This window comes from Acomys russatus, chromosome 25 (assembly GCF_903995435.1).
Source record: "Acomys russatus chromosome 25, mAcoRus1.1, whole genome shotgun sequence".
NCBI lineage: Eukaryota > Metazoa > Chordata > Mammalia > Rodentia > Muridae > Acomys > Acomys russatus.
The window spans coordinates 43,884,307-43,956,149 of NC_067161.1; the positions used below are offsets into that span (position 1 = coordinate 43,884,307).

Below are 71,843 nucleotides of genomic sequence, written 5' to 3' on the forward strand. Positions count from 1 at the left end.
AAACCCCATGGAAACTTGGAAGCAAGTAACGGAACGCGGGGCGCACTGGGGTCTGGGAAACCAGCCTTGGGCGGCGGGCGACCCTGGCCACTGACTGCAATCCTGGCGCCTCCCCGGGGAGTTGGGGGGGAATCCGCCCTGTGACTCGGGCAGGGACGTGGCCTCTGTGGCCCCCCTGAGTCCCACGGGCCCCGAGAGGCGCCCAGGCTGGGCGGAGGCTTGCTGTGGCCTCTGCTCATCATTCTGGAAACTCCTCTCCTCCGCGCGCCTCCCGGGGTGATCGAGACGTGCGTACTGCTAGCTTGTTTTGTTCCAAAGGCAAAAGATGTTCGATGGCGGGCGGGCACTGGGCGGGGATTTGGATGGAGGCTGCCGCCCCCTCCTGGCCAGCTGGGCCCCCGGGCCAGCCCAGCGGCCTCACACCCGCTTCCCTCTCCTCGCAGGCATCGCTCCACGGATCCCGAGCCCAGCCACCATGCTCCTGCTCTTGTTGGGGATCCTGTTCCTCCACGTCGCCGTGCTAGTGCTGCTGTTCGTCTCCACCATCGTCAGCGTGAGTGTGGGCGGGCCGGGAGGCTCCATGCTGGGCAGCAGCTATCCTAGCTCCCAGTTCCTAGCCAGTGCTTCCCCAGGTGCCAAACTGGAATGACATTTACAGACAGCTGGACATTCCAGAGGTCCCAGGGACTTCTCTTGACTTCTTTTACAAAGTTAGGCCAAGCGGGGGCCTAACTTCCCATCAGGGATGGGAAGAGGAACCAGGCCTGGAAGAACGTAGCTTCTCAGGCCTCTGAGCCATGGTTCTGGGGCTACATTCTCCGCCCTGACTTGGCTTCCTTGAGGAACTCAGTAGGTGATTTATGAAAAGTCGTCTTCCCCCAAATCTTAGCTCAGATGAGTTGTTTTATTTATAAAAACTCTTTAGGACTTGGAGTTATCAAGTTAACCCCGACTTCTCTGGGGAAAAAAAAAAGTTTGCAAATCTCAAGCTACTTGTTGCCGCAGGACTGCCTTCCACTGACAGGAGCTGGGCAGGGAAGGAACTGGGTGTGGAGCTGTCAGACACAGTGGGTTAATTCATCTAAAATATACTTTCTTGCCAATGACGATTGTATGCTTCTGGCTTTAATGTCCCAGTGTGAGGCAGGCTGGAAGTGGTTTTCTTTTTTTTCTGAGAAATATGTTTGGGATTTGTTACTTGCTTTATTACTTGCAGCATCTTAGTTATGACTGTGGCCGGTGCCAATCTTGATAGGAAAGAAGGTGGCACCTGGTTGGTTAGCATGCCTGAAAACCTGGGTTCAGTGCCTGGTGGGGCGTGAACCTGTGAGTGGTAATGCCTGCCTGCGATTTCAGCTCTTCCTGAGGTGGAAGCAGAAGGATTAGAAGTTCAAGATCATTCTTAGATGGGGCTGGAGAGATGGCTCAGAGGTTAAGAGCACTGGCTGCTCTTCCAGAGGTCATGAGTTCAATTCCCAGCAACCACATGGTGGCTCACAACCATCTATAATGTGATCTGATGCCCTTAATAATAAATAAGTAAATATTTTTTTAAAAAGGTCATTCTTGGCTACATAGAGAGTTTGAGGGCAGCCTGGGCTACTTAAGACTCTGACAACACCCCCCCCCAATACACACACACACACACACACACACACACACACACACACACACACACACGGGCTTAGACATGCCAAGGGTAGGAATGGCACCCACAAGGTATACATGTGGTGGGGATGGAACTTGAGTGCAGTTGTTCCTTGGGCAAGTCCCTGGTTCCTACTATGTCACTCACCTCTGAATGCAGTAGCATATGTGTGTGGAAGGTGTGTGTGTCTGTGTCAGATACCTTTCTATTTCCAAAGTGCTTTCTCACACATGAAACAGTGCTCCCACTTCCACATGATATCTGTAAGAGACTGTCACCTCTCATTTCCGGATCACAAAATAGCAACTGTCAACTTTACCAGGGAGTGGCCTGTGCTGAGGGCAGTGGAGAAGGGTCATGCCTCCAGGTGACTAGGCTAGGAAATGTCCTGTGCTGCTCTCCCTGGGCAAGAAGGAGGGGAGGGGCAGGCCCCCAGATGAGGAGGCTGTTCTGCCTTCCCTCACCATGCTCCTTTGCTTCTTTGGCTCCTCACTGCTTCACTGACCGGGGGCTATGTCTGTTTGTTTCCAGCAATGGCTTGTGGGCAATGGACACACGACTGATCTCTGGCAGAACTGTACCACGTCCGCCTCGGGAGCCGTCCAGCACTGTTACTCCTCATCAGTCAGCGGTGAGAGACTAGTTCTGTGCTCTGTGCAGATGGGTCCTTGGTGGGGGGGGGGGCGCAGTCTTCTTTTGCACCTGAAGACATCAATTCTTGAGGCTCTGGTCTAGAAAGCCCCTACTGGGTAGACTCTAATGTGCCACTGAGCCAGGAAGACAACATCAGAGGAAGGGAACAGTTGTCTCATGAGAGAGACTTCAGTTTCGCCACGACTCTACCTGAGCCATGCTGTCAGCCTGCCTCAGTCATTTTGTGTAATATTCTTTGTGGGTAAAGAAATATGGACACAGGTAAGCAGAGAAGGTGACATGCCAGGTCACTGAAAGCAGACCCCATGACTACAGGTGATATTGGGGCCATTTTTGGTTTGGTGTCCCTATCAAAAATAATCCTGTACCTTCCCACTGTAGCAGCAGGCAGTTGGGCCTTCCTAAAGATGGCTTGGCCCGGTTTGGACCTCCTGGTTACCAGACTAGGATCTTGGGCCTCAGTGGTACCACTTAGCATCATAAGCTGGGCCTATGGCCCCTTCTCCATAGACTGTGTTTCCCCTTTGTGCTCAGCATCTTTGGCTATGGGATGTTGGAAACCAGGCTGAGGATGAAAGTGAGGGAGCACTAAGAGTGCTCAGCAGAGCCTGAGATGTTCTGGTACATAGAAACAAGATTTCTACCAAGACTTGGTCTTGTGTTCCCAAGTTTGTGTTCTGGACCCAGAGGGGCCTGGAATACTGGCTTTGAAAGGCCATCCAGGCACAGCTTCCAATCTTACTGTAAACTGCTCTCTTATGTTTGGTTGAAGGAGAGGAACCACCAGTTCATACCGAGCCCCACAGAGCAGGCAGTGAAGTGATGTCGCAGCTCTGTGCATGCCACTTCCTTAGTTGGGTTTTTCTTACTTTACACTCTAAAGGAGTATCACTGAAGCATGGCAAATGAAGGACCTTAGACTCAGTAGCAACGGGAACTGGTAACATACTTGTATTGGGGACATTGGGGACGGGAAATGTTGTTTTAAGTTCCACCATTCTGGGGCTGGGGACAGGGCAAAAGACCCTGGTCCTTTTGAAACGGGTAGTTCTTCATATGAGGGTGTGGGGCACTCTAAATTGAAACCATCCTAGAGGTTGCATGGGTGAGGTGGCAGCCAAGCACTGTTTATGAGTGCCTAAGAATGTGACAAGAGTGCTTTCGGTCGTCCCCCCCTCACCCACACCCCCAAGCCACAGCATCAGGTTTCAACCTACAGCCCTAGGGTCTGGCAGAAGTGCCCTGCCTGTTCGTGATGTGCATCTCCTGGCTCTCTGCTGCCACCTAGTGACCATAAATGGCAAGACCTCCAGCAAAAGTCAACTTTCTCTGGGGCTTTGGGCCTGATGTCCACAAGCGCTGTCCCCAAGTGGCATCTGACCACGTGGTGTTGGCACGGGAATTCAAGACTCTTAGGCCCGGAAGGGAGCAGTTTTGGCAGGCATATTAAAGCTGCCTGAGTTTCAGCCGAAACAAGGAGGCAGAGGAACTGCTAAGTTGTGCACAAACTGTCGGCAAGAGAGAATGGAAGATACAGCTGGGTAACCTGTTAAAGGGCCCAAACTCTGCATCTTCCTGCTTAGTAAATAGCTGTCCCTTGATGCCAGAAGCGTATCTTAAAGAGACACTAGTGCTATCTTAAATAGGAAACATGCCTCACAATTTCTCCATGCCTTGCAAATTCATCTACCTGGCCTTAGCCAACAGTGACTTTGCTCAGTTAGTGTGATTCCAAGCGTGCTTGGGTGGCTTTTTTTTTTTTTTTCTGGCAACCCCAGGTCATAGCTCTGACAATAATGGGCTTCTGAGACATACAGGAAAGGCCCCTAAAAAGCTGGGCTTGCTTCCACTTAGGCTTACTCTAAATTAGGAGTTTCTACTCAAGTCACCTGAGTAGTAATTACCTCTGCTGACGTCTTCCCAGTGTGTGAGCATGTTACGACCTAAGTGCTGAGCATCAGTCTCCTGAGTCTGTCTTGCCTGGTCCATGGAGTTCAACAATGAGTTGTGCAACAATATGGTGTTACAAAGTACAGGACCTTTAAAGTCACCTTCGTGAGCGAGCTGTGTTTAGTGCTTAGAATTAAACAGGCTGTTTGTTCTTTGAATGTTGGAAGCACACTTTTACTATTAGGAGTAGTTATTGATAGCGTCTGTAAAGATTATGTTATCATGTGTGTATCTCCATGTACGTGATGGGCTCCCCTATCTTCTGTGGGATTTTGCTGCATCCGAGGTTCCTGGGTTCAAGGTAATCACCCTGCCTCAGCTTCCTTGAGTATCTGGGACATCACAGCAGCATGCCACTATTTTAGCTCAAGCCAGCTATTTCTCTGAAGGGATACTGAATCTCTACCCTCTCCCCAGAGGCCTGCTTTGTTGTCACTGAAGCCACTGCTTTCCTCAAAGACCTGATCTCTTCGTGCTGGGGCTAGTTTTATGTGTTTTACACACGTCCCCAACCTCTTTCTACCTTAGTTTTTCTAAACTGATTCAGTTATTTGTCTGGCCCCTGCCTGATCCCTGAACTGGCTCTGTGGGGCCCACCCCAAGGCTTGGGGGCTCTTGGCCTTGGCAGTCACTGGTCTTGCCTCTGCTGATGCCGAACCTCACTGAGGAGCCAGGGGATATGCGTATGGGTGCATGAGTCACTCATTATGAAGGCCAGGTGCCTGAGGAGAGGGGGCAGGCAGACAGTGCCAGAGTTCAAGGAGGAAGTAGAAGGTCAGTCTCTAGTGGGAGGCAGAATATGATCCATCCTCCAAAGGGTAGGCAGGATTTAAGTAGATACAGGCGAGTGGGGAGGTATGCTCTGTCTGGGCAGTGACCTACTCCAAGAAGACAGGGCATGGTAGACCAGTTAGCTGGTTAGTATGAGACTTGAACAGGCAGAACATCTACAAATGTTAGTGCCACAAATATGTCTATGTTCAGCTCTTTTAATGAAGTCAGGGCACAGCAGCGCAAGAGATGCATGGGGCTCGGGACATTTTTAGAGACCCAGGTACTTCCCGGCTCATTTCTTTGTCTCTTTTGGGGTTGGTTCTCATCCTCCTGAATGTAGACTCTGCTAGAACCCCAGCCATCTCACCCATGTCTAAAATCACTGGTTCTCGACCTTCCAAACGCTGCAGCCTTTTAATTCAGTTCCTCACATCGTGGTGATCCCCAAATATAACATCATTCGCTTTGCTGCTTCATAACTGTAAATTTGCCACTGTTATGCATCGTAATGTGAATATCTTTTTTTCCCCCAATGGTCTTAGATGACCCCCCACACACAAAGGGGTTGCAACCTACAGGTTAGGGTGAACAAAAGCAGGAGAGAAAGAGTGTGTTCTTTCCCCTTTTAATGGAATGTGTCTGGAAACATGCATCTGTTTCTTCCTTTTGTTGCAGCTTTAGTTACAAGATCGTGCCTTATTCGTTTTTAAGAATGGAGTAGAACTGTGTCGAAATCCTTCTTTCTCCTCTCCTCCCCTCTTCCCTTTCTTCCCCCCTCGCCCCTCCCCCAGCTTCTCATGAGCTCTTCCGCCATTTTCTGTCTTCCTCCAGTGTAGTGAAATCTTCAAGTCCATTCATGGATCTTTGTTTTCTTCCAGTCCAGTTTTCTCTTTCAAACTCCAGACTCCTGTTGGCAGCCACGCGCCAGACAGTTCTGCTGGACGGCTGGCTTATGAGTCCCCACCCAAGCTGCCATCCAGAGCCACCCTGCACCTTCCTCCTTGACCGTCTTTGCTGTTGTCTGGTGTCTTAGCGAACAGTGCTTCAGCATCCAGCCTGCCCGATAGCTGGAGCCTTCCCAGTGTGCCCCTCTCCTCCTTCTCAGAGTCCCAGGCTTCATGTAGCATGCCGTCCTCTAGTGTCCACAGTCGCAGTCCCCTTCTTGCCAGAGGTACCAAGGCAGAGATGACGTCTATCTGTTTTTGTCCCTCTGTGATTCGGATTCCAAGCTGAACCCATGATGAAGTTTTGAAGAATAAAAAGCTGGTTCCATCACTCAGTTTTCCAAGCGTTCTAAGGCCCCATTGGCCTTCATTTCCAAGTGACAGCCTTGCCATGGCCCAGGGGGATTAGCTGGACGGGCCTCTTCCTTTCAGCATAGAATCCCACCATTCCCTTTGTTCCTTGGACGTAAACACCCCACTTCAGGATTCTCCTCTTCTCTTCACATCCTGCCTCTCTTCCTTACCATTGCCTTTGCCCATTATTTTTCACCCAAAACTGTTTGTTGCTCATGAAGAGAAGAGAGCAGAAAGGCTCACAGTGTGTAGTGTGCTGGGCAGACAGCTGGAAAAGTAACTTTTACTCTCCTGGCTCAATTGTTTTCTGGGAGGATTACTGCCTCCTTCTGCTAACCTAGGTCTAGTCCTGGAAGCTTCTAGCCTCCATACAATCTAACCTAGGCCTAGAATGTTTTAGCCTCTGAGACTTACTGCTTAATAAGTTCACCCTTACTTGTTCTTTCTGAGCTCTGGGCTGACTGGTTCAACTCAGGTGTTCCTGCTCAAACTCTTCTCCCAGCTGACTTACTCAATCTGGCTTCTCTCTTGGCCTGGAACTGCTCTGCTTGGCCTCTAACTCAGCAATCTGCTCTGATCTTTTGGCTTGTTCCATCTTTACCTGAGGTTCCCCCCCCCCACCCCCTGCAACCCATCTCTCTATTACTGTCCTGGTAAAAATTGCCTCCTCTCTCTGCAAAACTGCCTCTTAAGTGACTTCCCTTTCCTCTCTCTTCTCATAGGCATATCCTATTCTGTCAAATCTTCTGTCACCTTTTTTGCCACTCAATTAGACATCACTTTCAAACATGGGTACTTCCTTCTACAAACTAACTTTACTTCTGTTTGAGATTAAAGGCATGTACCACCATGCCTGGATCTAAGCTTTTCACTTGCTCTATACCAAGCTGGCCTTGAACTCAGATCTGTTTGCCTCTGTCTCCTAGACTAAAGACGTGCTTGTATTCCAGCCAGATCACACAGACCTAGAAGGTCTTTGGATGCGATCTTTTGCCCAGAACAGCCATGTTCTGAATTAACATTCTTTTACAGGTAGCTAGGGAGCTCAAGTGATGTAAGGGCGGCCCTGTGAGCCTTGCAGGGAACTGAACAGGCGATTAGGATCATGAGGGGCTGGAGTGTGTACGTGTGTGTGTGTGTGTGTGTGTGTGTGTGTGTGTGTGTGTGTGTGTATGTGTCAGGATGGGGGCTGTTTGAGTTGGAGAATGACCCTGGAAACCTCTGAGCACAAAATCCCAAGGGGGAGAGGAACAGTGCAGGAACAGCATTGTGGGGCGGGAGTGGGGAGTGTCCAAAGATCCTTTCAGACTCTAGCAAGGACCTGGCACCTCTGGAAGCCCTTCTACCCTCCCTGTTCAGTCAAAACCTGGTCTGCTCTAGACTCTGGGGATCTGGTTTTTTGTAGAAGCTTCCATAAGGCAGACTCTACTGGGGTCCTACCGGGAGCCCAAAAATGTGTGGCTGATAAGATTCTTAATGCTTTAACAAAAACCTTTCTGCCTTACAGACTTTCTTAATGAAGACCTTTATTTTCACAATCAGAAAATAGTTATATAAATGATCTTATATTAGAGGAATAGTTGGAGTCATATAGCTTTGACTGGGCCTTGGCTTTCAAATAAGTAGGGCCTGTAAAGTCACATGATGGTGGGTGCTAATATTTTTTGAGAGCTATTGTTTGAGGTCTGGGTACCATGTATGCCTCGCTATAAAGTGAACCCGGTGCCTTGTGTTTTGAGTTTCTTTTCTTTTTCTTTTAATATATAGAAGCAATCTGCAACTCTTGATTTCACCTATGTGGACCTGGCCTGGAGCAGACTGGTCAGATCCAGTCAGATCCCAGTCTGGTTGGGTGTCTGAGAGTTAGAAGGGCACAAGCTGGCTTTGGTCTCATCATCATTGACTTCAGAGAACCCAGCTGAGGTCAGGCACAGCCGAACTTGCTTTTGGTGGCACTTGACTCAGACCCCATTCCTACTTATGAATTGCTCTATTGTGTTGGAAGATGGGGGCCATGCCAACAAAACATATGTCCATTTCTGAGACATCTTTGATTTTAGAGAGAAAGTGTCTACTCAAGCCATGAAGGGGATAACCAGGCACACCAGGCACATTTTACCTTCCCAGTGGTTGGAGATGCCCTGCAGGCTCTCTGGGGAAATTGGGCCCCTCAGCTGTAGAGGACCTCTCTGTCTCAGAGGGTATATGGGAGCCAGACCAGAAGTCAGCAAGAGCTCCTTGCCTTCTTTTCCATTCTAAACGATGGCAGCGAATGCCCAGCAGTCGGTAGGTTGTGGTGGCATTGCCTGGGCTGGAAACTGGAGAACGCACATCTCGCGAGCATCGGTCGCACCAAACACTCTTGGTGGTCTCCTTTGTCTCTGTCTCCAAAATGATGCCAGACTTTATCTCACTCTTTCATTTGGTGACACTGTCGGTTTGGCAAGGACATCAGAGCATTTCCTTTCTGTGGCTCAGTTTTGGATCAGAATTCAGGAAACCCAAGGGCCCTCTGCATTTATGGGCTTGTCTTTCACAATTTCAAATCTTTGTGGCTCCCCATACCAGCCCATAATCTTTGCTTCAGTAATGGCTCTTGATTTTTCAGGATCTCGTGGGTTCTGTGGCAGGAAAAGTGGAATCTAGGGGCTGGGATGCGGCATTTAAACTCTTGGCTTTCTTACCAGATGTCAGTACCTACATGTTAATATGGAGCCTTCACAGTCTTTGCTGATTAAAAATGTTAGGTGAGAGGCCGAAGAGAGAGAGGGCTGTCTGAGCCCAAGAGGGTAAGAGCTGCATAGAGTGAAACCCTAAAGATGTACGATTTCATTGGAGCCCAGAAAAACATCCTTTGCATTTTGAGAGTAGGGAGAGCTTGGTCATGACTTGACCTGAGGGCGTGGTGGCCCAAGAGGAGGCTGTGTGGGCCCAGGACCTGAGTATGCAAAGTCACTGGTATGCAAGAGTCTCCCACTATCCACCGCTGTCCCTGTGGGTCTGGAGTCACCTCTGCAATAGGCCCACCCTGCATTTATCCTGACAGGGACAGAGAACACCCAGCTTCCATGAAAGCTTTTCATTTCTGAGCAGATATCAGTGGTTGCAGCCATCTGATCCTCACACATGTGGAGGCCGTCCTATACTGTAGACTTTACTCCAGAAATTGGGCACACAATGGCATAAGAAAGACTGGGTCTCCATCCCGTGGAGCTCACAGTTATTGTGGGGGCATGGCTTATAATCAGGAAACAATCTTGAGAGTGGAAGGTAAGGGAGGAAGGATCAGGCCATAGAAGGCCTCTTTATCCACAGTGAAGGGTGGGCATTTTGAAAATTAACTTGGGGGACCAATGAGGAGCTGTAGTGAGGGGTCAAGGATGGGAACGATGGACAGTGACAATCCTGATGACAAAGATAGTACAAGCAGCCATGCAGGCCTTCTTCTTAGAGCCCTGCATTCAACCCACATTAGAACTGTAGGGCGTTGGAAGAGGCTTGGCTAGTTCCAAGAATGGAGGGAGAGGTAGGTGGGCGAGAGCTGTTGCTGCTGCATTGCACGTAGGCCTTGTGGGAAGCATGGTTGGAAATGGTGTCTAGGTTTGGCAGGGGCAGGAGATAGGTATAAAATGGGGTCTTGGACTGAGCTTGTAGAGGTGAGAGGAAAACAGGGCATCGGTGACTAGAAACCAGGATCGGATTTGCTCATCAGAGGTGACAGCAGGGTCTCTCTTGGACTTAGTAGTCCCTAGGGACCAGTCTTGCTGGATCCCCATTTTTAGACATCCTGAGTCTGTGGGGGAGTGTCATCAGGATGGGGGTGCTGAAGTAGGGAAGGGAAGATGAGCTGAGCCTTGATGGGGGTCTGTGAAGGAGATTGAGAGGGGCAGCCTGGGATGTGGGAGAAAGCCCATGGGATGACATCATTTGAGAAGTTCCCCTTTGTTCAGCCCACAGCTTCAGCTGCCTGGGGCAGTCATTCCTGGCTGCCTTCCTCTGTGCCATTATTCTAGACTTGGGCTTGCTATGTCGATTGCTCACCCTTAAGAAGTGGAAATCTGTCTAGTGGCCTTTAAACCAGCCCAGGGTGACAGGCGTCTTTGTTCTGGTTGACAACTCTTCAGATAGTAGAGGACTGCACTTTCCTCCTTTCCGTGGCTTCTCTGGGGCTAGTAAGATTGTTCTGGAGTCCCCCCTGTATGGTGTGGGTAAGCAGCAAGTGTGATGTTGTCTTGCCTTTCTGGAGTGAAGTTGTGGGTTTGGCTCAGCTAACTGGCTGGTAATTAAAAAAAAAAAAAAAAAAAGCTGTCTCTCCATGCCATATCACTTACCTCCACCTTTTCTCCCTCTTGTGGATTCTAAATCCAAAGTTGGCAGGGAGGGCATTGGCTCTGATTTCAAGTACACTGTTGGCTTTTCTGGCACTTCCAGTGCCTTGTCGTAGAAGAAGGCGTCGAGGTGTTCCCAGGAATCTGTCCTCTTTTGCCTTCCATACAATGGGCAGACTGGCAGGTGCCCTGATATCCTACAAGTAGTCTGTGCTGAGGTAGGACACACAGCCTGAGGCCTCCTAACTGCGTGGGTTCCAAGGCCTCTGCACATTGACAACTGTGGCATAGATGGACCCAAGGAGGTAGCTGGCCATTGAGTGTGGGTCTTGGGAGTTGGATAGAATACCAGGGGATCTGGGGAGCGCAGAAGGGCTCTGCATGTTAGGAAACATGGGTGTTGGGTGTGGAGACTGTGTTCTTTCTAGCTCTTGATCAGAAGGGCTCTGCACCTTAGGCAGCATGGGCATCGGGTGTGGGGACTGTGTTCTTTCTAGCTCTTGATCTCCACGGGGGCCTTCTTATATCTGGTGGGGTGTGGGGAGGGTGGCAGGCTTCAGTTTTTCTTGTATGGAGAAATCTTGTAAAACCCAAAGATCTCAGAGCTAACCCAGCCACTCCCTGGCCATTCTCCGTTCGCACAGCTCCTGGATGTGCCATGGATCCTCCCTCTTCTAGTCCGCTTCTGTGGCCGAACTCGATGTTTGCAAGCAGGATGCCACACTCACAGATTTTGGAGAGAGAGAGAAAAATTAAAGTCAGAAGTTAATCAAGCTTTTCTTATTTTCTAAAAACAACAGCACAACTTCTCATGGCCTGTGATAACTGAGTACACATTGTGAGTGTCTAGCATGGGAGGCTGATGCGCTGGAGCACGGAGCCCACCTCACCCCCTCTTTGGTATTAGCTTGCCGACTGAGTCTTATCCTCTGCAGAGCTTCCTATTTCTGCAGCCTTCTAATGAGGTACAAAAGAAACCTCAAAAAGGTTCCTTCTGTTCGGTTTACTCAGGGACCCCAGCGAGTGCATGGGAATCCCGAGGGCCCGGTCTAAGACACAGAAGGACACGGGAGTCAGAACACAGACCCAGACTGAGGAAACCAGTCTTCCGCAAGCCTCATACTGTGGAGTGACGTTACCTGAATGCTTGTGTGGGTTGAGTGTCTTATCCAAAATGTCTGCAGCTGGAAGTGGTTCTGATGTGGGGTGGTTTTTGGTGCTGGAACACTTGCATAGGCAGCAGCTGTATTTGGTGAGGGACCCAAGTCTAAACATGAAACGTATTTATGTACAGCTTCTAGTCATAGCCTGATGCCATATTTTCAGTACCCATCACCCTGGATCAGGGGACTGTCAGTTTCAGATTGCTTGAGCTTTTCGAGGTTTTTGGATTAGTGACATTCGATTTGCTATTGGGTGTCATTGGAGATATGAGGTTTCTTTCGACACCTTGGGCACTTTGTGTTCCCTGATGCCTAGCCACAGGTTGTTTCCACTAAAGCGCCTCCTTTCTGACCAGCTGAGTAGGCCTCGGGAGAGGCCCTCATGGTCTCTGTGAGTCCTAGGGCCATGGTCTGCTTTTCTGTTTGATCTGCTTGCTGCAGGGCTCGTGGGCAAAATTAGTCTGATGCCTGATTCTCACCTTAAGCTATCATGTGGTCTGCTGTGGGGAGGGCTGGAGGAGCTGGGACAGGACCCACACTGAACTCTGTGCAGTCAGGCTGGTGGGCGAAGGGTAAGCAGAGGCCACATTGTTCAGGGTGGAGGCTGCTTGGAGATCCAGCTATTTCTGGAATGACATTCATACTGAGAAATAAGGGAAAATGGTGATTTTTGTGTGCCCGTGGTGGGTTGGATTTGGGGGTGGTGGGGGGGGGTCCTGCTTTCAGGGTTGTCATGTGACTTTGAAAATAGTGCAGCACTGTGCCCACGGGAGGTACCGACTCCTGCCTTTGCGATTAACCTCTCAGAGAGCTTTTTTCTATCGCTGCAATGTGTGTTCTGCCTTAATCTACCCCATGTTTTCCACGTAGCTACTTATTATCTATACTGTTTATTTTTTTTGTGATCCTGGAGATAGAGCCCATACCATTGACCATGCTAAGCAAGTCACCTGCCTACTCAGCTACGTTCTAGACTCCTGTGTGTCCTCTTCTTTGAATCAGGAAACCATTCACGGATTTCCCACAGGGAGCCAGAGGTCAGGGACAGAGATGGCTCCGTGGTGATACTGACAGAAGCAGATGAACTGTTCGTGTTTCCTGAGCTCTTACCCAACTGGACTGTAGGCCCTGGGCTAATAATACAGCCGAGGGGGCAGATGCATTCCCTTCTCTGTTCAGCTGGCTCTGGCCAGGAATCTGACCTTGAAGGGAAGCTTGGCTGTTCCAGCTCCACCATCCCCTGGGTGCTCTGGAGGATGGCCTATCTCTAGCCAAAGCCTGCAATAAAAAGCTGTATGCAGTCCTGGGGCCTGGCAGACTCATTGGAACAGTAGCCCTGCCTGAGAGCATGAGGGCTTTTTCATTCTGGAACTCAGCACCAGGGGTTAAGATTGGCTTAGACCCGCCACTGAGAATTCTAGTGATGTACCCCAGGCATCCACTATGCATTCAGTACTGAGTGTGTGGCCTGGAGAGTGGCAGGCTTTTCTTGGGCTCTGCCAAGTTGTCGGAGGCTTGTAATTAGTGGGGAGCAGGGTACCACCCTGCTGGGGCTTGCTCACCATTCGGATACTGGCCTTTGCAGGTCACCGACTCTGCATAAACAAGTTTCAAATTGATAGCATTCTCCCAGGCTACTGCCATGACTCGATTCTTGCTTTGCTCTAGCAAAAGTAGGCAAACTCTAGCCTTAGAGGCCAAAGGAAAGCCACTATTGGATTGACTAAATAAGGGCTTATTGGGTAAGTCAGCCGCATCCTTGGTTTTCCGAATAGGCTGTGCCTGACTTTGTCCTACAAAGGCAGCTGAGTGGTCACTGCTGAAGTCCAGAGACCTCCAAAGCTTAGCTGGCCTGCTGACTGCAGTCAGATTGCTGTATAGACAGATGCTCATCTTCTGGTGCTTTAGTCTGTGCTGGTGAAGTCAAAGTGTGTCGAATGCTTTTCGGAGTTCTGGTTGGTACAACGATTGTCTCGCTTATGTGAACTCTGTGGTCCCCCCGGTACAGCACTGCTTTGTGTGACCTGGATGGAGTTGCCCAGAAATGGAGCCTCAAGGCACTACATAAAGGGCTGATTCTCTGCTGCTCAGCACCTCTGTGTGAGTGGCATTGGCTTTTTCTCCCATTGCTTCTTCCTTCTTCTCTCCTCTTTCCATTGGGACTGAGCCCCCGGCGTCTCTGGCACCAGCTTCTGTGCACCCTCTTTAACAGGGCTTTCACAGCAGCTCAAATCATTGTAACCCTATGATCTTGGTTCGTAAGTCAGGCTAAAGAAGAACAAGTCTCTAAAAGGCAAGTGGCAAGTTAACTAGGTAGCCCCAGAACCATGCAACAGAGCCACTTCAGGGCCGGGCCACCTAGAGCACATGCACATGACAGTAAGGGGGAGCCTGGCTTTGCTTGGCTGAGCCAGCTCTCACATGGAATCTAGCACCTGCCCCTCTGTCCTGGCCACCCCTCCCTTCTAAGTCTGATGATGATTTTGGCTGGGGAGCAATGTTAGGGTAGCTGAGCTACCCCTTTAGGGCACTCCTAGTTTCCCCTTGAGCAGTCAGCTGTCTGAGCCCATCTTGGGACTGTCATAGAGGCTGCTTTCCCTAAGCCCCAGCTCTGCTTGGCCTCTGATGTCTTCCGGCAATGCCTGATGGATGGCATGGCACTTGATGAAAAGAGGGTCTCTTTTCTCCATGCCCAGGACTCCTTCAGTTCTATATCTTTGAAACCCAGCCCCTACTATTGACGCTGCCATGCCTTCTTTGCCTTGTGATGATTTTTAAGCTTGTTGGAGTGGTCAAATAACATGTGCAAAGTTGCCTGTCGCTATGGAGTGTGGATTTGTTCCTGGTCCAATGCTCAAATCTTCATGAACTCAAGTTGCTCACATTGAGTGGGAGGTAGTGTTTATGCATAACCTTTGCACAAGCCCGTGTGAATCGTTGTCACTGTACTGCTCGGGGAGTGAGGATAAAGAATTGTCTGTGCCTGGCCACCTACAGGAGCAGCTTTTAAAAATGTCCTTGGCCTACCTGGATGAGTCTGTGGATGTGAAAGCGTCAGACAGATGAAGAGCACCCTCTCTTCTTATTAAAAAGAAATCAAAAGATGCAGAGCCGGTGAAAGGATTTTTGGCCAAGCTCTCCCTCATTTATGACCAAAGTTCCTGGGGCTCCGCCAGGCATCAGACTGCCTGATCTCTGCTTCTTTTCTGTAGGATATACTTGAGCAAGTACGGTCTGCTGGTGTGCTTACGCAGTGGTCCCGTGCTGTGTACACATCTTGCTCATCTTTGCCTTGAGGGCTTAGAGAGGTCCCTCGGACTAACTCATCGCTTTGCGTGCTGCCAGTCCATTGTAGGGAGATAGCTCAGTTTGTTGTTGTAGGGTGCTGTAAGTGAGACTGTAGGGAGATTGGCTAATTCATCATTCCCAGTGATGGGAGTGACAGCGGTGTGTGAACATCCTGGTTGATGTCATTAATCTGTACTAAATTAATTTTGGATTCATTTCATTCTTGTTTTTCTTGCTCTTTAGTTGACAGTTCAACGCTCCCCCCCCCCCCCTTTCTCTTAAGTATCCTTCTGAAAGGCATGAGAGGCAGGCATTGCCCTCTGCAGGCTGCACTCACCACAGCTTGTGGGTCTGACTCCTTTATTTTCAGTGCCGTTCCTTGCTGATGAAATTTTTAATTATATATTTGAGTGTCTGCTCAGGTGTTTACTTCTGGGTACAGATGCTAAATTGTTAGGTCATTATATCTTAAGTATTGAAAAATTTAAATATATCCTTTCAGAATTCCAGGTATAAAAGGCTATGGGGTTGCCACTATTCCTGTGAACAGTGTATCATTCTGATGCAGGCAATGTGATGGGCTTTAAATTCGCATTGTCATTAGGGTCTGTGCTCACATGTCATGGTCCGTGTTTGGGAAGTAAGAGTACAACTTCCGGGAGCTGGCTGTCTCCCTGAGCAACAGAGTCTTCCAGTGCTTCTACCCATCTCACCAGACCTGCTGCTATCTATAAGAAATGCTTTTTGACAGGTGCATAGATTAAGAGCTGGCGTCACATTCTTCATGAGTTTCCCATACACCCTCTGGTTATTGCGTGGGCTTGAGTGTCCGCGTATGTCACAGGCTTCCATGATTTTCACTTGTGAATTACACATCATATGTCTGTGTGGCTTTTTAAGTTTACATCTGGCCCTTTAATCCCTCTGCAGCTTAATCTTGTGCATCTGAGAGCTGGAGACCTGACTTCAGCTGACCGCCTGTCACTTCCTTCCTTACGGTTTGCGGACTGTGTTTCATGTACTCTAGGATGGTAGCTGTACATCCAAAGACTGCCTTCTGCCGCTCTCTAACAGTTTCTTTCAGTGACTAGAGCATGCGGTTTGGTTTACAAAAGCTTTATAGGCTCTGCATGTAAAATATTTTAGTTATATATTATAGATACATTTTATTAATTGTGTCTCTACTAGGTAGCATGTGAGGTAATAGACACACTGAAGCTCTGTGTTTAATAGCTGGTTGTTTTTGTTCATTTTTCTGTTTTTTTTCCCATTTCTTTTATATTGTTTTTGATCTTATGTTGTTGTTACTGTGCTTGATGCAAAAATTTTTTTAGCTGTTACTTTTTGCTTTTATTCTCTTTTGAAGAAAAAGAAAATTAAGACAGGGTGTCATGGAACCCAGGCTGGCTTTGAACTTTCTAGGTAGGCCAGGATGACCTCAGACTTTTTTTGTTTAGAAGACAGGGTTTCTCTGTAATAGCTCTGGCTGGTCCTGGAACTTGCTTTGTAGACCAGGCTGGCCTCGAACTCTCAGAGATCCTCCTGCTGCTGCTGGGATTAAAGGCATGGGCTCCCCTCCCTGGCTTACCGTGAGCTTTTGATAAGCCACCATGCTTGGCTTATTCCGATACTAGGGATGGAAGTCAAGCGTCTGTGTTGGCCTGGACGCATTCAGAGAACTGAGCCAGTCATCTTTTAGGTGAAGTTTTTTCCAGTTGAGAGACTTAGAAGAATAATGTTCTATTGCTCAGTATTTTTGATAGATTGAAGTCTCACAGCTTTGAGTGTTCAGAAACACCGTTAATGTTGCTTCTTTTGTTCTTCGGTAAAAAGCTGTCAGCCATACTGACGTTTACCGCCTTCCATGTACCAGGTATTTTATTAAGAGCATATGTTGTCATATTTCTTCAATTTTGTTAAACTATACTAACTCAGTTAGTTTTGGATTTATTATACTCTGGTTTTCTCTAGCTTTTTGAGTTGACAGCTCAACTCTCCTATTTTATTATTTTTCTAGTCCAGGCCTAAGGAGGCGGACGTTATCTCTTCTGAAGGCTGCTTTGGCCGTCAGTGTCGTTCCTTGCTGATGAAATATTTACCTTTTATCTCAGTTTCTTTAAGGAATTGTTTAAATCTCTCTCTCTCTTTTTAAGTTTGCAAATTTACTTTGGCTTCTGTTTGTCTATGCTGGGTGTTCATTGTGTTTTTGTAAGGCAAGTGCTGTTCTCCGAGCTGTGGCCTCTGCCCTAGCTAGCTTTGGATTTCTAAGTCTTGGTTATATTTTTTGCTTAGATCATTTCTGCTTTCCCAAGACTTTTTCCTCCTATACTCAGCCAGCTTGTCAGACTGTCCCATGCGGATTTGAAAATAGTTTATAATTTTTTTTCATTTGGACACACATTTCTTATGTGTCTGCTGCATGGAATCAGCCACTGCTGCAGGAGTAGACTTGACCCCCATGTGTTTTGGTGTTTCCAGCTTACATATTTGGAAAAAGATATATTTTTCTCTTTGGAGCCCCTTATATTTTTAGCTTATGTTTGGATGCTGTTTCTCATCTTGCACTATTGATTATCATTTATTTAGGGTTTCCCGACTACTGTGTGTTGTGTCTATCTCTTGGGTAACGGGCTAGAATGGGTTAACTTAAAGAGCTATTCAGTGAGTAATTGGAAGTCCCTTCACAGGTCCTATGGCTGAGGGCAGAGTTGGACTTACTATGCTATGTGGCTCTGTGTGTTTTGTCTATTGTGCAAACCGCCTTCTTCATCTTCCTATCCCTACTGCCAGTGCAACAAAAGCTCACCAAATAAAAATCTCTCTGATCCCCAATTGTGTTCTCATTAGATCACTTGGGCATAAGGAGGTTCAATTGTCAATACATGAAGTCCAGGGTGCTTTTCCTATGTGCATAAACTTAACACATAAAGATTTCAAGTTGCCACTGGATTTGTGAGATCTGGTGGTAATTTACACCATGTTAGTAGAAGATCTTAGGGTTGGAGAGTGAGACCCAGTGTAGGTCTGCTCCAGCCCTGTACCCCAGGACAGCACGGGGTCTCCTCCCAGCCAGTGAGTTGTAGCTTCTTCGTTTCAGACTGGGACCTTAGATTTGACTTCTGCCTCATCTCACTGAGCTGGATGGCCTTGTAATGTATCACTGCGACATCAGCTTTATTGCAGAATGATCCTCCAGAAAAACCACACTGTCAGGAAGAGCCATACACTAGTGGCAGTCATTAAGTGAAAGGTGGCTGCTCCTGGCCCCGCAGGCAATGTTTTCTTGCCTCAACTGAGAAGGAAGTTGGAGACAGCATATGGCGCTATGGCGAAAGAGCGTGAGTGTGGAGTCAGGGCCCCTCGGATAGGGATGTGACCCCGGGATTATCAGGCATCTCTGGAAGTCCCTACAGTACCAGACACACTAGATGAGCTGGGCTAGAGTTTCTTTCACCTGAAAACGCTGCCAGGGTGAGTCTGGAAAAGCCTTATTGCAAACCTCAGAGGTGATTTTCTCACTCCGCACCTGAAAGATTTCTCCTGAGCTACTTGGAGCTCGTGACCTTATTTGGTTAGTCAGCACAAGTTTCGTATCCCTTCTCCAAAATGCTCGAGACCAGAAATGTTTAAAATTTAGGCTTCTTTCAAAATCTTTAATATTTGCATATATACAGTGTTGGCCATGAAACCCAAGTCTAAATGTAGAATTCATTTCATACACACTATGGTATATACAACCTGAAGGTTGTTTTATATACGCTCTTTAGTAATTTTGCGCATAAAACAGCATTTCCTAGTGTGACATTTTCTACTCGGGGCCATATGTTGGCTTAAAAAATGTTTACTTGTTTTGGAGCATTTTTCTTACAGGTTTTTAAGTAAGGGGTGCTCAATATCGGTACATAATCCAGATCCCATAGCTTTGACTGTTGGGCCAAGCATTGATGCAAGCTTCTTTTGGTGACAGCATTCCTCTGTGTAGCCCAGGCTGGTCATGAACTCACCTTGATCCCCTTCCAGTGTTGGAATTACAGGTGTCTGCCATCACCGGGTGATGTGTGTACTTTTAAGCTGTTGTACACCGACAAGTTACTGCTTAAGAAGACACAAACCCTCACATTTGGCTTTCTTCTTTGGTGAGAGTAGGGTGGACACGGTACAAGTCATCTGGTGGACAGCATATGTGTTCCCTGTCACACTGAGCTCAGCTTGCTTCCTCCTTTGTGTCTTCTAAAGTCCTTGCAGTAGATGTTGGGCTGGGGATAGGCCCCCCCTCCTCACTTTGCCTGAATTTCAGTTGAAAGTTTAGAGATTTGCAGAAAGCATTGGGGGTCGACAGCAGTGAGAATATGGAAGCCACAACCCTATCTGGTGAATTGGCAGAACACAGGTGGCTCCATGCTGAGGCCAAAAACTATGGTCAAGATTGACCGAGAAAAGGATGGTCTTGGCAGAGAACATGGCATGCCCTTCATCCTTAGCACATCCTTCCTGTTTTCTGTAAGAGAGCCCCTGGCTCTCCCAGCCACCCCTGGGGTCTCTGGGGTGATGGTAATACTTAGTATCGGTTACGAACTGTTATTTTTGAGTTATAGTAGAGGGGTTCCAAGAAGCCCTTCAGAGGCTCAGGGGGGTATCCTTGAATATTGGGAAACAATGGGCATGGCTCAGACCCTCTAGCATAGATGCTCATAGATGTTCCATGGTTACTATGGGGTTATGGCTTAGTAAACCCATTGTAAGTAAAAATTAATATAATTTAAATGTGCATTTAACACATAAGCCACCCAGCAGCTGAGCACCCTGCATACTACAATATGGACCTTTTCTGCTCATGATGGTGGCTGGGTGGCTGGGAGCTGTCTCTTACTGCCACTCACTGCTACTGTCCCCAGCCCAGGAAAAGCTCCAAATTCCAAGTGTGAACTACAGTATTTATTAGCTGTGTATTACTTTTTTGTTGTAAAGTTGAAAATGACAAGTCAGAGTATACAAGTCATGAATCATCTGCTAGCTAAGCAGCACATTTGGAAAAAAAAAGACTTTCAATATATTTTATTTTATTTTATTTTAAATTTTTTATTAATTTATTCTTGTTACATCTCAATGGTAATCCCATCCCTTGTATCCTCCCATTCTTCCCTCCCACCCATTTTCCCTTTACTCCCCTCCCCTATGTCAATATATTTTAAATGGTGCTTTCCAGAAATATCCGTGGTTCAACAAGAGCAGGTGGCTTGGTGATAGCCTTTACAAAGTGCAGGAGTGACTGCTCCCACCAGGTTGGTGGCTCAGCTGGCCAATCAGGATCCCTTGGCCCTGCATGCCCCATGCCAGGTCCTCCCTGGACCTCCCAGCTTTTCTAACCAACTGTTCCTTCCCCCCTCCCCCCCAGAATGGCTGCAGTCTGTCCAGGCCACCATGGTCCTGTCTGTCATCTTCAGCGTCCTGTCTCTGTTCCTGTTCTTCTGCCAACTCTTCACTCTCACCAAAGGCGGCCGCTTTTACATCACCGGATTCTTCCAGATCCTGGCTGGTAAGTTGTAGAAGGTGACGTCCATATTGAATGTGGGCCTTGAAGGACTTGGCCGCAGAGTGATGGGTATTTGTGAACAGGACTATTGGGTGTTTGTCCTGAAGCTTTGTCTGTCTGTCTGTCTCTCCTTAACTCTATCATGAGTGTGTGTGCCTGCACATGTATTTATGTGTTTGTGCATGTGTGCATGTATGCATGCACATGCATGTGCATATATATTTGAGCTTGGGAGCATTCCACTACTCGCTGGACTGAGACACATATGAAAGAATCTTGTGGGCTCAAAACGGAAGGCCTCCAGCATGCCAGACCTATCACCAGGAATCAGACTGCAATACATGCACTTCATTAGAGGTAAAGGCTGAGCCTACCCACAGAGCCCAGGATAGCCTACAGGACTGTTTCCTTTGGTTTGTTTGTTTGTTTGTGATACCCAAGAAACCATCTTGGCTTTATGACATGGGCCTGGTCAGAGTGCTAGCAAAGGCTGTTCTCAGGAAAGTGTCTTATACCTCTAAGGGGAGATGGTCACACTGACTAACTACTGGGTCTTTACCTCCCTGCTCTACTCCCTGCTGTGCTCCCTGCTGTGCTCTCTGCTCTGCAACCTGCTGTCGTCACCAGCATTCCTTTCCACTGTTTCCAAGGAGACTGTGATAACACATACAGATACAGGAGAGACTTCCACCTTCTCCCTGTGTTCTCTTCTGTTAGCTGTTCCCAAGTATGGAGTGTAGGGTTCCCGAAACTTCTGTCACAGAGGTAAAAACCTGACAGCTTTGTTTCTGGATTCTGTCAGTGTCTTGCTTCATTGACTCCCCCCTGACCACCACCACCACCTACCTTTCTGCCTGGCATTTGCCAGTCAACCAAGACTGCAGGGTACCGGAGAGGAGTGACAGGCAGAGAGTAAACTGCAGAAAATGTCTAGGTACCATGACACACTCCCCGGTCTGCATAGCTACATGTGTACAACCCCACATTTAGCCCACTGTGAAGATGCTAATGGGCTGTATCACCAGGAACAGACCTTCGAGGCTTGGAAACAGCCCACAAGTCCTTGGTGGATGGTTGGGCAAAGAGACATGGCCCTAGGCTGGCTGTTGATACCTTTTCTAGAAGATCTGATGGCCTCTCTGCCTCCTGAGTGCTGAGATTAAAGGTGCGTGCCACCACCTGACTTGCTGAGCCCTGCACCTGACTTGCGCTGGATGTTGAATTCAGATCTACACCCTTAAGTTATTCATAAGCTGTGGAGTGTCTGCTATGAGTAGCAACAGTTACATAACTACTCAGCCAAACTCCACAAGGCTGAGCAGAGCTGTGCTGTGGGCATTTGCTTCTGCACAATTTCCACTTCATCATTGCTGCTCTCCATTATCCAAGGGCCTTCTTTACAACTCCATCTTAGTGGAAATTCACAAAGCCTAGATACCACACTTGGTCTTAGCCACAAGGCCAATGAGAAGAGCCATGTGGTCCAGCGATAAGGTCCCATGTGACCCTGTGGCCCCTGGGTTAAAGGCTCTTCCATTGTTGCAGGGGTTCTTAGAGCTCCCCAAACCGTTCAAGCATCTGTTTACTGTGCTGCTTGCTTTACTTCAACTCTGAGCTCAACGCGAGTGTCCTAGAACACGGCCTCAAATAGCTCTGGCTCTAAAAGCACATGGTTTGCTTTGCCTTGGGCCTTTTGAATCTGGCTGCTCATCTCTCACGGGACTTGTTTTCAGTCGTGAGTCATCAGCGGAGTGGCCCTTCCTTAAATACGTAGTCTGGACTTAGAAGTGCTAAAGTGAAACCATGGATGTGGTTTCCGAAGAGCGTTCTATGCCTGGTTGTCAACTCTAGTCAGAACAATCCGAAGGGAGGTCTCCTAGGAAGCTCGGGGCTCCAGAGTGTTCATTTGAAATTGCTGGCAGCTCTTTCTACTCAAGTGGAAAACCCAGGAACTGGGCCTTTACCTATAGACTCCCCCGCCCCCACCGCCCCGATTCTTTCAGAGTGTGCCAGTTCTAGGCCAACCTTGGGAGCTTTCCCCCGGGTGGTGGCATGTATGAGGAAGGCAGGAGCTGGAGAGACGATGAGGGTTGGAGGCGGTTGGAGGTGAGAATTAGTGTGGACTTGGAAACTGACAGTTTAACATCAAGGAACAAGTCAGAAGAACTAAAGCAACTGGGGAAGGAAAGAGGAAGGAGGTAAGGAAGAAAGGAGGAGAAAGTAGCCTCGTGGTGATGTGACACTTGAGTGTGGCTACCACAGTGGGGAGCTACTTTCCACGAAGGAGGGCAGGTCTTCAGAGCACTGATGTGGGAACCAATAGAGAGCCAGTTGAGTGTATAAGATACCATTACAGGTTGTGTTATTGTTACTGCTTCCTTTTTAAAAAACATTTATTTTCACTTTTTTAAGCTGTTAGGGTTTTTTTTTCCACTCTTTAGATTTATTTATTTTACATGCATGGAAGTTTTTTTTCCAGAATGTATATATGTACACCATGTGTGTGCCTAGTGCTGAGGAAACTAGTGTTACAGATGGTCAGGAGCCACTGTGTCTGGGCAGGGAACTGAACCCGGATCCTCTGCAGGAGCAGCAAGTGCTCTAAGCTGATGAGCCATCTCTCTAGTCCCTACAGCTTCCTTCTGAAGGGCATTTGTGGTCTGTATGGATTGTAGATGTGAGCGGGAGCTTAGGGGGTAGACCAGAGGTGTCCGTCTGAGCAGGCTCTCACTCTGCCTGTGCCTTCCTCACAGCTCTCAGAGAGCTTTGCTGCGTCATTGCTGAAGTCTCTGAGTGAACCACATCCCTTGATTACACACTTCTTTGGTTTTGACAGTTTCCTAAAGGAATAACAAAAAGCCCAACCTTGGCTGCTTATCTGAATCTAGGTGAGCCAAGCCGGCTTCAGCCTGCAGAGGGGTAGGCAGCATCTCTGCCGGGGTCTTGCCCTGATGACTTGATGTGCATCCATTAAAATGCCCCCAGCTTGCTGTAAGGCCTTCTAGGACCTTCCCACTAGCAGCAAACTCCTCTCACAAGTTGTGAATTCTCCTAAACCTCATAAGAGAAGAAGACTGTCCTGCTCCTAGATTTTAGAGTCATTTCTGTTCTCTGGGTGCCACTGTTCCTACACATTTGTTACCCTTACATTTACTGTGCCGGGTCAGGCTCACTAGGTGGGAGAGCATTAAGAAAACCACATAGACACAAGTTAAGTGTTGTAATTCCTATTGCTTTAGTGTCCAGTAGCTAGCTTGCTCTGGGCAGGCACACTGAAGACCCTCAACCCCCGCTGGTACCTAGATAATGGTGTCCCTTGTGGCAGAAAGCAACTCAGCTCAAATATGTAGGTACCTTACCAAACTTGGGAGCCACAGCTTGTGTCCCAAGTCAGTTCCAGCCACCAGTCAGTTCAAGCCAATTTAAAAAGGAACACATTAACAGTGAAAAGCAGAAAGAGGAGATTTATTCAGTGTGACCACACTGGGAAAGAGGCACAAAGAGATCTAGGGCCCGTTTTCCCCAAGTCTGTCTTCAGGGTCCGGAAATAACACCTAAGTCTAAATGACGGGCTATGGATGTGCACAGCTAAGCAGCCCCAGTCAAGGTGTGGCCCCACCCACCACTGACCCATCATTATCTGGGCTTCAGACTCATCTTGTAAAATGTTCTGACAAGTCCACAGAACCTTGTGACATCTCTTCTGGGGAGGCAAGTTCGCCCCCTGCTGGTTTCCTTCCCCCAATGTGAAATTTCTAGGGGGCATTCCCATTTCTTTGAGGATTCTGTTGTTTTCAGCAGTCTGATAGTCAGATTGAAAGACCCAAGTAACTTTTTAGAATGTCTTCAATTTCTGCTAGGCTGGTCCCATTTACTGTGGTCAAGGGCACACGCACGCCCATACACACAGACACACACACACACACACATACACACACACACACACACACACACACACACACACACACACACACGGTGGGGGGGGGGTTGGAGCAGAGGGAAAAGAAAGAAGGGAGGGAGAGAGGAGGGGTTAACACAGAATTAAATAATTGACAGGGAGGTTAGTATACTCGCTATATTCCTATTTGTTTTTGAGTGATTGGTTCAAAGGTGTAGTGTACGCCAGCCACCATATTTAGAAACCCTTCCCGGTGAATCATATGAGCAGCTCTCTGGACAGTAGTGGTCATTTGGGTACGGGGCCAGGGCATAGAGCAGGCTCCAGAGTCCAGCCTGTTGGGTAGCTGCGGCTCTTTTAGCATCTCATGGCTCTAATGGTGATGATGGGCGTGAAATGATCCGAGGCCATGCCTTCCACCATCAATTGGATGGGCTTCCAGGGTCCACTTTCTAGCCTGCTTCCCCGTGGTTTCTGCCCCTGCCTCTGTGCTACAAATACTCAGCTTAGGCCTCCCAGGGCTTGGGGAAGCTTATATTGGCTGGATGTCACCACTGCTTTCTGGACTGTTGATGACTAGGCCTACTGTCTCTCCTCAGCTGCTGAGATGTCAGGTCCCAGGTGCATGTACAACCAGTGACCCTATTCCGCTTTCCCGTGTCCAATCCACCGACTGCTACTGCTGTGGCGTGCCTGTGGCGTCCTCTGTGGTGTGCCTGTGGCATCCTCTGTGGTGTGCCTGTGGTGTCCTATTTTCTCTGAACTCACTGACGCCACTGTACCAGTACACAAACCTACCCCTGCAACTCCTCACCTCCTGCCCTATGCCCACTCCTAAATCCCATTTCTCTCTTCTGCCTTTTTGGGGTTTTGCATTAAATTTTATTATTATTTTATTATATGTGCATGGGTGTTTTGCCTGCATGTTTGTATGTCTGCCCCATTCTAATGCTATGAAGAAGACACCAGATCCCCTCTGGAATTGGAGATGAAGATGACTTGGAACCGTCCTGTGGGTACTGGGAATCGAACCCAGGTCCTCTGAAAGAGCAAGTGCTCTTAACCACGGAGACATCTCATACCAGCCTTTGTTTTTGTTTTTGAAACATGATGTAGCTGAGGCTGACCCCTGAGATCTTTGGTGTCAGCCTCCTGAGTGCCAGATAGACCTGTGCCATCCCATCTGGCCTGGGAAGAGCTTCCCAGGTCCTGAGTCTGCTCTTGTTCCTGCAGTGCTGGACGCGGCAGGGTTTCCCCTCACTATCCCGTTGCTGTGCCACCCTGACCCTGGATGAGATGCCGCTTCCTGTCCTGTGAGACTGTTGGCACCACCTGCTAGTAGTTTTGATGCTTTCTTCCAGTCTTAGCCTTGACCTGGCTCCTCTTCCTGGAGTTTGCATCTTGCTGGCCTTCGCCTGGCCTCTTCTTCCCCATCCCTGAGACCCGGATGAACTACCGTCACCCCTCACAGCTTCTGTTCTGCCACGTGGAGCTCAGGCCATCTGATCTCTCAGGGCACTGGGGGATATTCCTCCTTTCTACACTCTTTAGTATTGAAAGAGCCGTCTCTTTCCCTGGGCTTAGGGAGCGCGTGCGGAGGGTCATTGTGAGGCAGCTACAACCGCTGTGACTTGAATGTTCAGTGTCCTTATGTAGGTTTTGTGTTTAATTTGACCTGTGGGTGGACCTGGCACTCTCCCAGGGGCCTCACTGACCATTAGGTACCTGAACGACACACCTCTCTTGGTCAGCGATGGAGACTGACCTTCCGCTTTGCCAGGGAATGGAGACATAGCTGATTGACATGGCTGCTGAGGCACTGTTCACGCCCATGGCCAGGAGACACCTCAGTCAGAAGCCCTGTCCCATATGTCATTCCTCCTTTTTTGGGCTCTCTGTCACACCTTGCTCTCTGCTGTGGTATGCTCCCTCGTTATGGCTCTACCCTCATTAGCTAGGTGGCAAAGACAATGTCAGTTTTCCTCCTGCCTTCCCTTTGGTCCTTCCCTCCTTCCCTCCCTCCTTTTGTCCCTCTCTCCTTCCTTGTTTGCTTCCTGGTTTCCTTATGTCTTGAGATGGCATCCCACAGTGTATCCATGCTGACTTTGAATTCCTAAATCCCCCAGCTTCAGTCTCGCAAAGTGCTGAGACTCACAGGCCTGTGTCCCAAATGCCTAGTTTGTCTTTTCCTTCATTTTGTGCTTGTGGAGCTAGGGATGGGCCTTGTACATGCTAAGCAAGCGTGCCATGCGGATTCACCACCCCCACCCCGCTAGATCTTAGCAAGAAGGTGTGTCCAGGGAGCTACAGAATGAGATAACCGAGAACCCTGGATCAAGGCTCATCAAGGCTGTCCCAGGACAGCCAAACTGCACTTGCCCTTCAGCAGGACTATGGCTTCCCACGACACAGGCAGCTTTGCTGTCTCTGCACTTTCTGTAGGTAGGAGCGGGTCCTAGGGCCCATCCCACGGCAGTCCCCAGGCTATTGTGTGACTTTTCCAGTGGAGGCAAGTCGAGTGGGCGTATCCTCCTCTGAGTTGCCAAAGGACAGTCTGATCAGGGTGGGGCTGTGTGACATCACCCCTCACCCCTCTTTTGCTGTTTATTCAAACAAAGTCGAACTGTCCAGCATGTCAGCAGCCCAAATAGCAGTGAGGTTAGCTGTAGGTGGCCACTCCCCCTCCCCCCGGCACTGGAGCCCTGGAGTCCTGGAACTGCACAGATCCCACACAGCCCGCTGCCGCCTTTGTCATCAAGTCGCAGAGCTTTTCAAAAGCTTTGTTTTCAGGAGGGAACAGATCTGGCTTTGTCCAGCTCTAGGCTGGGTTGCTGATGTCTCTGAGGAGGGACATAGCTCCATGTCACATGGGCATAGGTGGCCAAACTTGAGCACCAAAGAGTAGGGGTGGCCTGAGCCACCTGCATGACTGGTGTTCCTTCATCCGCTTTGAGCTTCAGGCCTGGCCTTGGGGTCACCAAGTGGAAGGGGGCCGCCCTTATCTGTCTCCTTTCATTGCAGCTTTATTCTCACCTTTGTCCTCGTGCGTCCTTACTTCCTCCTTGCTTCCCTTCCCTGCTCCACGCAAGCCTTTGCCTGCCCTGCATCACCAACGGCGAGCCCTGCTGCTCACTTACACTCGTGGGACACAGCATTACAAAAGGAACCAGGTCCCCCGTGGTCAGCAGAGAGTCAAGCCTCTGCGGTTGTTCAGTGACAGCACCAGTGGTCCAGTGTCACTCCACTTCCGCTGGTTTCTGGTCATGCACAACACTGTCTGTAGAGGGCTCACAGCTTCACTGTGGCATAGTCACACGCAGCCACTTCTTGGAAAAGCTAGCCAGGCTCACTTTGTAGCCTGAGTCCTCACTGGCCATCTTGAATGGCCCGAGGAAAGGGTGACAGTGAAAGAAAGAGAAACAAGGCAGGAAATGTGTTGCGGACCCTCAGAGGGAGGTCTTGGCCTAGGTAGCCGACCCTGGAAGTGGACGGCTGCTCATTTTCCTTTCAGTCATGTGTTTTCCAGCCGTCTCCTCCCACCCACGTTAGGAGCATTCTCCCTGCCTGGCACTGTGGATGTTCAGGAGGCGGAGAGCCACAGCCTCACGACGATGAACCCCTAGTGACCTGCTATCTCTCTCCTCCCAGGTCTGTGCGTGATGAGTGCAGCGGCCATCTACACAGTGAGGCACAGCGAATGGCATGTCAACACCGACTACTCCTATGGCTTCGCTTACATCCTGGCCTGGGTGGCCTTCCCCCTGGCCCTCCTCAGTGGCATTATCTACGTGATCCTTCGGAAGCGCGAATGAAGCGCCTGACGGACCATCCGTCTCGGCTCTGAGCGCACATAGGGTACACAGGGAGGGAGGAAGGAAAACCAGAAAACAAACCCGACAAACCAAAAAAGAGCTAGCCCCAAACCCCAACTCAAGCCAAACCAAACAGAATGCAGCTGAGTGGGGATTGCTGTCGATTTAAGATGTATATAGTATCTATGGTTTATAAAACCTATTTATAACACTTTTTACATACATGTACATAGGACTGTTTGCTTTTTATGTTGACCGTCAGCCTCGTGTTGAATCTTAAAGAACTTTACATCTTAACACTATAACCAAGCTCAGTATCTTTGTTTTGTTTTGTTTTTCATCTTTTGTTTGGCTCAGACATAAAAACTCCACATGGCCCCTTTCATCTGAAAGCAGACACCCTCCCTCCCACTCAACCTCATAGGATAACCAAAGTGTGGGGACAACCCCAAATGGTCAAAAGCCTTCACACTGTGCATGGCCTGGAACATTTAGCAGGAATACCCACCTGCCCAAATTGCTGTGTGGAGCCCTAAGCACTCACAGACGAAGAAATGCCCTGACCGGAGCCCTCTGCAAAAACAATGGCTGGTGGCTCCGGAACATGTGTCCTTGTAGGCAGAGCACTAGGGCCACACGTTTAAATGAGACAAGGAGTCTGTGAAATGGTGCTATAGATTTACCATTCCTCGTTATTACTAATCATTTAAACCACTCACTGGAAACTCAATTAACAGTTTTATGGCATACAGTAGAAGAGAGACCTGAATAATTGTGTGTGATATAAACGGTTCATAACCGCTTTCGTACCTAGCTAGACTGCTGTTATTACTACAATAAATAAATCTCAAAGCCTTCGTCACTCCCATAGTTTTCTCACGGTTGGAGCATCAGGACAAGTGTCTAGAACCTTGGGACTGTGAGTTCCCTGGCTTTCTGGGTCTAGAGTGTTCTGTGCCTCCAAGGACTGTCTGGCGATGACCTGTATTGGCCACCAACTGTAGATGTATATAAGGTGTCCTTCTGATGCTAAGACTCCAGACCTTTCTTCTTCTTCTTCTTCTTCTTCTTCTTCTTCTTCTTCTTCTTCTTCTTCTTCTTCTTCTTCTTTTTATGCTTGCCTTTTCTGATTTTATACCAACTGTGTGGACTAAGATGCATTAAATAAACATCGCAGTAACTCACTTGTCTCTCCTGGGCTTTTGTTGCTCCTGGGTATGTGTTTAAGGCACAAGTGAAAGCGCTGGAAGAGCTTCGGAGGAGAGTGAGGTGGGAGTCGGTGGTTTGGGTGATGTCTGGCGCTTCAGGAGTGGGGGTGTAGCTGGCTCACAGCTGGAGGGAGCCTGTGACTGCCTTTGGTGTCCGTGCAATGCCTGCCGGTTGTATGCAGTGGGGAAGTGAAGCCAGAGGGCTGGCTGCAAGCAACCTAGGTGGAATTTCAGTGTCATTTACTCCCACTCTCAGGTAGCGCGTATGGGGAGCACGGGGGCGTGACGGGAGTTGTGCTCCCGCAGGAGAGATTGGCATGAGCATCATGGGCCCCTGAGTCATTCTCTGAATGGGGTTTTGAGTGGTGATGGTGGTGAAGTAGGGGATGGCTGAGCTTCTAGCACCAACAAGAAGGCAAAGCTCATACTCATTACTTAGCTCTGGGGTCCTGTTACTCCCTAGGCTTTTGCAGCGGGGCAGTGTGTCAGGCTATGTAGTTGTCGTCCACAGTTATTAACCCATTATTCTGAGCTGTACCCAAAGTTGAGAAAGAATGAGAAGCTTCCCCTCATTGGGTTTTGGTTGAGCAAGGCAAACCCCAGTGATGGCGTTAAGAGCATGGGAGGTAGGCAGCCCAGGCGTGAGGCTGCCCCCTGCTGCTTCCCCACAGAAGCACCTCTTCCCTTATCTTTAAGACGATGTGGACTCCAGTGTGAAGGCTCTAGGTTGTGAGAATCAAAAGGATGTGATGGGAGCATAGTGGCGAGACTCCAGAGAGAGAACACCCCATGAGTTAGTTACCATAAATCATCACACAGGAGTGTTTGGAAGAGTATGGGAGGAGAGTCCCTGCCTGCACATCCTCCCCCAATGCCCCCCCCCCCAACACCTAACCTAAATTTCCTGTGCCCAGGATGTCGGCACCACCTCACAATAAAAGGGCAGAAAAGGGAGCAGTTGCACACAGGAGGGCCCAAATGTACGAAGTGACTTAACTTTATGACAGCTCGCTGTCTTGAGGGCTGGTTCTCTGTTTAAGACCAGCATCAATCCCTCGGGAGGGGGATGTCGGTCTCATCAGACCTTGATGTGCTCCTGAGCCACTTGGCAGCCCTGGATGTTGCAGACTCAGATCCACATATGAGTGGGGGCCTGAGATCATGAATTTCCAACTAGTGCCTGGGTGAGGCTGGTGTTCTGAGTAGCGGGATCCTACAAGGCATCCACCTGACACTTTTTCTTGAATACCTGTGGCACTTGCAGCCACCTGACATTTCTGCCTGAACACCTGGAGCATAGTTGTGAGTCCCCTCTGAGGCTCTGTGGTGACTTGCCCCCATGTTTCTGACACAAAGGCTTTGGCCACATTTCTACAGCCCACCATGGGAGGCAGGTGAAAGCGACTGAGAAAATCAGAAGTTTGGCTCCATAGCTTGTAATTTGAAAATACTCTCATTCTATAAAATTCGTCTTAGGGAGCAACTTTAATGTTAAAATGTTTTACTTAAATTGGAGCAGATAATGCACAAAGAAAAAAAGCTAACCACGGCTTCCAACTCTCTCCATGTGAGTAATTTCATTGATTAATATATATGTATATTATATGATAATATAAATTTAGGATTATAGCATCCATATGGACAGAATAAAAACATTTGAAACCTTTTTTTCCAACTTCATACTCTCTTGACATAAGTAGCCACAAAACCAATAGCAGGAGGATTCTAAAATTAGCTTCTTGCTTATGATTTATTTCAGAAAAAAATGTTCAAAATATGTTGAACACTGGTGACTATAAAGTGGACACCTGTGGCCAGACTGAGCACACTGTTCTGTATCTTAGTTTCTGATAAAACTGGAGTCATCTTATGTCAGAAAGCACTCCATCTCTTTGAATGAGCTATGTTTTAGTCTTTTACCATGTAGCAGCTGCACAAACCTTTATTTACTGTCCCCCATTGATAGAAACTGAGCCTGTGTCCTGCTTTTCATTATTACATAAAATAAATGCCCATCCTCATTCATGGATGCTGCTGAGTTTTTGACGTTTTCCCTCATGTTAAATTCTTGATAGGGAGGGTGCCAAGACAAAGTGCAGTTGTATTTTTAAAAGCTTAGTTGATATTACCAGTTTCATTTCCAGAAAGCTTACACCAACTGTGCTTGGGAGTTGAGTGTTGCTTTCTGCTCTTGACGCTTGGGCTTCAACAAGAAGAGGAAGGTTAACAACAACAACAGCAACAACAACGACAACAACAACAGATGCTAGAAATGGCTTCTCTGTCACTAGTTACCTTGGAAGGTCTGTATGCCCTCCCTGCATTTTGGTGCAGTCTCACTGCCTTGCTAACCTGTCTGTTGCAGTATGTTGTGTCTGATCTAGGATCTAATGTGCAGCAGACAGGGAGTCTCGCCAAGGGACTGGACACCGAGGAACATGGCATCCGACTCCAAGCACTAAATGCCATTATGGTTTTTTTTTTTTTTTTTTTTTTTTGTCTTAGTCCATTTTCTATTGCCTGAGCCTAGGTACTTCACAAGAAAAAGAGCTGTATTTAGTTTGAACTGTAAAACTAGGGTGGTGGCCCCGTTGGCGCTGCCTCTGGTCAGGGCCCTACAGCTGCTCCATCACATCATAGCAGAAAGACAAATGGCAGCATAAAAAGGGGGTGACTGTGTAGCATGGTTTTACTTTATGGCAACCTGCTGTCTGAGGGCTGACTCCTTGATCATGGCTAGCATCTAATAATCTGTTGACATAGTGATACCATCAGAGACGCAATCACCTTCCACTGGGCTCTACCATATAAGGCTCTGCCACTCCCAGCATTGACGATCTGGGGCCATGAACCTTTGGCAGGCACACCCAGACCACATGGACATCCTTACCGTCTGCTCAGCGATCACCCTGAGGACAGTCTGGCTGTAATCTCAGAATTATTCTTCCCTTAATTTCAGTAGTATTATGTTTGGGAAGAGCAGATCCTGGCTTCCAACCCACGGGGCAAGGAGCCCCACCAACTTACACCTCAGTCAAACCAGAAAAAAACAGTGCTCTGCAGATGGAATCAAGCAGATAGCAAGCCAACCCTCATGGAATTTTGGTGACAAAGTTGAGAGAGTTTTCTGTTCAAACCAAGATTGCCTTCTTGGACTCCCTCATCCCAGTTTCTTGAGGCTGCGAGTACACTGAACTGCAAGAGCCAAACACAAAGCTCTCTCTCCCTTTTGAGGTAGAAGCATGGGAGCTCTATGCTATGATTACTGGGTCTTGCTCCTTCATGCCCTGTTTCAACCAGGAAGACAGGGCCTCCTGCCTTTCACAACGCGAATCCTTGAAGGAACGAGACTCTAACTGAGAGCAGTGGGTTCACTCTTTGGTGAGAGAAAAGCTGAATTGAGCATGACCAAGGCATGAAAGTAGGGAATTGTGGGTTCCCTGCAGCGAATAAGATCTTGGGAGCTGTTTCCAAAGCAGCGCCTTCCAGAAATGAAACACTGAAATCTTTTTTTTTTTTTTTTTTTTTGAGAGTTAGCAATAACTACTTTATTTTTTTTCTTTTTTTTAATTAATTTTATTCTTGTTACATCTCAATGTTTATCCCATCCCTTGTATCCTCCCATTCCTCCCCCCCCATTTTCCCATTATTCCCTCCCCTATGACTGTTCCTGAGGGGGATTACCTCCCCCTATATATTCTCATAGGGTATCAAGTCTCTTCTTGGCTACCTGCTGTCCTTCCTCTGAGTGCCACCAGGTCTCCCCCTCCAGGGGACATGGTCAAATGTGAGGCACCAGAGTACGTGAGAAAGTCATATCACACTCTCCACTCAACTGTGGAGAACATTCTGACCATTGGCTAGATCTGGGAAGGGGTTTAAAGTTTACCTCCTGTATTGTCCTTGGCTGGTGCCTTAGTTTTGAGCAGGACCCCTGGGCCCAAATCTGCCTATCATATTGTTCTACTTGTAGATTTCTAGGACCCTCTGTATCCTTTTATTTTCCTATTCTCCCATGCGTCTCTCAATTTAGAGTCCCAATAGGATGCCTTCCCCTCTGTCCCAGTTTCCTGGTAAGAAAACACTGAAATCTTATTCACGCTGAAACTGCGCTGGTGGCAGGCATGTTTCTGAGCATGCTCAGTTAAGGAGTACATCATAGCTCACTTTCATCTTAAAGGTGTTAATTTGGGAAGATGGAGCATGACTTTGTTTTATCTTGTCTTATTTAGCTTAGGGTCATAGAGCGCTGTTGGAGAGACTGCAGTGGTGGGCAGGAATGCCTCTGAGTAGCTCAGCCCATGTCATGAGGATTTGGCTGAAAATAAGAGGGAAGTCACATGAAGATATTAATATAGGACAAGGCGCGTGCATCAACAAAGATGGGGTGACATCTAAGGGAAGCCTGCGGCTGCTCCTACTCCAGACACCAGAGCCTTGGCCCCAGGGGTGCCAGCGGGGAGAAAAAAGTGGGCCACAGAGCAAACAGCTCTTAGTCTCTCTCCAAGGAATTGGTTGTGTTTGCCCCAGAGTGAAGGATGTTAAAGACCAAAGGCACTGTCAAGGGAAATGGAGGTTATGGAGAAGACATTTGGGAAGAATCCAAGATGCAAGCTAGAGCACAGGCATCCTGGTGTGTGAGAGAGAGCCAGGTATGCGGACAAGGAGGAGGCTGTGGGCCTGAACCAACACCGACCGTGGAAAGTATTCTTTCAAAGGAGTCAGAACCTGGGCTAGTTCTTTGTAGAGCGATTTATGACCTGGGACATTGTTGGAAGCAGCAGAGGGCTCATTTGGTAATGAGTAGAGTTTAACAACTGGGTGCGGTAAAGGACATAAGAGAGTCCTCCCAAGCCACTGTCAACATGGGTGCCTATGGACACACCCACACGTGCCTCCGAAGAACACTAGAGGTGGAACACTGTGGTGTTAACTTTCTGTCACTGTGGGGAAAAAAAAAAAAAAAAAAAAAAAAAAGCAATGGCTTGTTTGGGCCCCATTTCAGAGGTTTCTGTTTCCAGTTGACTGCATCCATTGTGACTAGGTCAGGCCTGTGCTGAGGTAGAACATCAGGACAGCACAGCACGTGCTTGAGTCTTGGTCACCTGATGAAGGATCCAGGTCTGTTTGACCGTCAGAAAAGAGCTGGACCAGGGACACATGATTAGAAAGATCGGTAAAGACAGTTGATTAAGGAAAGGAGAGCATTCCTGAGAATGGGTGTGGCCTAAGGAGCTGAGAGGAAAGCCCAAAAGTTCTCGGCCCCAAGCCACCCGCTCCTGTGTAGGATCCCTCCATAGCACCCGCCCTCACTGTGTGAATCACACAGGTGAATCTTGATAGAGGTTTCTCCCCCTTCTCTGCCCTTTTGCCACAGGGAGCGGGGGGAGGGAATAAGGGACAAGGGACAGACAGATCTTTTAAAGCCACAGCACCAGTGACCTCCTTCCTGAAATCAGGCCCTGCTTTCTTATAGTCCAGTTGGCTGTGTTTGTATGTTAATCTATTGATGAGTTGGCATCCATATGGCTCAATCACCCTCCAGTGGTGCCAACTGGGAGCCGAGGCTTCCACACATGAAGCTTGAGGAGTGGGGAAGGATGACACTTTATATCCAAACTACAGTAGCAAAGAAACAGACTCACCAAAATAATTCAGCCGGACACATACAGCAGACACACACACACACACACACACACACACACACACACACACACACACAATGACCAAATGCTTTAAGTGGTAAGAGAATAGACTCTCTACATAAAGGTGCCATAAAGTGAAATCTAATTTCTTACACACAAAAAATTATGAGATGTAAAAAGAAAAAGCTGATATGTGTATGGTGGTCTCCACTTACCTGTAGGGACTATTGCCCCAAGACCCCTAGTGGACAATAGAAGGCATTACCAGACTACTGCGTACTATGCTAGTCTCTTCCGTAAATATATACACCCAACAAACTTTATATTATAAATAATGCATCTCATGGTATTAATAATAATGTAATTAAACAACAAGAATAATGTACTATAATAAAAGTTACATGAATTTAAGCCCTGTATCAAAATACTGTACCCTATTCAGCTTCCCTTATGTGCTATGATGCCTACATGGTCAGACACAGTAACTGACTGTGAGGGAGAGTCATGCCACATGTGTAAGGGTACTTGAAAATAAGTTCTATGACACTGGGATGAACGAAGCAATAGAGAAGATGATGCCAGGCAACTTGCAGGTGGGAGGATACACAGGGTGGATACGCTGGACAAAAGACAGATCTGTTTCCCAGAAGAGACGGAGCTATACACTGGTAGATTTCATGATAGGACTCTGGGCGGCATATAACTAAAAATGCATAAAATTTTCATTTCTGGAATTTTCCATTTAATATTTTCAGACTGCTATTGACAAGTAACTGAAATTACATGAAGTGAAACCAGACAAGAGCGTCCCACTCTATATCTAAGAGAATACACCAGTACACACACACACATACACACAACTTCTAAGCAGCCATCATGAAGATGTCACAGAACAAAATTAAGCATAATTGAGAAAGGAAGGCATTAAGTAGAGACTATCAATATAGAGACTGAAGCTATGAAGGAGAACCAAATAGATATTGTTTTGTTGAAAATATAATGCTAATAAAATATTTTCCCAGCTGCTAAATCAATACATTCTAAACCTCCTGGAAGCTGAGCAAACTAAGCATGATAAACACAAGAAGACCCCCAAACACAGCACTCCAAAAGGCAGCTCAACAGGACCAAGGGGGATGAGCTGGAATCTGTAAGGTAAATAGGATTCCTCAGTTATCAGGTGGTATTTAGCTTTAGTTGTTAACTTAGCACAACCCAGACTAATATGAGAAGGGTGTCTCTACTGAGGACTGCCCAGATGAGGTGGACCTTTTGGGTTGTTATTTGGTGTAGGTGGGCCCGCCCACGGTGGCTGATACCATGCAGGTGGTTCTGTGCTGCGTCTAGCTCAGCATGACCTGTGTGAGCTGTCATGGCTTCTGCTGTGATTCCTTGGCCGGAAGTGCTTTGTAGGGAGGAGATGCTGTGTAGAACAGCAAGCTGGCTGGCCTTCAGGTTCTGACTTCCCTCGGTGATGTGACTTGTATCCTGTGGGTGGAGACAAACCTTTTCATCCCCTGAGTTGCTCTCAGTCAGAATGTCTTATCACAGCAACAGAAAGGAAACCCGACCACCAGCAGCAAGCTGATTATAAAATTATAGTGAATGACAAGAGCCAAAGGGCAGCCTAAAATGAACTACTGAGGTTCAAACTGACTGATTTCAAAACTCACTCGAAAGCAGTGGTGATGAAAGGAGTGAGGTGCTGACAGGCTAGACAGACTGAGAAGAAGCCCGCATGGCGATGTGGGTCTGGTGGACTGCGCCTGGAATCCCATCGCACAAGTGGATCAGAAGCACTGTAAATCTGAAGCCAGTCTGAGCTACATAATGAGACGCCCCCTCCCCCATCTCAAAAGATAATGAACTCCTCAATTTAATTAAAAACATATAACTCAATTAAAAATTGTCAAAAGACCTATTCACATCTGTTCTCATCACACTCAGGAGGGTGAGACATGAGGGCTGTGCTAAGTTTGATGGCAGCCTGACCTATATAGCAAGCTCCTGCCTCAATCTCTCCTCCCCCTAGCGGAAAAAAAAAATCCTCGATTAAATATTTATTCAAGAATACAGAATTGGTCCAGAAGCACATGAATAACCTTAGTCATGGGTAAATGCTAGTTGCGCAGTGAGGTGATATTTTATACCTGCCAGGTTAGTTAGAATCTAAACTCCAACCACAAACTTGGGTGAGGATGCAGGAGAGCTGCAACCCTCATAGGCTGCCGACTACTGGATACGTAAACACTGTATCTGCTTTGAAAGGTATATTTGCAGTTCCTCAAAGGATTAAGGATGGTTACTATTTGGCCTAGCAGATCCTGTCTTTCTATAATCCCAAGAGAAACAAAAAGTCTGTACTGAAACTTACACAAGGATGTCGTAACAGCTCCAAAGTGGAAACAACCCAAATGGCCACCAAGAAATGGGTAAATTATGCTCCATTCGTGCCATCAAGCATTGTTTATCTGTAAAAAGGTGTGACGCAGCAGTACATGCTACCAAATGGGTGAGCCTTGAGCACATGGCGTTAAGTGAAAAGAACTAGTCACAAAGGCCTGCCTAATGTGTGATACTGTTTATAGTGAGGTTGTGAGTAGGAGAACAGTACACACAGAAAGTGGGTTAGTAGTTGTGTAGGGGCTAGAGATAGGGGCTAGAGAAGGCAGATAAAGATAAAGGGTTGGTGAAGGGTAAAACGCTCCCTTCTGAAGTGCTGACAGTGTTCTCCGATTGAGGGTAGCACTGGTTACACACTTACTTTGCAAGGCTGAACATATTAAAACCCAATGAATCCTGTATACACACCAGGTCACTCCTGAGGGCCGAGAGCTCACACTAAAGTCACAGTGGGATGCAGCTGGGAGTGCAGCTGCTCCTTCTGGTCTCACCGAGCCTGTTCGTTAAAAAAGTATATAATATCTCTGACTTCTGTGGGTTTATTATTTTTTAAAAGGACTTTATTTTTGTTTTTTAAGTATGTGTGTGCCTGAGTGTGGGTTCCTACACCCTGGTGTGGTGCCCACAGAGGTCAGGAGAAAGGGTCGGTTTTCCTGGAGCTGGAGGTACAGGTGCTGTGAGACCCCTGACAAGGACGCTGGGAACCAAAGTTGGGTCTTCTACAGAAAAAGCAAGTGCTCTTAACCACTGAGCTGACTCTCCAGCTCTCAATCTGTTTTGTTTTGTTTGTTTGTTTTTTGTGTTTTGTTTTGTTTTTATGGGACGGCATCCTTCTTCCTTCTGAAAGAGTAGTAGGAAACCAAACTGAACTTCAGAGATGAGCAGTTAGCACATGTCTTTAGCAACAGAATTTTGAGTCTTCCCAGGGGATTGTTTCGTGACATTTTTTTTTCCACCCCGAGCGCTTCTGAGAAATACTTCAACTGTAGAAATTTACAGCAGGGCGGTCTTGATTAGAAACTGCCCTTTTAGCCGCTGCATTCCACTCTGCTTGGGACTGTAGGAGAATATTTTACAGACTGGCAAACACATCCCCTGCTACGGCCCTTCAGGGCACACTTCCTAGCCTAGTAGCTGTGAGATATACTTTGCTTTTTTTTTTTTTCTTTAGGTGCTTAATTCTTTGCTTAGCTTTTCTGCCCTTAGCATAGCTTTTCCACAGCATTGTCTGATGTTTACAGACCAGAAAATTCCTGAAGGAGCTATCAGAAGAAACTGTCGGGCTAACTAGAGTTAGTGAGTTTTGTTTGTTTCTGATTGACTGGTCCTCATGTCCCGGGGCCTCGATCGCCTCCCTCTCTGCCCCCCATGTTTTCAAGTGAGATTTTGTTCTTTCTTTGTTTTCCATTTTAAGTCCAGATGTTAGGTATAGTTTGGGGTAGATGAATCTATCTGCCATAGGGCTTCAGAGAGGACTTTTCATTTTGAAAAGTTTCTGTTTTCCAGGGGGGTGGGGTGGGAACATTGAGAAAATGTCTTCATAATAAACGTCCTACAGGTAAGTGCTTGATGTGGAGGGCTCAGCCCACTATGAGTGGTGCCACCTCTGGCAATTGGTACTGAGGTGTATAAGAAAGCAGGCTGAGCAAGCCATGAAGAGCAAAACACACACACACACACACACACACACACACACACACACACACACACACACACACCACGGCCTCTGCATTGGCTCCTGCCTCCAGGTTCTTGCCCTAAGCTCTCTCGGTGTTGGAGTATGACCTGGGAGTTGTAAATGGGAAAAATCCCTTTCCTCCCTAAGCTTTTTATGGTCACAGTATTTTATCATAGCAATAGAAACCCAACTATGACACACAACATGGATGCTGGCAGCCACACCCGTGGTCTGGAAAAAGCAGCAAGTGCTCTTAACCGCTGAGCCACTTTACCAGCCCCCAGGTTTATTTTAATGTTGTATATAAGTACCAAATAATGACCACTCTGTCACTTAAAAAAAAAAAAAAAAGATAAATGTAACCAGGCACTTTGCAAGTGAGAATTAAGAAAAGCAGTAAGAAGACCAGGAATATAAATAAAAGGCAGACGCTTCTCCTTTTACCAAGGAACCACGTATTCAACCATACATTAATATGTACTCAACTGGAAAAGAGATGTCAGTACGGATTATAAACAGATACCGTGTATCTGAAGGGCAAGTCACGAATGTATCAAAATTATTACATACGAAAATATCCTCAGGTCCGGAAAGCCTACCTTTGTGGTTTTCTTCTAAGGACGTAAGGACACAGTAAGCAAAGACTTAGCTGAGTCGAAGATACTTATTGCTTCCTGTTTAGATGGAAGCCTGGAAACTATAATGAAAACATTTTAAAAGAAATGATGTATATCCGTGCGCGTGTGATGATGCATCCATAAAATGACACCAAACAGCACTTAGAAAGCATCATAAAAAGAGCTCGTGAGAAGATTCCGTGAGAAGGCACTGGCCGCCAAGCCTGATGACCTGAGTTTGAAACTCACATGGTGGGAGGAGCAAACTGATTTTCTCAAGTTTTCCTCTGACCTCCACATATGCACCATGAACTGTGGCAGACTCCCATGTGTGTCAAGACACACACACACACACACACACACACACACACACACACAATCTATAGATAGATAGAATTAAAGTAAGCTGTCATAAAAGATTAATTGTCCAGTTGGCAATGTAATCACAGTACCTCAGTAAATGATAAAGGCTGGCTATTAAAAGCATTTCACTTTCAATTTTTTTTTACGTAATAATTGTCCATGTATATTGGGATCAGGTCTGGGGTAGAAGCACGGCAGTCACCTTGCCATTGTGCCAAATAGGGACCATTCCCTTCATGTTCTTGCTCTTTTGAGTTCTGTTCCATGTTCCAGGGTTGAATCTGTTGCTCTGCCACAAACACATCCCCTGAAAACACTTTTGTGAGGCACACAGCACTGTCTGTATTAACCCTATTCATTCAAGAGCAGATTTGAGCGCCTCCCACTCCAGCATGGTGGATCTTTCTCTAGATCACAGAGAGGGGCAGCTGGCCTTCCAAGCCTACACACTGTGAGTGCTTTACTTGTTCCACTACCAAGTAAAATGCTCAGGAAGGTGCCACCTACAATTTATGGAATTGGTGACTGGTTTCCAGATGGAGTGTCTCTGGGTGAGAGAGTGGAAGGATCATTTACTTCCTTGTTCTCATTGTTTATGTTTGAGCTCACAAGTAAAGGGTTTTGAGTAGAATTCATTTCCAAAGTTTTTCCTCTTAGCTGTACTAAACACAAGATATCGTATTTTTTGGGCCATAAGACGCACCTGCCCATAAGATGCACCTGCCCATAAGATGCACCCAGTTTTTAGAGCAGTAAAACAAGGGGGAAAAATACTGAACCAAGTCAGTACTAGTATAATATTTATTTATAAATATTTATTAAAATATAACAAAATATGGTAACATTAAACAGTATTAACTCATCAAGAGGAAAGACTTAGTGACTCAAGCACCTTTCTAGTTTTCCAAAAACTCCCAAAACTCATCCTCCGCAGTGTCAGAATTTAGGAAGCTCAGTTGCTGGCAATCACTTGTATCACTTTCTTCGCTGTCTTCATATATGATATCATCTTCGGTTCCATCTAAGGCATTGCTAATGCCACATTTTTTGAATGATTGTACGATTTCCTCCTTCGCTGACTGCCATGATGTTGTAACCTCATTCACACATTGAGCCATAGCGGGCCTCGTCATTGGTCCTGTTGGAGTCAGATCATGATTCCCAGCCAGCCATTTGTTCCACACTTCTCTCATAAAGACTTTAAATGGTTTGTTGATTGAAACATGGAGAGGTTGCAACTGGCTATTAAGACCTCCAGGAATTGCAGCTAGATGAGTCTTCAGCTCTTTAAATTTGTTTTTTTTTTTCTTCCTAATATGTGCTCTGAACTGGTCAAGCACTAATAAGGCAAAAATTTTCTGAAGCCCTCCAGGATGTTTGGACCACATTTTTTCAATCCATCTGTCTTCTCACATATGCAGAATGAACAATTCGTCTTCTCCCCTATGCCCAGTAACGATTTCTGCATAGCAATGTGGTCCCAGTGGAGTCAAGGAGGACAAATGGTAGCTAGAGCTTCCTGATTGCTACACATTTTACTGCACACCTCCCCCCGCCTGCAGCAAGCTGACATGCACCTGCTTACCCAGCAGGCTAAGATCGGCATTCAGCTCAGATCAGTGCGATGGGGGGTGGGGGGGGTAGACGTAGGAGACCAAGCTCTGCGTGAGAAGGGATTTTGGTGGTACTGTCCACACCTCTTCCTGTTCTCGCAGACACACTGAACCCTGTATGGGTGCATTTCTCAGCTGGCACACTGAATATGTTGGTAAGTGACCTCTTTGTTGATGCCCGATGGACAGCAATCGGACCATAAGACTCACCCTAATTATCTTCCTACTTTTCGGGGGGCGTGCATCTTATGATTCAAAAAATATGGTACTTAACATGTTATCATATTCCATTTTGTGCATATGCCTGTTTTGCTAGCATATATGACTATATGATATGCCTGGTGTCTGCAGAGATCAGGGAAGCGCATCAGATCCCTTGGACTGAAGGTTACTGATGGTTTTGAGCTGCCATGTGGAACTGGAATCACACGTGAGTCCTCTGGAAGAGCAGCCACAGAGCTCCTAACTGAGCTAGCTCTCAGGCCCCAGCATGGAGATGATCAGATTTCTGCCTGTGTTTCTAGATCTCAAGGCAGAAACATTCTGAAGGTCTCCCCCTGGTGGCTGGTAACTGACTGGAAAGCACTTATAAACGTTGATGTCTTTAATCTGTCCTAAGGTCTTTGCTCCACTGCATATATTTTTGCAGTTAAGATGTCTATCTATTCACAGGCTGAAAAGTTTAATGAGTTTCTGGAGCAAGCTCTGTGTTTCTTTGACCCAAAGTATCTCCAACCCTCCTGCAGTTTAGAAGATGCAGATGGGCAGAGCGAGGGACTGGGTGCTGGCCTCATCTAGTCCTCAGAGGGGTGGACTCTCAGAGACCTATCTTCAAAAGAAAGGGAAATATTTTCTTAGTGGGTTCACTAGATTGAGGAATAAGCACTGTTAGTATTTGTGTATTTAATTCTGTCATTTTCTCCATTGACAAACAATGATGATTAAAATATCTATTTTTTTTTCATTCCTGAATTGATTCATTTTAGAAATAGATCTAACTTTCAATGAAAAGTCAACATAGAATTATGCGGTGGCCCCAGGTGTAGCTAGAACCTGGGGTTCAGCAATCCAGCATTCACTCACTAACTTTACAACTCGAATGTGTTCAGCCTGGTACCCGCATCCCAGGGCTGATGTAACAAGGGCACACAACCTAGCCACTGTCAACACTGTACCCTGTTGGCCTTCCTGCTCCAGTGGGAAGGTGTCCAGGAAACCCCCAACTCCAAGGCCTGGGAAGGTATCCCAGCACTGAGGTGGGACTGTGTCCCAAGGGAAGGGTATCCTGAGACATGGGAGCCTGGGAAGCACATAGCTCTGAGAGGAGGCCTCCTCAGCAGAGAGGTTGCAGCTTCTAGGGGAGGGGAGGGTTACCCCAACCTCTGATTGGCTGAGGAGCTCCAAGCTCCACTCCTTCACTTCCTCTCTTCTGGGCTTCTTGGCTTCTTCCAATAAGAGAGTCACACTAGGCTGTAAATCTCTTAATGGAGATTTATTGGAGGGATGAATACAGGTGTGGCTGTCTCTGCTCTCAGGTGAAGATGGCAGAGAACTGGGCGAAAATAGCCTTTATATAGGATTTTTAGGGGGTGGGACTTTCTAAGGCAGAGATTGCCAGAGTGAGGATTGGTGGGATTTTCAAGTCCTGAGCTTGAGGGAAGCTTAGGGATTGGTGGGTTTTTGTTCAGTCTTTTCACCTAAAGTTAGGATAAATCTGGGAGGGGTTCCACCAAGGGGCTGGAGATGGGTGTTGTGACAGTTAGAGGCTAGAACTGTAAAGGAGTCTGTGAACATGTAGGTAAGGCTTGTTTATTGAGAATGTACTGGTATAGCTAAGAGGGTTTAAAATTGGTTTCATTCTATTATTTTGTGTGCATGGGTGTTTTGCCTGCGTATATGTCTGGGCAACACATACCTACAATGCCCACAGAGTCTAGAAGGAGTCTAGAAGAGAGTGTCAGATCCCCTTGAACTAGAGTTAAAGATAATTGTGAGCTGTCATATAGGTGCTGGAGATCGAACCCTGATTTTCTGGAAGCAGCTAAGATCTTTGAACCATCTCTCCAGCACCAAAAAAAGTTTTATCACCATAGGCATGCTTTAAAACCAGAAATATCTGAACGTTGTCTACAGATTGTCCATCCACACAACAAGCCTCCAGATAACATGGTTGCTATAGTAAAGGTTCATTGTAGGGGACGCTGTCTTGGGTAAGAACAAGGCTTATTCTGATTTAATGATATTCCTGGAGTTTTGCCATCTATCGTCAGAACTGCAGTTTGTCTTGTCATTCAAGGCTGTGCTAACATGTTTTAGATTTGCTTATTTTTTTTTTAAAGCCTACTAATAGGTGGAAAAACAGACATTAAATGTGTGTCTTAACGCCCTCGATTCAGTGCGTGCAGTCACTGAGGCCATCGCGACACCATTGTCATTTTTCTATGCGACCCCGCTTTGGCACATTATCCCATCAGCAACTGGAACATGGAAAAGCCACCACATTCCCAAACAAGAACGATTCTCATTCTTTCCCTCAGAAAGTATCCACTGCTAATAGCATCTCCACAGGGCTGGGGTCTGGAGATTATTTTACCACTTATGCCAGGCTTTTGGCTGGCTTGATGTTGTGCAGGGCTGATGTAGGCAACCACAGCTGCTCTGATGTCATCGTTTGAAGCATGTGTCATGCATTACATCATTCTTTCCATCCTTCAGAGCTTAGGTTCTTCTTGCCTCCTCTTCTGCCACATTCAGCCTTGGTGTGTGGGTGGTATAGCTGCCCCGTTTAAGGATGACCACTCATCTCTCCATTGACACATGCCCATGGCATAAAGAAGCTTCTCTGACCATGGCTGAAAGTAGCTCAGGTCTATGTGTATAAACACACATATGTAGAAGGCTTTTTGACAGCATGGCCATTTAGAAAAATAACAATAGCTGGTTCTTGACCAAAATTATAGTCCCGAGGATGAAAAGTCTTTTCTGTGAAACAGGCCTCAAGTCCAACCAGAAAGCAGTTAGTTAACCCTTAAAAGTCATACCGCTATTGTGGGTGAGGGAAAGGGGGGGGGGTATAATGGGTGGGTGGATTAGGCAAAACTAAGGGTATGAAAAAGTCTTGTGGAAACCACTAGTTAGTTGGCTACGTTCAAAACGCAATAACAAAAAGAGCTCCAAAGGGGTAGTTTGTTCTGTAACAACTTCCCTGAAGTGGGAGACCGAAAACCTGTGCAGGATTGTAAAGCACCTCTAAACATGGACACTTCACTTTCGACTGAGCTTGGGGAACCAACTGACAGACATAAATGGTCATTCTCAGGGAGCTGGGGGGTGTAGAGGAATTTAAATGCTCTGTGGAAATGGATCACATCCAAAGACCTATGTCTGTGTGATCCACCTGGAGTACAGATGCACACTTAGTACACACCTTTAATCTCTCTGGCTGGAATATATACATGGCACTCCTTTAATCCCAAACAATGAGACCTAATTAAGGGGAGGCAAAGTGACAAATCAGAGAAGTTTTGACAGAATGAGTCAGGCATGATACACCCAACTCTCAGGAGAACAGACAGGAAATCAAAGCTACTTGCAAGCAGTGTAGCAAGAATAGAGAGGAGTTCATTGAGACAGCGCAGTAGAGTTTGGGAGCACAGTACATTTTGGTGTAGTTTGATGCAGTTCAGTTGAGTGCAGTTCAGCTTTTGGAGTTTAGAGGCAGTTTTTTTTCCCCAAGCAGAGCAATTCAGTGAGAAGCAGAGAGAAGCCAGATTGAATCAGTCATCTTGGAGAGGAGTTTTGAGGCAGAACAGCTAAGTTGAACTAGCCAGCCAGACTTCAGAAAGAACTAGAAAGGGTGAGCTTAGTCAGCAGTAGGTCTTGGAGACTGAAAACATTCTAGGCTTAGATTAGCAAATGGAGGCTGGAAGCTGAAGCCTTTGAGGTCTGGGCTTGCAGATGATTAGACTGTTCGGAGGCTAGAAGCTTCCAGGCCTAGGCCTAGGGAGAGTTAGATAGGAACACTCTGGTCTAAGCCCAAGCCATGTATCTGTAAAGTTTGGGTACAGTTCTCATCTCATCCCCTAATCTAAGGAAATAACAACATATACAGGGCATGTTCCAGTGGTGAGGGTGGGCGAGTCAAGAACCAGGACCAGCTGTTCCCCAGATGCCTTCTTCAAACTTCCTTTAAAACGATGTGCTAAGACACGGAGAAGAAAAAAGATGTGACCCCGAAGTTTTCACTTCAGTCATCTGTGGCAGGTGGTGAAGGAACTGACTGGGCCTTGTTTTCACATCAATACAGACGGCACCGTGATTCCAGAGTGTTCTCTCGTGGTTTAGATTTGTGTTCTCTCACACAGTAGCCAAGAGCCATGTGTGAACTGTTGGGAAAGGTGGTTTGCATGACTGAGGAGCAGGCGTTGAACTTTAGTCATAATTAATTCCCCTTCAGCTTAATAGCAGTAGTTTGTGTATTTGTTGCATGTGAAAATGAAAGATCTTTGGGGCTAACCATTTTCTTGAAATTAATGTTATACAGCCTTGAAGGTACATTTTTTTTGGGGGGGTGTTTATCAGTAGTTCAGTCTATTTAATTGAGTGGTATTCCATGCTGTTAGTCACATATCACGTTACCCACTCATCTGTAATATGTGGTCATCTCAGTGTGTTTCAGTGCGGAGTTACAGTAAACCTGCCATGAACATTATGTATAAGCCTTTGTAGGTGAACCGAAGTGCGAGACGGTTGATCTGTCCTCTAGCACAGTGTTTCTCACTCTGTAGGGCACGACCCATTTTGGAGGTCTCATATCAGATATCCTGCATATCAAATCTTTACACTACAATTCATAACAGTGGCAGGATTACAGCTATCAGTAGCAATGAAAATGGTTTTATGGGTGGGGGCCACCACATGAGGGACTCCTTAAAGGGTTGCAGCTTTAGGAAGGTTGAGCACCACTGCTCTAACACTTGTAAGCTTGACTTTGGAGGAAACTGTCAGGCTATTTCCTGAACTGGTTATAGCATGCAATACCCTGTGTGTGATCTCAGTACAGACAATTTCCAGCTGCTCGAGATCCCTGGTAGAAATTTTAGGGTCACTTATATATACTATCAAATCATTTGCAAATAAAGATACATGAACTTCTTCCTTTCCAATTTGTATCCCCTTTGATCTCTTTTAGTTGTCTGATTGCTTTCATTAAGATGCCAAGTACTATACTGAGTAGGTGTGGAGAGAGTGGGCAGCCTTGTCTTCCTCCTGATTCTAGTGGAATTGCTTTGAATTTCTGGAACCGGCCTGGAGCTAGAGCGAGGTCAGGATATGTCCAAACCTCCAAAATATCAATCTTGGGACCAGTAGGAGTCCTTGTTCTGTGCATGCATACCCCAGTGCACATAGTCTCGAGACCCCACCTCTGCCATTCTCAAGGTAGTCACGTAGCCTGGTGACCAGGATATGCCCAGCTAGCACCTGAAATTCTTCTCCAAGCAAGTGAGGAATTCCCAGCCCTTCAACCTTAGCAATATCGAGACCCATCCCACTCCCTCACCCCTTCTCTTTCCCCCACTGCCCCAGGCCAAGGGAAGAAACATTTAACTTGATATTGGTCATAGGCTACTGTAAACTGCTTTTATTAGTTTAGATAAATCCTTTGTATCCCTAATCTCTAGGACTTTTATCATAAAGCAGTATTAGATTTTGTCAAAGGCCTTCCTTTCCTGCATCTAATGAGATGATCTGTGTTTTTTCTTTCAGTTTACTTATATGGAGTTTATGTGTTTATTGATTTTTTTTTATATTGAGCTGTCTCTGCATCTCTTGGATGAAGCCTATTGATCATGGTGGATGATCTTTTTGATGTGTTCGTAGATTCAGTTCACAAGTATTTTATTGAGTATTTTTGCATTTATGTTCATAAGGGAAATCAGCCTGTAATTCTCTTTCTTGGCTTTTTATGTGGTTTGGGGATCAGGGTAACTGCAGCCTCATAAAATGAATTGGGCAATGTTTCTTCTGTTTCCGTCTTGTGGAACAATTTGAGGAATGTTGGCATTAGCTCTTGTTTTGAAAGTTTGGTAGAATTCTGTGCTAAAATCACCTGGCCTTGAGCTGGGTGGTGGTGGCAGTGGTATTGTTGTTTTGTTTGGGAGGTTTTAATGACTAGTTCTATTTCACTAGGGGTTACAGGTCTGTTTAAAAATGCCTACCTGATCTTGATTTAACTTAGATAAGTAGTATGTATAGAGAAACATCCATTTCTTTTAGATTTACCACTTTGGTGGTATGTTCTCTGGATTTCCTCAGTATCTGTTGTTATGTCCCTTTTTCACTTATGGTTTTGTTGATTTAGACATTTTCTCTACACCTTTTAGTTAGTTTAGATAAGGATTTGACTATCTTGCTGATTTTCTCAAAGAACCTATTTCTTTGTTTCATTGATTCTTTGTACTGTTTTCTTTGTTTCTATATTATTGATTGCAGCCCTGAGTTTATTTATTATGGTCTAATCCTCTTAGGTGTAAGTTTTTGGTTTTGCTGGCTTCCTCCCCCCCCCCCCGGTGTTTTTGTTCTACAGCCTTTAGGTGTGCTGCTTGTCAAGTTGCTAATATGAGATCGCTCCAGATTATTATTTTTTAAATGTAGATACTTAGTGCTATGAACTTGCCTCTTAGAACAGCTTTCATGGTGTTTAATAATTTTGAGTATACTATGTATTCTAGAAAATCTTTAATTTCTTTCTTTATTTCTTTTTGACTCATTTTTCATTCAATAGAGAGTTGTTCAGTTTCCATGAGGTGTTTCTGGTGTTGTATATATCCAGCTTTAATCCATGGTGGTCAGACAGGATGCGGGGTACTATTTTAATTTTCTTTTATGTTGAGGCTGGCTTTGTGTTTGAGTATGTGGTAAATTTTGGAAATATCTCCATGAGGTGCTGAGAAAAAGGCATATTCATTTGTGTTAAGGTGAAATGTTCTGTAAATATATGTTAGGTATATTTGAGTCATAACATCTGTTAGCTATAGCATTTCTCTATTTGGTTTTGTCTGGAAGACATGTCCATTGGTGATAGTGGGGTATTAAAATCTCCCACTATCAGTGTGTGAGGGTCAATGTGTGACTTAAGCTCTTGTATAGTTTTTTTGTTTTGTTTTTGTTTTGAAACCCGGGTGTTCTTGTGTTTGGGGCATAGATATTAGGAATTGAAATTTTGGTAGATTTCCCCTTGATGAATATCTTCCCTATCTCTTTATTAGTTTTGGTTTGAATTCTATTTTGTTAGTTATTAAAATGGCTATATCAGCTTGCTTCATAGGCCCATTTTCTTGGAATATCTTTTCCTAACCCTACACCATAAGGCAATGTCTATTCCTGTTTGGCATCCATTCTGTTATGAAGAGATGGACAACCTTGTCTTGTTCCTGTTTTCAGTGGAATTGCTTTGAGTTTCTCTCCATTTAAGCTGATATTGGCTTTTCTTGAGAACTAAGACCATTAATATTGAGAGAGATCAATGACCAATGATTGTTGATTTCTGTTTTTGTGTTGAGTATGTTGTTGGTATATGAGTTTGTGTGTGTGTTTTGAATTTGCTGGTGTGAGATTATTTATTTCCCATATTTTCCTGGGTGTGTGTGTATGTATATATATATAGTTTTTATTATAGAACTTTCTGTAGGGTTGATTTATAGATAGATATTGTTTAAATTTGGAGTTATCATGGAATATCTTACTTTCTCCACTGATGGTGATTGAAAAAATTTCTGGGTATAGTAGTGTGGACTGGCATCTGTGGTCTCTTATCATCTTCAGCACATCCTTCTAGGCCTTTTGGCTTTTAGCGTCTCTTTTGAGAGATCAGGTGTAATTCTAATAGGTCTGCCTTTATATTTTACACGATCTTTTCCCTTGCAGCTTTGAATATTCATTCTTTGTTCTGTTCATTCAGTGATTTTGATTATCATGTGACAAGAGGACTTTGTTTTCTGGTCTAATCTATGTTGGGGGGGGTGGTGCTGGTCTGGTGCTATGTATTCTGATACTAATTACTGGCGCCAAGATCTAGCTGCTGCCCTAATGAGCACATTCTCACATACACTGCTGCTGCCACGCCACTCCCTGCTTCATGGCCAGCTTGTGCATTTGCATTGTTCCAAGGTGACCCAGATCATTTCTGGGGTGCTCGAGGACTGCCTGTTCTCTTCCATTAAAAAAATTCTTACACATGGCCTGGCCATGAGACCACCAGTTTCCCACTGCTGCCCTGACCCCTCCACTTTCCCACCGCATGTATGCCAGCGATTCAGTGGATATGCGCATGCACGCAGCCCCTACTGCCTTAGCCTCCCTTGCCTAAAGGTGGGCCAGGGAAGGCCAGGGGCAGAGTTAACCTCCACTTGGTGATCAGCGACTATCAGCTTTGCTAACTTGGTTACTTGTGGGCTGACAGAGCCAAATATACCTGACTTCTTTTCTGTACATCTATTGTGTCCAACTCCTAAAAATAAAAATTGTCTCTGATTTCTTTTCTTCTCTCAAAACAAACAAACAAACAAACAAACTTACAATTGCTTATCCGGTATACGATTGTTTACTGGGTATGTTTTTATCCTGATCCAAATGCTTTTGCTTCTAACTTATGTCTTTACTAATTCATAGACAAGTAAATAAATGCAATTCCTCCTGTCACTAGCTAACCTGGATTCAACCATTTCTGGGTAATGGGTTTTAAAATTATTCTATAATGTTCTACTGTACTAACATTCATTTGTTTACAATGTTAAAATGTAAATCACTGTCTTAAAATATGTTTAGCTGAAATTCTAAATGTGATGTTATTAATTATACAGGAAACTGTTTTGCTCTCTGTGTTTATGTTTTTAAGGCTCGGACTTAACAAGGACAAAAACCTAAACCCCTAGCTTTAATTATTAAGGTATTATAAATGATCAAGCCCTTTAACATGTTCAAGGGTTAGTCATGATATGTGATTAATTACATTTTCAAAGTCAAACATAGAATGAGATCATAACATTCTATTTTATGTTTACAAAGTATAGTTTAGAACAGATAACTAGATACAAGGATCGCTTAACTCAAATATGCTAACACTCAAACTTGTCAGAGATCTGCTGAATATGACATTTAACATGTGTAAATTTATTATAAAAAACAGAGATTCCCAGATCATAACAGTAGTTCCCAAGGTCTCAGAAGACTTGGACACAGTGGCAGGTGACTTCAAGCCTGTACTGTGTTTTCTGGCCGCTTTCGCTCTCTGTTATGGCTCAGCCTGTAAACAAACTGGACACCTGAAGAGTCATTGTCTCATGTTGCTAAATACAAGGTGAGGTCAGTCTTTTCCACGTTCACATTCCACAGAAACAGACTCTTGTCCTCTGTGCTTGATAATGGACTGTCTCTGCCCATGGTGCCATGCTGCCACAGAAGACAACTGGGACATTATCTATTTACTGGGATATGACTAACTAGAAAACAGACAATTAGCTTCTTAGCCCAAAGTAATCTACCATGTTAGTTCATTGGTCAACTCATTAGCTAGTTAAAACTACTAGATACTAGACCTTTTATTTAAAAGGACAGATTTGCCTTACTCACAGACCTCAGGTAAACAGGCTTCCCATTCTTTTAGCTAAACGACAGTGACTGCTTACAGCAATTTCATCTATTGCTTAAAGCTTCAAAGATGGTGTTTTAAGGTTGATGCATGCAAGTTAAAAGGGCTGAGAAAGTGTTCCAAGGTGTTTCAAGGTTGATACATGCATGTTATAAATGTTAGAAGGCCTAAGAAGGAGTTTTGTGAATGCTAGAAGGTCTAAGAGTAGTCTGTGGGTTGGCAGGGAGGGAAGAGGAAAGTTAGGAAGGGAAGTTCTGTGGGATCCTCAGGAGATGTGGGCAGAGGGGGAAGGGAGGCTGCAGCAGGTGTCTTGTTGCTGAGGTTGGGATGAGAGTGGAGGGTTGGGTCTGGAGGAGAGGGGGGAGTGGCCAAGGTCTTCAGTTAGCTTCCCTGTTTCCCTGGCCTGCTCAGCTTCTGTGTTCATAGGGAATGCCTAGTGGTGTTGGAGGCTGGGATACTGCAATGAATTGTGGGAAGGAAGGCTGAAGGAGAGGATCTTTGTTGTCAATTGGGGTCAGAGAGGAAGATAGACCACAGCAGGTGTTCTGCTACAGAGTTGGCAGGAGTGAAGTTTAATAATTTAAAAAAATAATTTAAAAAGAAGAAATTATAGTAAAATTGTTCCTAAATGAAGAGAAAGAGAAAGCATCTAAGTGAAAGAGGTGTTTGGAACCTCAAATAGGTGTGAACAAACAAACAAACCAAAATTAACAACAAAAAAACCCTTTTCATTATTATAGCTGGGTGTGGTGACACACGCTTTTAATCCCAGCATTTAGGAGGTAGAGGCAGGAGAATCTTGTGAGTTTGAGGCCAACCTGGTCTACAGAGTGAGTTTCAGGCCAGCCAGGGTTACATAGAGAGACCATGTTAAAAGAAGGGAGGGGGGGGGAGGGAGAGGAGGAGGGAGGGAGGGAAGAGAGCGAGAGAGAGAGAGAGAGAGAGAGAGAGAGAGACAGAGAGAGAGACAGAGACAGAGAGAGACAGAGAGGGAGAGAGACAAACAGACAGACAGAGAGACAGAGAGAGAGAGAGAGAGGATATAAGAGGGAAAATACCAACTCACCTGCAAAGAAAAATACATCAGATTTCTCATCTGTAATTCTAAGACTAGGAAAGCATGGGACAGTACATGAAGGTAAATAGCTACTGACTAAGATTGCTGTACCCAACAAAGCCATCTTCGAAAACCAGCCGTAAAAGAAGCAAGTTTCAAGATAAGCTAAGTTGAAACAGTTCCTGACCACCAAGCCAGCATGCTGCAGAAGATACTTAAAGGAATACTATTCATGGAAGGACAAGAAAAAGTATCAGTTAGGAAATAAAGCATTTCACAAGAGGAATGGATGAGAAGGAAAAAAAAAGGAGAGAGAGAGAGAGATCAGGAAGAAATCCATTGTTCCCAAATCAATAAATATCCACAATGCACAATGCACAAATGCACAATGAAGAATCCAACTAGCCAGAAAACACATGCAACAAAGTCACAGGGATTACTAAACACCTCTCAAAAATAAACTTAAATATAAATGGCCTTGATTCATCAGCAAAGAAACTCAGACTAACTGCATCTAAAAACTAAATCTGTTGTCAGTAGCAAATATACCCATAAACTAAGAGTCTAAGAGTAGGGATCAATCTATTATTATTACTGGTGATGATGATAACATTACCTTTAAACATATCTGTGCACACATGCCATTGTGCATATGTGGAGGTCATGGGACAACTCATGAGAGCTAATTACTTCCTCTTATCCTGTGTGTCCCAAGGATCTGACTCGGGCCATTGGAGATGCTGCTTCCACTGACACTACTTCATACGGCTTCCCCATGCCCATTCCCAGCTTTATTCTACTGCATGGATAGTATTTAATACTGACATTTTATTGAGACCTATACTTAAATACACTTTTACTTGCCTCCACTCTCCTTGAAGAAAGGGAAGTGCCTTGTGCAGTGCCTCTCAACCCCCAGAACACAGCTGTGTTTTCCCAGTGAACAATGATACTTATAAGAACTGGTTGTGTAAACAAGCAAGCAAGCAAACAAACAAACAAAGATGATGAGTCTTGCTTCTACCTTCAGCGCCATGGCAGCTTCCTGAGGTGCAGAACCCAATTTAAGACCGCTATGTGAACAGCCAAGTCAAAGAAATATAAAGCATGCTAGACTCAGGAGAGATTATAGGCTGAAGGGAAGGAGATGGAGACTCAAATCCAGAATGGCTGGGCAAGCAGTACAAGTGATCTGAGTTCAAAATAAAACGTGGGGGCACTGTGAATGAAAAAAATAATAGCATCGCCTACTGTTTATTTAGTGCTTACTGTTTACATGTTGAGTAAACATTTCCATACACTGTGGCTTTGATATTGTTTGTGAAAACTGAAATAAGAACCTGAATTTACCAAGTGGTTCAATTAAAGGATCTCTGTTGCCATTACAAAAGGGTTCTTTGCAGTACAAAAGGATTAGCAGTGGGGTGCCTTTAAAAAGCATCTCCCCTAGTGCCCTAAAGTGTTTATTTATAGGTCATTAACTGCTTGACCGACAATGCCTCAGGGTACAAAAGCTTAAAGGAAGCTGCATCAGTGGAGGATCAATAAAACTGCAAAACAAAGTGTTTCCAAAATGGTCCATCATGTCAACGGGAGGGGGGATGCATGAACCCACATTTGCTTTATCTCAGTGGGGAGCTCATGTGTTGGGTGAGCAGCACACCTGTGTATCCTCATTCATGCCCGACCAAGGCGGATGCGGTCTCCGATCTATAGGGCTAAACTGTGATATGTCCAGGGTCATAACGATGTTGGGCTGCCCCTCTCCTGTGCTTTAATTAAGAGGTAAAATTATTAAAGCAGCAGATGTTTCTAGCCCGAGGTCCTGGGCCCGGGCATATCCAGCAGATGGTCCCAAGCAAGGGAGAAACCTTTAATGATGAGGTATTTGCAATTCATGAGCACTCACCCTGTCCCTTCCTTTCACTCTGCACTGTTCTGCTTGTCAGGGGTCCCATTGTGTGGCCTCGGCGCATGATGAATTAGGCAAAACCCTTCTGGTTCTGGGCACAGTCTTGTGCCGATGTAAATTAAAAGGATCATCACCCAGAAGATCAAGAGCGGAGACTTCTGCCCTTTTACCACCAGCCTGGCAAGCTGGCTGACCATCTTCCATGCCACACCCCCTACCCAAGACCCCGCCAAGGCCTGGGATTTGAAAAAGAACTAGCCTGCTTCTCCATTGGAGTCTTCGACTATTCACCTTGGCTTCCTTTTCTTTTGATCTTTTGCCAGGACAACCAGCAGCTCTGGCCATGCATGCTGTCTTTAGGCAAGGCACTCTAGCCAGGCACCAGAAAACAGATTCTGTTTTTGTTGCCAAGAGTGACCCAGGGCAACACACACACACACACACACACACACACACACACACACACACACTCACACACACACACACACCCCATCTCCGAATTGCAGTGTCTTTGAACAGTCAGAGGGTCTACTCCAAGTTAGAGACTGGAGAAAGGAGAGCAATCAAATATGTTCCTTTCACAGAACAGGGAGAATCAAGTGAGATCAATAAAGGTTGTGATTTAAAGCAATGCTGATGTTAATGTGAGCTAATAATATAAGAGCACTTGGTGGTGCCAGGGCATTTAACTACGGAATGTGCCCAGAAATACACATTTGGCTGAAAGTCAGAGAGCAACAAAAAATGATGGACTTGACCCCTTGATGTTCTGGTTTAATAATTTATCCCTTTCCGAGGCTGAGTCTACAATGACAGCAACATTTCCTGTGGAAGATGTTAAACTAGTCCAAGGTCTCTGGCCTTTAAGTCCGGGAAACCAGGGCAAAAGAGAAAGCCAACAGTCCAGGGCTGGCCTGGGGCCGTGCTGATTGAGTAGAAGCATTGTTTGCGTGCTTCTGCCTTTCTGGCACTTCTGTCAACCTCCTAGAGGCCTGAGATTCCTCCCTCTGAGCTGTCAGTGTCCCAGCATTTTCCGACAACACAGTTGGCAGATTGCAGCAAGACTCGAGACTTTTTTTGGTCATGTCCCAGCTTGGACATGTGGCTCCCCTTCATCCTTTACAGAGCTCCTGTGCCCAGCCTTGGTGGGCTGTGAGCAGGAAGCTGCCAAGTGAACTAACTCACTCTGAAGGCTGAGGAGATAGACCACAGTTTGTTGTAGAGGGCTTCCTCACCTTGCTTTGACTTATGTGGCCCTAAGATGATATGTCATTGACTTAAAAACTTCCCAGGAAAAGGAACCCCGTTCATTAAATGTATGATAAATTGTAGGTAGGTCTCAATTTTGAAAGTGTTAAGATGCAAAAATATGTATATTTTAAAGGAGAAATGGCACTTTAAAAAGCATGAGACTAGGGGTGGGCGATGCGGTGTTCTGCACTTTCATATTAAGGCAACCCTGGTAAACTTGGATGTACTCGGTCTAGAAACCTCCTGTACTTTAATTAGTCTCGTTAGCTAGCCTTAATGGCCAGGCCAAATTCCAAATTCAAGCTAGGTTTCAGATGTTCTAGTGACAGCATTGGAACCCAGTTATCCTATTTTCCTCAGGGACCGAGATACTGGCTACCAAGTATCTCTCCATGCCTGTCTACGTCAAAAGTCCCAGCAGACAATAAAGCCATTTGGCCTCACGTGGCTGTGCAGGGCTCTGAGGAAGACAGGTGCGAAGCCACTGGCTGGAGAATATTTAACCCGGTTCCTGCAGCTTGCACCACCCCAGCTGTAGCTGTCCCTGGTTTTCTGTTCTATCTTCCAAGTGTTTCAGGAAGTTGACTTGGTTCTGTTTTATTAACAACTTATGCTGAAGTGAACGTGAGGTGACACTAGAAATTTCATCTTGCTTTTAAAAAGAAGTTGGATTTTTCATGTTTTAAATGAATTACAGCAAAAATGAAGTATCAAAATATATCACAATGTAAAGCATAGACCCTACATTGAAAGAATTTATATTACATGAGGAACAGAAAAATCTGAATGACAATCCCTCCAGTACTGTCCTTTTTGCTCAAGATTGTTTGGGCTACCCAGGGTCTCTTATGGGTCAATATTAATTTTAGGGTAGGTTTTTTTTTTCTATTTCTATGAAGAATGAGATGGAGATTTTGATTGGGGTTGCATTAAAGCTCTAAATAGTTTTTAGTAGAATGGTCGTTTTTCACAGTATTAATTCTACCAGCCTATGAACATGCAATATCTTTCCATTTTTCTAGTGTCTTTCTCTCTCTGTTTCTTCAGAGGTTTAATGTTCTTATTGTAGCTGCCATTCACTTTCTTGATTAGGTTTATTCCTAGATATTATATATTTTTTGAAGCTATCATGAATGAGAGTGTGTCTCTGATCTCTTTCGCTGTACCTTTGTTGGTGATTGTAAAAGTATCTTTTATTTGCCTGTTTTGATTGTTGTCTGGAAGGATTACTTTCTCTGGTATTGTAGGCCTAATCCTGGAAGCTTCTAGCCTCCATAACCTAGGCTTAGAACGTTTTAGCCTCTGAGACTTATGGCTTAATAAGCTGACCCTTAATTGTTCTTTCTGAGCTCTGGGCTGGCTGGTTCAACTCAGCTGTTTTGGCTCAAAGTCTTCTCCCAGCTGACTTACTTAATCTCTCTACTCTTCTGGCTTCTTCTCATTTTCTGGCTCATTTAGCCTTCACTTGAGTTTTCTCTCTGCAACCCATCTCTCTATTACTGTTTTGGTAAAAACTGCCTTCTCTCTCTGAAAAACTACTTCTTAAGTAGCTTCCCTTTCCTCTCATGATCCTATTCTGTCAAATCTTCTCTGATTCATCACCTTTTCTGCCACTCAATGAGACATCATTTTCAAACACGGGTGCTTCCTTCTACAAACCAACTTTTCCCTTGTTTGGAATCAGAGGCATGAATCAGCATACCTGAATCTAAGTTTTTCTTTACCTGACACTTGCTCTAAAGCAGTCTGGCCTTAAACTCGGATTTGTATGCCTCTGTCTCCTGGATTAAAGGCACGCTTGTATTCCAGCTGGATCACACAGACCTAGAAGGTCTTTGGATGTGATCCCTTGCCAGAACAGCCATGTTCTGAATTAACAGTCTTCTATAGGTTATGTGTAGAAAAGCTATTGGTTTATGCACATTGATTCTGTATCCTGCTGCCTTGCTGAATTCATTGTTTCTATACGTTTTCTGGCAGCATTTTCAGGATCTCTAATGTATAATAGCATATCATCGGCAAATAGGGGTAGTTTGATTTCTTTTCCTATTTGTATCCTTTGATTTCCTTCTGTTGCCTTATTACTCCAGGTAGTATTTAAAGCATGATGTTGAAAAGGAGTGGGGATATCTATGCCCCTTGTTTTGTTTCTGACAGTGGGATTGCTTCACGTTTTCTCTATTTAGGATGATGTTGGCTGTGGGTTTCTCATATGTAGCTTTTATTATGGGCTTTTATTAAGAATGCATGTTGGATTTTGTTAAAGTTTTGTTAAAGGTTTTTTCAATATCTACTGAGATGATCATGTGATTTATTTTTATTTAAATTTTTTAAATTTTTTTGTCTTCAAGTACATTTGTATGGTTTACCGCATTTATTGACTTGTGTATGTTTGACCATGCTTGCATTTCAGGGATAAAGATAATTTCGTTCTGGTGGATAATCTTGTCTATGCCTGTCTATATTCTATTTAAAAGCAATTTTGAACACGTTTGAATCCATGTTCATCAGGGATATTGGCCTGTAGTCCTTTGTCTTTACTTGGCTTTGATATTAGAGTGACACTGGCTTTGTAGAAGGAGTTCGGGAATGCTCCTTCTCTTTCTCTTTTCTTTCTCCCTCCCTCCTTCCCTCTTTCCTTCCTTCCTCCCTTCTTCCCTCCCTTCACTCCCTCCCTCCCTCACTCCTTCCTCTTTCCTTCTGTCTTTCCTTCCTTCCTTCCTTCCTTCCTTCCTTCCTTCCCTCCCTCCCTTCCTCCCTCCCTCCTTCCTTCCTTCCTTCCCTCCTTCCTTCCTTCCTTCCTTCCTTCCCACCTCCTTCCAGATTGGTTTTCAAAGTCTAGTAGAATTCTGCCGAGCTTATCTGATCCTGAACAATTTCTTAGGTCAAGGGTTTTTATTACTATTTTAACCTCCTTTTTTTTTTTATGGGCCTGTTTACATTGTTGGTTTACAATTTTGGTTTAATTTTTGGTAGTTTAGCTCAATCTAGAAATTAATTAATTTATTTTATATTTTTCAGCTTAATTGAGGTTTTAAAAAAGTAGTCTCTTACAATACTCTGAATTTCTTTGGTGTCTGTTGCTTCCCTGTCCCTAATTAATTTGAGTTCTCTCTTTTTTTCTTTTGGTTAGCAAGATCTGTTATTCTCGTTTGTCTTCTCATAGAAACAGCACTTAGATTCATAGATTCTTTGTATTTTTTGGGGTGTGTGTTATTGTTGTTTGTTTCTATTTCACTGCTTTTTGTTCTGAGTTTTACTGTTCCTTACTGTTGACTGGGTTTAGATTTGCTTTGTTCTTGTTTTTCTGACTTTTTTGAGTTGCATCATTAAATCATTTATTTGTGATCTCTCTGATTTTTTTTTTTTTTTGTTGTTTGTTTTAATGTAAGCTCTAAGAGCTATAAATTTCTCTTGTGGGACTGCTTCCAACATATCCGAGAGGTTTTGTTGTGTTGTGTTTTTATTTTCATTTAGTTCTGTGATTTTTTTTTTTTTTACTTCTTTCTTGATTTATTCTTTTATCCATTCATCATTCAGTAATGAGTCATTGAACTTCCCAAGTTTATATATTTATTAGCGATTTGTTTGCTGTCAGTTTTAAGTTGTGCTGCATTGTGGCCAGATAAGATACAAGGAATGATTTTAATCTTTTTGAATCCATAAAGATTTGTTTTGTGTCCCAGGATGTGGTCTATTTTAGCAAAGCATCCATGTGATGCTGAGTAGAGTGTATATTCTTTGATGCTTGGATAGACTATTTTGTAAATATGTTCTAAGTCTGTTTGATGTATGATATGTCAATTCCCTCCCTCCCTCCTCCCTCCCTCCTCCCCTCACCCCTCCCTCCCTCCCTCTCCCCCCTCTCTCTCCCTTACTCTCCTCCCCCCTCTCCCTCCCTCTCTCTCTCTCTCCCCCCCCCCCCCCCCCCCTCTCTTTCTCTCTCTTTGGTCCAGATAACCTCTCTGCTGGAGAAAGTAGATTGGTGTTAATATGTCAACTGGGCACCTCAGAGTTTAGTACATATATGTTTAGAACTGTAGTATCTTCTTGGTTAACGGTTTCTTTTGATTAGAATGAAGTATACTTTTTTAATCTCTTCTGATTAGTTTTAGTTTGAGGTCTATTTTGTCAGGTATTAGCATAGTGATGTCTGCTTGCTCTGTGGTCCCATTTGATTGGAGCTTTTTTATTCATCCTTTTATTTTAAGGCAGGGCCTGTCTTTAAAGCTGTGTTTCTTGATCATTCAGTTGGCCAGTGTCTTTTGATTGGATTATTTAGGCCACTGATATTTAAAGTTATTATTGAAATATGTGTGTTAATTGAGGTCATTGGGTGGTTGATTTTTGGTGTTTGTGTTTTCAGCAACGCTTCATATTTCTTTCCACAGTCTCTCTGCTATGCTCATTTTTCTTTTCAGCAAGAAATATTGCTTGCTGAATTTTCTTTAGGTTTAGGTTTGGTTTGTTGTATATAATTTTTTTAGCATTTAATATTTTAGAAAGATTTTCTTTCTCCTTCAATCATGGTGGATAGTTTTGCTGGGCATATAGTCTAGGTTGGCCATCACAGTCTTTTAGGAATTGGAATACTTTGCTTTAGACTCATCTGGTTTCCAAAGTTTCCATTGAGAAATCCGCTGTCCTTCTGATGAGTTTTCCTGTGTATGTGACTTGTGTTTTTTCTCTTGTAGCTTTCAATACATTTTCTTTGTTATGTATATTTAGTGTTGTAACTGTTATATAATATGCTATAAGGATCTTCTTTGCTAGTCTTTTTTATTCAGTGTTCTGTGTGCTTCTTACAGCCATATGGGCATGTCTTTCCATGGTTTGGGGGAGTTTTCTTCTGTGATCTTGTTAAAGATCTAGTCTAAGTCACTGTCTCAGGACTCTTCTTCCTTATCTCTACCTATAATTTGAAGGTTTAAGTTTTTTCGTGGAATCCCACCTTTTCTGTATGTTTCTTTCCTATGTTTTAATTATTTTTTTGATATTTGTTGCTTATTGTAGTGTTCCCAGATTGCAATGAGAATTTTGGTTTCTTTTAAAAAACAGCTATGTTATATGAATATGTTTTTGTTTTAATTTCAGGTGTGGGATATGGGGCTGCTTCAGTTTGTCCACAGCTATTAACTATGACTGTCTTGTGCACTAGCAGGGCATGATCTGTGCTAGCTGCAGATAGTTTAATTCTGGGAACTCTTGAGAGAATGTAAATGCCACAGCCCGGAGAGGAATGGGATCACTCTGAAGAAAAACAAGGCAGCTGCTGCTCCCTACCTGCTGCATCTGGCTGCTGTTGTTGCAGTTTGACAAGTAGAAGAAGAAGTTGGAGATGTCCTGATTACAAAGACTAGACTTGCCCCAAGGAACCCTGTGACCCTAATGAGGAGGAAGTAACCTAAAGAGAGCTATACCACCTCCTTTCCCCCTCTCACCTTGTCTGTCCTACCTGGTACTGGGGTATTGGAAGGAACTGGGGAGGAGAAGAGTGGTAGATATCAGAACCTAAATAAAACAGATTAAAAAAAATATGCCTACACTAGATCTTCTCCTTTGTCTTTGAGTCCAGATATTTCACCTTCTGTTTGACTCATTGCATTTATAAGACTTTCCTTTGATTTTTCTAGTTAAGTTATTGGGGGTTTCAATTTCATCATTTGTAGTAGACGTAAACATGTTTTTGTTTTGATCCCAAGTGTGGGATGGGAAACAGACTTGAGAGAACAGGTGATGTTTATCCACTAGAAGAGGAATCTCCTCTTTCGGGAGCTTGGTCTTTGCCAGCTGATAAACATCCTAGTAAGGACTCTGAGGGAAGTATATATATATATATATATATATATATATACACTCAAAATAAGAGGCTGAGCCTTTTGGCCTTAGCATTGCATCCTACTGTTTGGCTGTTCATTGCTCCACCTGGAGACACTTCTAGAGAATGCTTCGAAGTTCTGGGTTCCAGCTACTACTTTGGTTGCAGTCACCTTTGCTGAATTGCTGGTTTGCTTTTTCATGGGCCTGCTGGAATCCTGCTGACTACACCAGTGGAATTGCTCCCAGGAACTGAGTCTAAGAAGGTCTACTTCTCCTGTTCCCATTAACCTCTTTTCTCTCCTATCTAGGGTTGGAAGGAGGTATAAGCACTAGAGAACCCCAAATAAATAGATTTGAAAAAGTCCAAGTTACAATCATTGTTTCAGCCTGAGTCCTCTTCATTGAATTCCTGCTTATTGAATTTTGTTTTCCAGTCCCGGATTTCATTGTTTTCATAAGCCTCATGCCACTAAGGCTTTTATTCTCCTTAGTTTCTTTGTTCTTAATTTCATCAAGCTGCATCTCATTGTCTTCCTTAAACTCCTTGCATTTTTTGATGAAGTTTCTGATAGTTCTTTAAAATTCTATATACCTGGGGCTCATCTAGGTAATTTTGTTTGATAAACATTTTCATAGGAGTGGTTGGCTTGGGAGAGCAGATATTAGCTTGATCTTTCATTGTGGCATTTTTTGTGATGAGATCTGGGCATGTGGACTTCTTTTGTCAGGTCTACATCTGATATGGACAGAAGGCAGAAGAGAGAGTGTATGGGTGGGTTGGGCCTTGAGGTTGGAAATGGCTTGGGTTGAATGAAATCAAGTGGACAAAGGCAACTAGGCTTGTATACAGGACGTGCCTCTTGGCCCAAACCTAGAATGTGGGGCTTGATTTGAGTGGGTGGAAAGGTTGTATGTAGGCTAGGAGGGGCTTGTGGGTTGGGAGTAAGTAGGGTGGGTCTTGGCAGAAGCCTAATTGGTTGCAGCACAGGAAAGATGAACCCTGGACTAGATCTGGTGGTTTGTGGAGAAGAAATGGGTGGGGGAGGGTCAGGAAAACTCGGGAGGCTAGACCCTGCTGACTCTCCTAGAACTTACGGTCCTAGTACAGAGATCTCTTTGTTCCGCTGTTTCTTCACACATCATTGGTCTTTGTCTAAACCAACATAAAATCATTTGCTCTGACCATCGCTTTTGACTTCTCTCTTGAGGAGAGCCCCATGCATGTATGTAAAAAATCAACAGTTTCCATGGAAATCACAACCGAGCATGGGAAACTTGAGTTGTTTCTTACAGCTGGACGTTGACTGCTCCTTTAAAGCCGATGTGGCTCCTGAGCGTTAGATGTTGTGTCACTTGTGGCTTTCCACTGTGTTCGTTGCCTTTGCATTACTATGACAAAATATCAGACACTGGCAACTTAAGTGGGAGGTATGGAGTAGGGGGGTGGGGGGAAGGGGACGGGGGGGGAGGGTGGGGAAGGGGTGTTGGTTTACAGTGCCCCGCGGTTGAGTCCATGGTTCTTGGCTCCATTGATTCTGGACCCGGGTGAGGCAAACCATTGTGGTAACTGAACCATGCGGCAGTGTCTCCTCATCTTGTGGCAGACAGGAAACAGAGCAAGAAAGGGACCAGGCGTTAAGTACAGCATTCGAAGGCATGCTTCCTTCACATATTTTCCAGTCTCTAAATAGTGACAGCAACCAGGAATACAAGAGTTTGAGAGAGATTCACACTTAGAGCAACACACCACTGGGGTCAGCCCTTCCTTCACAGCTTGAAATCCTGAAGTGTCTAGTATGTAAATCGCACTGGTGAATCTCAGGTCACATGTCTATCCTATCGACCACAGACGCTGGGAAAGTGGACTTCCGACTTCTACAGCACAGTGTGTGGACTGATGTGACACAGAAATTCTCAAGCATCAGAAGGAGGCACAGAGTTTCTGAGTGATCAGAAATAACAACTAAAACACAGCATGCATGACCCATGGAGCAGTTGAGTAAGATTGCAAGCAGTTTTCTTCCTTAACCATTGTAACTTCCTTTAAATATGATACAGACTTTTATTATTTGAGCGGAAACTTCTGCATGAATAAAAGCAGGTAAAATGAGATTCTACAAGGGATTGCATGTTCATAATTTAAAATGATTAAGGACATGGTTGATTTTTTTTTTTCTAGTATATGTCAGTTGCACTTGACCAGTGAAGAAACCTAAATAAAGAAATTGTTGTGGGAAACATTTTAAACATTTTTTACAGTAGTCTCATCCCTAAAATACTAGGCCAAGAAGGCACTTGGGGTTAGTTCTCTGACCTTCAAAGAATAGAAAAATTTCAAAATATTTAACATGTTCCAGAGCATAGCTAAAAATAGAACTTTCCAGCTCAGTTTGCTAAGTCATACTGGCTTGTCCTATCTGCCTCCCAGTGGGCAATGGTTTCACCTTCTCTAGAAGATAAAGGTGTGAGAAGGGTACAGACTGAAATGCACTGCAGGTTCATGACCAAGCCTAGGCCCGAGTGATTGGGAAAGATGGCCACCAGACCCGGGACAGCTGTGGCCTTGGCCCCTGTGAAAAAAGCAAATGAGCGGTCCATCTTGCAGAAAGAGAGCAGAGAGGAGCGATGACCTTGGCTCCAGCATCTTTCCTCACTGATTTCCTTACTGCCCAGGCCTGGAAGCCATCAGTCAGTGGAGCGCATTGATGGGCACCATAGAAGCCAGCATCCCGGAGCAGGTGGGGACAGATGGAGCAAGATTTTGGAGAGATACATGGAAGTCAAATCACACGTGGTAGTATCAGGATGAGCAGGTAGGACCTGGGACATGAGCAGCTTGGCCAGATGCTGAAGATGGTCAGGTACTCAGCAGCCGGTATCTGGATAAAAGGACCAGCAGGCAGGGCTCCACTACAACAGGAAGTGCACAGATGGTCCTAGTAGAAGGACCAGGGTCTATACTAACGGGAACTAGAGAACCTGTCATCAGTCACTGCCGCTTTTGTCACCACCAATGAGTCACATAGCCAACAAGTATTCAGACGCGGGACTGCAGCAGGGCAGCAGAAAAGAAGGCTCGCTCCATTGACTTTCTAGCTTAGAAGGATGACATTATAATCCTCAAACCAGAATTACAATTGTGGCTGCCTGCAGGAGAGGGCAGCTTTGTCTGTTTAGAAAAGTGTCTATATGTGGAGGAATCAGAGGTGACATTTATACCATCTGTGAGAACATGGGAGAAGTCAAAGTGAAGGGAGAATCTGTGGTGAAGTAAGAAAATCCAAACTGTCGGTCATAAGATGAGTCAATTCTGGGCATTTATCATTTGGTGTGATTACCCAGCTAGTGGCTTTCTATTAGAGCAGTGGTTCTCAGCCTTCCTAATGCTGTGGCCCTTTAATATAGTTCCTCATGTTGTCGTGACCCCCAGCCATAAAATTATTTTCAATGCTACTTCATAGCTGTAATAAAGATGGTGAACAAAACACTCAAGAGGGAATCCCCAGGTGGGCAAAATTGAGTGGTGCCTGTGGGGGGAGGGGTAAATCAAGTGAGACCATGAATGGGCCTCAGTTTACCCTTTTAGAAATGGTGAATGGTGAACATGGGTACAGGAGAACACAGAGGCTTACATGGTGGGGAGAAGGAGGAACAGAAATTCTGGTAGGAGCAGGAGCCCGGAGCAGAGAGGGACAGAACACCGGCAGTAAGGCAAAGAACCCAGTGAAGAGGAGGAGCCATCAGAACCCAGCAGTAGAGCGAGATCTCAGGAAGGCCACCAGAACCCCACCAGCGGGGCAAAGCCTGAAGGGAACACCAGAACCCTACCTCAGAAGGAAAAAGATTTCATCTGTTAATCCAACTGAATTATCAGGAGTGTAGATTGTACCATGAAAATCCAGGTTAGGGAAAAGGTGACATGTGTGGAGATCAGATAGTCAGAAAGAGAGCTCTCAGCATGGAGCCTGGAGATTAGTGGGGGCTCCAGTTTGGATTCTGCACTTTCTTTCTTTGTTTGTTTGTTTCTTTTTTTCTCCTTTTTTCTATTTTTTTTTGAATTTATTTTTTGAGACAGGGTTTTTCTGTGTAGCCTTGGCTATCCTGGACTCACTTTGTAGACCAGACTGGCCTCGAACTCACAAAGATCCTCCTGCCTTTGCCTCCCAGAGTGTTTGGAATTACAGGCACGTGCCACAGTGCCCAGCTTTATTAAATGGCTTCTTAGAATGGTTCACAATTGTTCTTTTTTTAAAAAGCTGCCCCCTCCACATTTTCAAGGAAAAATTTGAATGGTTGTGATTTTCACAAGGATTTCCCCATTCTCCGTCTCTGAAAGGACTTTACACTTGGTCAGCGCATCTCCAGGAGAGCATTGCAGTTCTGTTCCACTTCTGTTCACAGGTGAGAAAGAGAATCCAGCTGCTGAGGGATCCTGAAGCAAGCAAATTGGAACTCACAAGACCCATTTCGTTCTGCGGATGCAGTGCTCCAGCCTGTCCACTGGGCGGTGGGTATGGCCGTGCAATGCACAGGGCAGGCGAGCTGTGGCTTGCTTTGAGTGGAAACAGATTTATAGGAAATGAAATGCTTTTGCTTCGCATAGCTCATCGTCAATCTGATGTTTAAAAAAATGTACAAGTTCCTAGATACTCGAACAAGCCTATCTCTGCTTATATAACATGAAAGAGACAAACCGATGAAAGATTGCCTTGGGAGAGCTGACAGCTGTGGGCAGCTCTGTTGGAACAGAAGACCAGGAAGAGTCCGGGATTGACTTATTCTGCAGCCCCATGGTCACGGAGGCACTCTGCGTGAGTAAGGAGACCATGCTGCTAGTGACCTGCCAGCTACAGAATTCCAGCCCAGCTGACCAACCAAGGGGTTATTTATGTGGTTTACGTGTGAAGCATGCATCAGGTGTGACAGCATGACACTAGGAAGGGAAAGGAAAACTCAGAGTTGAGAATTTACTGAGAATAAATAAATCTTGATTTTTGAATAAAAACATTTTTTCCCCTTCTAAAGTCCAATTGAACGAGAGCTTCAGGAAGTTAGGCCTCCAAGGAGGAGTTAGCTTGCAGGAGGATACTTTTCCGTGCGATCCTATTCCTGAGAGTAGGTTTAATTCAATTCTTCATCGAGGTATCTGTCTGTAGGCTCTGGAGTCGGGAAACACAAAAGCAAAGCCACTCCAGTGTGCTCAGGGAGTGCTGTCGATGGTCTGTCCCATAGAAGAAAGTACATGCCTTTGCTCATTTGTTTCTCCTTGAGTCATTCACTCACTCTGACTGATGCCAATCTGCCAGGTTCCAGGGATGCCTGGCTAACAAAGCTCCTCATGAACTCTGTGTTTATGTGGGAGATACACACGTGAATACAGTATCACAAAATGAGTGTTCAGTGCTCCAGAAGCAGCTGTGAGGGTAGGAAGAGGAGAGTGGGCGGGGAAGTCACCAGACGGAATATTTAGCATTCAACATGAAATCTTTGCTTCTCTTGATAGTATTGTTTTGTTGTTGTTTAACCGTCAAATCTATGCTCAATAAACACATCTTAAGTATCTTTTATGTTTCAGACACGGTGCTAGGTCCTCAACCTATAGACATATATGTCTGTGTTCTAACTACAATGAGTGTCCCTATCCAGAAAGGCTAGGAATGGCAAGCAGTACAATTAAAAATAATATCTTCTGTATTGATTAATACAGTAAATTATTGAGGCAGTAGGTTTCTTTAACCAGCTAGTTCCCCAACGATAGACACAGCAATATTATGGCTTATTTTGAAGCTGTAAGCACTATGCTGGGCGGAATCTGAGCGACTCTAATCCTAATACCTTTAAAACCCACATAAAAATCAATCACTTGCCAATTTGATGACTCCCTGGGTGGCTTCTGCTCTACCAGTCTGCTTCTCCAGCCATATGCTTCGTTGTCCTCCGGGAGTTCACCACCACACCTCCTCCTCTACCAGGAAGTCCCGCCTTCCATTTTCTGTCCTTCTACCTAGTTGATTGGCCAAACAGCTCTTTATTGAGAACTACTACATCTACCTAAGACATTCCTCCACAATTTCCCCTTTTAGTCTAATAAAAGCCCCCCTTTACATATACATCTATAGTATTATGCATATATACAACAAACCACATACAGCAGAAGAACCACGAGACAATCAGGAAAGATATAAAAGTTACATTGTTTCCAGTAGTGAGTCCTTTTGCAATTTGGATTATTTACAAGAGTGTAAAGAGATATCTCAGGTTGGAGCCCCAGCTAAGCATGACATTCGCTTATGATTCACAGATGTAAATGCAGCCTGAAGGTGCGTTCGTGCAATACTTCCAATATGCCTGCACTTGGACTGCAGCCTACGCCTGGAGGTCAGGTGTGAAAATTTCCATATGTGTATCATGATGGTGCCTTCCAAGTTTTAGATTCTCGATTTTGAATATTTAAAGATGCTTCCTGTGCTACACCGAGTCAGTCAGTGTGTTGGCGCCCACCAGCTGGTGAGCCTGGGTGTACTAATGAGATTATTTAAACTTCAGTTTTACATATATGTATCATGGTAATCATGACAGAAACTACCTGTGGGTTATCATAAGAAGTCACACAGACACTTTAAAAATGTAAACCCCTGAGAAATGTATTAAATCAAACGAATGAGGATTGACCAAAGGATACGAGTGTGAGGACATGGGTAACAGTGTGATAAGTATAATTACGCTCGCTCTCAAGCACTTAGCACAGAACACGCCAAATGCTGTCTGCTACTACGATTCCTAATCTTCCAGAAACTCCTGCTTTGGCTGCCCGTGGCACTCTAGTTACTGTCCAGCTCACTGGTATGTACTCAACAAGCGATTCTTCCAGAACATTGAGAACTTTCGCTCTATTCCGGGAGAGGTAAGCTGAGAAGTCATTGCTAGACAGAGGGATGGTCAGGAGGAAAGAGTGCGAGACAGCAAGGGCAGCCTGTGCCAGGCATGGTGGTACGACGGTGCACACCTGCAGTGTCACAGCTCTAGAGGTGGCAGGAGTACAAGATTAGCCTGGGTAACTCAATGAAGACTAGTGTGGGATGTAGCTCAGTTGGTAGAGACCACTCTGGGCTGTATCAGCAACACTGAAAAAGGCGTGCCTCTGTGGAAGGGAAACGACCCAGACAAAGTTTAGTTGGGGGAACAGGAGTCTGCATTCTTTGAGGCCCGCAAGTGCTGTGGGAAGATGGCAGCAGTTTGTCTGCATGTTCATGCAGGGAGACAAATTAGGCACCAAACTGTGCAAGTGATTTACATTTACGCAAAAGCCAGAGGTGGGCAGAATGCGGGTGGAAGGTCCTCAGGAAGACGAGATGACTTCCCCAACTCCCGGCTTGCCAGCCAGCAGTTTTCACTTGGAACGTGATGTTTTTAGTATCAAAGGGAAACTGAAGCGGGTGACAGCAGTTGGTTCCCTGAGTTGTGTCAGTCCTCAGGGGAGTTTGGTGGCTGCACCAGGAGTACAGGAAGGTAGAAGTCTCCACTGCTCCGTGGTGAATGGATTCAGTCAGCTGAGGGCATCCTGCTGGGCGAGGTCTCAGGGTGAGGTAATCCCCGCACTCCCAAAGGCTCTTTCAAAAGCTTGTGATTGCGTTTGTGCGGTAACTGGCCCACACGGTTTGATCAGCACAGAGGTTTTCTCACTGCCGCACGAGGCATCTTTATTAATTGTAGACTCTCAGAAATTCCTACCCAGTGAGGTAAATGAGAGCTGTGGAAGCGCTCGCTCAGCAGAGGAAAGGGTTCACTGCTGCCTTACTTGCACCACCTAGCATCAGCATTACACTGGTGGTTCTCAACCTGTGGGTCACATCGCCCTGGGGATCCAATGGCCTTTTCACAGGGGTCGCCTACAGCCGTGGCAAAGCACAGATACTTATGTTAGGATTCACAACGGTAGCAAAATTGCAGGTATAAAGTAGCAACAAAGGTAATTTTATGGTTGGGGGTCACCACAACGTGAGGAACTGTATTAAAGGGCCACAGCGTTTAGGAAGGTTGAGAAGCACTGCGTTAGATCACTAGAATTATCTCTAATATTCACACAAGGGTTTGACAGCCCAGTTCCAGGGTCCTATCAGGGGGCGTTCTCACACTACTGAAACGGTTAAAAGCATAGAAAAATCCTGGGGGCAGTTTTGCATTGTGTCCTGTTAGGAAAGCTTGGGGGGAGGTATCCCATAAAAACAAAGCTACACACACAGCACCAACCCCTAAACATTAAAGGACGAACGTTGCAACCGAATCCTCATGACGGTAGCACATTTAGCCTCTCGAGAGCCAAAGTGTCATTTCTTTCCGGACACCAGGGTGCGATGTGGCCTCAGACTCTAGGGAATTCTCCATATATATTATAGTGTTTCTGAAAAAAAAAAAAAAAATCCCTTCAAAAATTGTTAATCAGAAACAGGGCGGTCTGGTCCCTACACAAGATAAGAGCCTTGTTATGGGCGGGACTGGAGTTTATCACAGTATAGTTCACATCACACGAAGAGATCTGGTTTCTTCCAGACAGTCCCACAAAGAGCGATGAAAAAAAAAATCTAGTCTCTTTCTGTGGACCCCAGTAGTCAGTTGAAAGTTAAAAACAAAGCAAAACAAAACAAATCTAACGAAATCAATAAAGCATATTAGTAAAATAAAACAAATAAAAGTATGAGAAGAAAACCCTCAGTGTAACTGAGATGCTAAGGGCGACTTCAAGCTGATGGTGTAAGCCCTGCTATCCTGCACAGCAAGACTTAATACTGCAGAGATATCAAGATGTCCCCCAAGTCGGTCTACAGATACACATTTTTACAAAAGTATGAGTCAGTCACGTTCTGAAGAGTGAAGCTGTGTATTTTACATTTTTTTTTTGGTAAAATAGTTGCAGTCTTTTGAGGAGTATATGTGAGTTATATGTATTTTACCATTTGTGAGTTATATGTATTTTACTATTTGTGAGTTATATGTATTTTTTTTTTTTGCCATTTGCAAACATTTATTGTTCTTTCTTTCCATTTAATGTTACATATTTACCCCTTTTGGCTTTTTTTTTTTTAGTGTTTTTTCTAGTTAATTACAATATATTTTTTAAAAGCTATATTTTGAAAGTAACAGGAGCCATGATTTTCTCACGTGAATAATATTCCCAATGTGATTGCTATAGGCACTCCTTAAATTAATGACCCTTAATTTGCTTTTAGATATTTGTGAAGAGGATTGCGCTGCAGTTGATGACCCCGAGTGTCTGTGGCACTGGCACTTCCGTTGTTGCTGCTTAGGTCTCTCAGTGTGAGGGAGTGGGAACAAAGACCTTTCTGCATCATCTAGTGAATTTTACTGCAACGCTTTGCACAGGAATCCACACTGTATGAGAGAGCCCTTTATACCAACTTTCCAATATTGGATATTATGGCTTCTTTAATTAATGCCAGTTTTCTGAACATATGCCAGTTTCTTTATTTGTGTTTCCTTTTTTAAATTAAAATTTATTTATTATTCACTTTGTTTCAGTGAATATTTTCCCTGCATGCGTGTACGTGTACCATGTGTATGCTTGGTACCCACAGAGGCCGGAAGAGGATGTTGGATTCCTGAGAAGAGAGTTGCAGAAGAAGGTTGTAAGATGTCATGTGGGTGCTGGGAATGAGTCCCTGATCCTCTGGAAGAGCAGCTAGTGTTCTAAACTGCTGGGCCGCATTTCCAGCCCTATTTATATTTTCTTGACTACTAGTTATGTTGAAAAAATTTAACGTGCTTATTGGTTGTTTGTGTTTCTTTTTTTTTTTTTAAGATTTATTTATTTATTATTGTGTATACAGTGTTCTGCCTGCATGCACATCCACAGGCTAGAAGAGGGAATCACATCACGTTACAGATGGTCATGAACCACCATGTGGTTGCTGGGAATTGAACTCAGGACTTTTGGAAGAGCAGGTGGTACTCTTAACCACTGAACCATCTCTCCAGCCCCAGCTTGTGTTTCTTGACCTGTGACTTATTTGACTGTGCACACTTCTAATGACTTGCTGTTCTGATTCATTGTTACTGTTTTGATCTTAGGGCTATAGACCTGTCTCTTAAAAGTCCTACTATCTCTTGAGAATGCTGCATCTAAACTGAATTTACAATGCAGGAATCCTTGGGGACAAGACACACACACACACACACCCACACACACACACACCTTTGCCTATCATTTGCTGTCAACGTATCTCCAGTTCTATTAGATTAAAGAGGCTCTGAGTTCCAGAATGA

At 45.2% G+C, this 71,843-nt stretch overlaps 1 protein-coding gene across 1 annotated transcript; it reads left to right on the top strand.

Annotated features, from left to right (window-relative positions):
* The first annotated feature begins 390 nt into the window (after positions 1–390).
* Pmp22 (peripheral myelin protein 22) lies at positions 391–29,414 on the top strand. Its single transcript, XM_051167518.1, has 4 exons — positions 391–553; positions 2,180–2,279; positions 20,499–20,639; positions 28,183–29,414. Exons 1-4 carry the CDS (start codon positions 476–478, stop codon positions 28,344–28,346), a joined length of 483 nt encoding a protein of 160 aa, XP_051023475.1. The 5' UTR covers positions 391–475; the 3' UTR covers positions 28,347–29,414.
* Positions 29,415–71,843: the final 42,429 nt, after the last annotated feature.

Bases quoted from the DNA above. Each gene is read 5' to 3' on its own strand.
- Pmp22 (XM_051167518.1), top strand. From the start codon at position 476: ATGCTCCTGCTCTTGTTGGGGATCCTGTTCCTCCACGTCGCCGTGCTA. The intron at 554-2,179 runs GTGAGTGTGGGC...GTTTGTTTCCAG, and splicing joins TCGTCTCCACCATCGTCAGC to CAATGGCTTGTGGGCAATGG. The intron at 2,280-20,498 runs GTGAGAGACTAG...CCTCCCCCCCAG, and splicing joins TTACTCCTCATCAGTCAGCG to AATGGCTGCAGTCTGTCCAG.